Here is a 72,089-nt window from a genome sequence, read left to right as displayed (position 1 = left end):
TTCTTGGATAAAGCATGGACCTGAGAATCAGAAGGACCTCGGTTCTAATCCCAGCAGCATCTGTCACATGCCTGTCATGTGATTTTGGGTAGGTCACAACTTTTCTGGGCTTCAGTTACCTCATCTGTAAAATGGGGATAAGAGAGTGAGTGCCATGTGGGACAGGGACTGTGTCCAACCTGATTAACTTGTATCTACCCCAGTGCTTAGAACAATGCTTGGCACGTAGTAAGCACTTAAGTATAAAAATAATAATAATGATAATAATAATAATTATGAACCAGGAACAACAAAAATGTCAATGTTCAGGGCCTAGTATCTCTGGTGGCAAAGAGGCCCAGTAGAGTTCAAAGGTGCTGCTGCCTGGGACATTCGGAGTCCAGCCAGAATCACAGAGTTATAAGATTTAGAGCAGTGTTTTACTAGAACAGTATAAACTTCTTGGGCTCCATAGACCCAGAGCATGTGGAGAACTAGGACCTTGGGTGTCTCAGTGGAAGTGTGGCAGAGTTGCCCAGTGGGGTTGTGTTTGATCTGGTTATCTTGTATCTACCCCAGTAATTAACTGATAATAAAGGCTTCAACCGTCATAACCTACTTTATTTTTATGGTATTTGTTAAGTGCTTACTATATGCTTATGTAACATTTGCCATAAAAATACAAATTGTCAACTCTGTTTCCAGTGCCAATGTGTGGCTCTGAAAGCTGGACAGTGAAAAAACAGGATAGAAAGAACATCAATTCTTTTGAAATATGGTGTCGGAGAAGACTTTAGCGAATCCCATGGACTGCCCCAAAGACAAACAAATGAATGGATTTTCGAGCAAATGAAACCAAAGTGGTCCTTGGAAGGCCAAAGGACTCGACTTAGATTAGCATATTTTTGACACATAATCAGGAGGCCTAATTCGCTGGAGAAGACACTAATGATAGGAAAAGTCCAGGGAAAATGTGGAAGAGGCAGACAAGCAGCTAGATGGATAGAAACCATAACAACGATAATGGAAGAATTATTAGAAAGGTTGCAGATTATGGCAGAGGACAGGACGTTCTGGAGAAAGTATAACCATGGAGTTGCTAAGAATCATAAACAACGTGACGGCACATAATAATAATATTGTGCCAGGCACTGTACTCAGTGTTGGGGTAGATATAAGCTAATTAGGTTGGACACAGTCTATGTCCTATGTGGGGCTCAAATTCTTAATTCCCATTTTGACAGATGAGGTAACTGAGGCACAGAGAAGTTAAGTGACTTGCCCAAAGGTCACACAAGTGGGGGAGCGGGGTTTAGAACCCAAGTCCTAGTTGTGCCTGCACAATATCTCTTGGATCCACCCCTTCCTCACCAACCAAACTATTACCATCCCTGGACAAACTTTGGTCACTTCTAGGCTAGACAATTGCATCTACCACTTCACTGGTTCTCTCAGACTCCAGTCTTTCCCTGTTCCAATCAATATTCATTGTGGGCAGGGAACAAGCCTACCAACTCTGTAATATTGTATTCTCCAATCTCCTTAGTAGAGTGCTCTGCACACAGTAAGCACTCAATAAATACAATTGATTGATATTACACAAGGTTGCATATAGAGGAAGACTTTTCCTCTATCTTCCTGAAGCGTTGCTCATCTCTTCTCGCATCGAAACTATAATGGCTTCCTGTAGCTCTCCATGTCAAACAAAACCTCCTCACAATCTGTTGCAAGGCTGTCCATCAACCCACACCATCTTATCTATCTACTCTCTTCTCCCACTGTTCCCCTTCTCACACTCTTTGTTCCTTTTTTTCCTTGTTCTCATGTCTCTCTTGCTTTTACCTTCTGGCTCACTATTCTCTCCTGACTTGAAACTCCTTCTCTCCCCAAATCCAATGTACCACAATTCTCTGTATGCTCAAAGCTCTCCAAAGATTCCATCTCCTACCCCAAGTCTCCCCTAATTACTTCCCAGCACTGTACGCCATATAATCCCATCAGCCAACTCTAACCCTTACGAATTCATTCATACCCATTGTCACTATTCATGCATATATAGTACATTCCAAGCACTTAGTACAGTTCCCCGCACATAGTAAGTGCTCAATAAATACTATTCATTGAATGTGTTAGTCTCCCCATTAGAGTGTAAGCTTCTTGTGACAGGGAATGTACTACTTCTATATTCGGAATTTCCCATGTGCCCAGTGCAGAGCTCTAGATTAAGGGAAACTCAATAAATATGAGATATTCAATATTTTATTATCTGGAAATGAAAAGTAGTGTTTAAGGTCCTATATTCATTGTTATACATGGCTAATGAATATTATTCATTAATGATAAAACTACCTTGAGAAAATGCCTATATCAGTTTTATTTGTTTCCTAATACCATCGGCTGCTTTATTCATTTGTATTCCAGGTTTCTGAGCTGTAGCTCACCTCTCTTTCTCTCTCTCTCATTGCACACCAAGAAGCTAGAATTAGAGCATGACTACAAAATGTTTCATCCTTTTATTATTACCTTCAATTTCTCCAAAGTAAAATTTGCCACTTGGATTCATATTTCAAAATGACTCATTTTATAGCCAAACTATAAAATAAGTGGATTCCACCTTCACTAAAACAAATCCAAGGAAACCCAGTTTAGCATCATACAACAGTGAAAAGTTGCTTTGCCGTTGGAGAACATTTACTGCCTTTATTTGTGCTCATTTTTTAGTTTCCAACAACCAGCTCTTACAAATAGAATTACTCCTGCTGAGTAACTTTACAGGAGAAGTTTTATGCTACAAGAGAATAGAGACAAAATATACTTTCAGAAAATGGATTTCATGGTACGTTTCGCTACTTGGACTGCGAGCCCCTTGTGGGCTAGGGACTGTTCCCACTTGAATATCTTGTATCTACCCTAGTGTGTAGTCCAATGCACAGCACATAGTACGTGCTTAACGAGCACCATCATTATTATTATTATGATTTCACCTCAGTGGAAAAAAGGAAGACTTTTCCTCTATTGCTCTTCTTCCTTCTTCAGACAGTCTGTTTTCCTACTCTTCGTCTGCCCCCTAAACCAGTAGCAGGAGGCCAACAAGTGGTTTCTCTAATTATTATTCAGCTGTGTCAAAAGTCCCCACGGGCCAAGAGTCAGTGCAGATCAGACCATAATGAGGCCAGGGGATTGCCTTCCCTCTAATGTAAAAATAAAAGCAGAAAATCACCGAGGCTACAAGCTCTCATAAAAACTCATAAAAAAAAAATCAAGTTTTCCTGGTAGAAGCACTATTTATGCCTGATTAGGTTGGTTTATCACAATTGTGAATTAAAAACCTTTATATTATCATGCAAAATTGAATTGTTATAAAATTGCATAGGCATCTACCTTTCTAAATAGTTATTCCATATATGCAGTTAATCTCAGTGTCTTAAAAATAACGGAAATTGCATTAAAGCCACAATCATGGGCATAGCTTGCAAGAAACCTCATTTCTGTGGCAGCTATCATTAGCCACAGCAGTCGGCAAAAACTTCCTCCTACTGAGTGAGAGGCTGTTGGGGGTCTACTCAAAATGAATGGGGTGTGAGAAAATAAAGAAGATTGAGGCAAAATACTGAAGATGAAGTATTTTCCCCTCACAGTGGTTTTCAGAGAGATTATAAATTGTTTTCAATCACCATATCCAACATTAGAAATTTCATCAGTTTATTTTTAATATGTTTGTATATCCTTGCTCCATCCTAAGAATAAATGAACTGCTTTTACCCAAGTCTTTTCATTTACAAAATTATTATTCCTTTCACATCTCCCTTGTTCCTCCATATCACTGCTGAATATTTGTTAAGTAGGTGAAAATTCATGGTTTTCTTGTTTTGCGTGCCAGTGTGGTATGGAAAGAAGATTAATAAAAATGTTTTTTATTCTTATTTAACAAAAAATAGCTAAGATGAAATGAATGAATTATTTTGGGCTATATTGAAACCATCTGATTATTTCTAGGGAGAGATTTTACCAAGTAGAATACCGTACTGCTTTAAGGAGCAATTATTCAGATTCTTCCTCTTGAAAATTAACACCTGGAATAACTGGGTACATGGTGAGGGAGGAAGGGGACAGTATTTATTTAGGAAAGCTATACTAAATTATACCTCTGTCACTGTTTCTTGCATGCATACTGTAAATGGAGCCATCTTTGGGTTTGAAGATGATGTTACTGACGATGAGATTTTATTTCTCTCTTTGTGTATGTGCACGTGTATGTGTGTGTGTGCATGTGATACAAGACCAATATATGACTTGCAATTCTTTCTGCCTCATGTGCATGGAAAGCCCACAACCTTGGTATCATACTTGACTCCACTCTGTCATTCACCCCACACATCCAATCTGTCACCAAAACCTGCTGGTCTCACCTTCACAACATCGCCAAGATCCACCCTTTCCTCTCCTCCAAACTGCTACCTTGTTGGTACAATCTCTCATCATATCCCGACTGGATTACTGCATCAGGATCCTTTCTGATCTTCCATCCTCCCGACTCTCCCCACTTCAGTCTATACTTCAATCTGCTGTCCAGATTATCTTTCTACAGAACCACTCTGGGGATGTCTCTTCCCTCCTCAAAAATCTCCAGTGGTTTCCTGTCAACCTTTGCCTGAAGGAAAAACTCCTCACTCTTGGGTTCAAAGCTCTCCATATCCTTGTCCCCTCCTACCTCACCTCCTTTCTCTCTTTCTACTGCCCGCCCCCCCCCCCCGCACTCTGCTTCTCTGCCACTAACCTCCTCAGTGGTGACTTGTTCTTCTCTGTCCCGCCATCGACCCCTGGCCCATGTCCTCCCGCCGTCCTGGAATGCCCTCCCTCCTCATCTCCACCAAACTAGCTCTTTTCCCCTCTTTAAACCCCTCCTGAGAGCTCACCTTCTCCAGGAGGCCTTCCCAGACTGAGCTCCCCTTTTCCTCTGCTCCTCCTCCCCTCCCCATCACCTCTATTCCCTCCCTCCGCTCTACCCCATAGCATTTGTAAATATTTGTACATATTTATTGCTCTATTTATTTTATTAATAATGTATATATATCTATAATTCTATTTATCTATTTTGATACTATTGATGACTGTCTACTTGTTTTGTTTTGTTGTCTATTTCCCCCTTCTAGACTGTGAGCCCGTTGTTGGGTAGGGATTGTCTCTATTTGTTGCTGAATTGTGCTTTCCAAGCAATTAGTACAGTACTCTGCACACAGTAAGTGCTCAATAATTACTACGATTGAATGAATGAATGAAGGAAGATCACCTTAACAATCATATCTCTTAGGCACTTCCTAATGAAAGAAGCAGCATGTTCAGAGGATTTGTGTTCTAACCTCTGTGACTCCACTGTCATGACTTAAACTTATCTTGGCTTTGTTTTCCTCATCTGTAAAATGGGGGTTCAATATCTATTCTGTGACTGTCATGACTACTGAACCCTAGAAAGTTCAGTTTAAGCATTAAGGAATCTGTGATCATCTCTTACAACTGCAGTGGTTTGAAGTGTTTCTTGTATGTTTTGGTCTATGTGTTCTTACATTTTTTTTCATCGTTTCTCATGTGCCAACTTTCCAGTCCTCCGCTTTTAGATTGGGAGCACTCTGAAAACCCAGGGACCACAAACTTCTTGAGCGCAGGGATCATGTCTACCCAATCAATTGTACTGTACTCTCCCAAATGCTTAGTATAACACTCTGAGCTCAGAAAATGCTTGACAAATCCCATAGATTGACTTACTCTCTATTGCATTCTTCTCCAATAAATAGCATAATAATAATAATAATAATAATGATAGTGGTATTTGTTAAGCACTTACTATGTGCAGAGCACTGTTCTAAATGCTGGGGGGATGCAAGGTGATCAGATTGTCCCACGTGGGGCTCACAACTTTAACCCTCATTTTACAGATGAGGAAACTGAGGCACAGAGAAGTTAAATGACTTGCCCAAAGTCACATGGCTGGCAAGTGGTGGAGCCAGGATTAGAACCCAAGACCTCTGATTCCCAAGCCCGGGCTCTTTCCACTGAGCCACACTGCTTCTCTTTGCATGCACTAATTTATCATTCAATAAAAAATAATTTACCTACTAATTCCGGGACAAAAAAGCGACTGAATTTGAGAACTGTACTGCTATAAGTCAGTTCATGGATCCTGCGATGGCCCAGTGTATAGCCTGGCTGAAACTGGAGTCCCTTTCCCTGTAAAAAAAAATCCAGTGGGGGGTATATGAAGAACACTATGTGATCTTCTCCCTCAAAACTTCAGAAAAAGGCTAACATTTTTCAATCAATCAGCAACACTGTGGATGACCTCTTTTTCCTGGGAAACATTATTCAACCTTGGGCTGTGGGGCTGGGATAGGGGAAGAACAAAGGGATAAAGTCAGGGCAATGCAGAAGAGAATGGGAGAAGAAGACCGAGGAGGGGTGGCGCTTAGTGTGTGAAGGTCTCTTGGAGGAGATGTGCCATCAGTAGGCTTTGAAGGAGATGAGAGAAATTGTCTGTCCCTCCCTTGGCCCCATGGCTCCCTCTAGTTATCGCCCCATCTCCCTCCTAGAATTCCTCTCCAAATTCCTTGAGCGAGTTGTCTACACCCGCCATCTCAAATTCCTCTCCTCCAATTCTCTCCTTGACCCTCTCCAATCTGGCTTCTGTCATCATCATTCCACAGAAACAGCCCTCTCAAAGGTCACCAGTGATCTCCTTCTTGCCAAATCCAATGGCCTCTACTCCATCTTAATCCTCCTCGACATCTCAGCTACCTTGAGCACTGTGGACCATCCCCTTCTCCTGAAAACATTATCCAACCTTGGCTTCACTGATTCTGTCCTCTCCTGGTTCTCCTTTTATTTCTCTGGCCATTCATTCTCAGTCTCCATCATGGGTTCCTACTTTGCCTCCCGCCCTCTAACTGTGGGTCTCTCCAGGTCCCCTTCTATTCTCCATCTACACTCACTCCCTTGGAGAACTCATTCGCTTCCATGGCTTCAACTAATAATAATAATGTTGGTATTTGTTAAGCGCTTACTATGTGCCGAGCACTGTTCTAAGCGCTGGGGTAGACACAAGGGAATCAGGTTGTCCCACGTGAGGCTCACAGTCTTAATCCCCATTTTACAGATGAGGGAACTGAGGCACAGAGAAGTGAAGTGACTTGCCCAGAGTCACACAGCTGACAAGTGGCTGAGCCAGTATTCGAACCCATGACCTCTGACTCCAAAGACTGTGCTCTTTCCACTGAGCAAACTACCACCTCTATTCAGATGATATCCAAATCTACATCTCCTCCCCTGACCTCTCTCCCTCTCTCCAGTCTTGCATTTCCTTCTGACTTCAAGACATCTCTACTTAGATGACTTCCCATCACAGCAAACTTAACATGTCCAAAACAGAGCTGCTTATCCTCCCACCTAAACCCTGTCCTCCCCGTCTTTCCCAATGCTGCGGTCAGATGACCATCTTCCTGCCTCACAAAACCTCAACCTTGCTGTTATCCTTGACTTCTTTCTCTCATTCAACCCATCACTAAATCCTGTCTGTTGTTCTTCTTCTCCCACTCTCTTCTGCATTGCCCTGACTTGTTCCTTTTTTTCTTCCCCTATCCCAGCCCACAGCTCTTATGTACATATATCGGTAATCTATTTATTTGTACTGATGTCTGTCTTCCCTACTTTAGACTGTTAATTTATTGTGGGCAGGTAGTGTGTCTGTTTATTGTTGGACTGTACTCTCCCAAGCACTTAGTACAGTGTTCTGCACTAATAAATATGATTGAATGAATTGAGTTGAATGAATGAATGATTATTTTATTCACCCCACCCCCAATCCCACAACACTTGTGAACCTTATACTCGTGCCATTTCCCTTAATTGTAATTTATTTTAATATCTGCCTCCCCTCTAGACTGTGAGATCCTTGTGGAGTTAGATCATGCCTACCATATCTATTAGACTATAATAATAATAATAATGTTGGTATTTGTTAAGCGCTTACTATGTGCAGAGCACTGTTCTAAGCGCTGGGGGAGATACAGGGTCATCAGGTTGTCCCACGTGAGGCTCACAGTCTTAATCCCCATTTTACAGATGAGGGAACTGAGGCCCAGAGAAGTGAAGTGACGCCCACAGTCACATATCTGACAAGTGGCAGAGTCGAGATACGAACCCATGACCTCTGACTCAGAAGCCCATGCTCTTTCCACTAAGCCACGCTGCTTCTCTTAGGAAAGTACTTTCCTAAGCACTTAGTATGGTACTCTTTACGCAGTAAGCACTCAATAAATACCATGGGTTGATTGATTATTTGACAATGTGTGCCTCACAAAATATAACCATGATCCCAAGGGCTTTGCACATAACTGGTACATAATTAATGCTATTTATGCTAATGATGATGATGATGGTGATGATGATGATGATAATGACTACCATCTATCAGTGACCAATTTGAAACTCTTCCAAATTCTATAACAGATTTGGAGAAAAAGGAAGCTGGAGAAAATATGTGGAAATAAACCCCTGCTATGTAGCAGATTATCCCTCTGGTGACTCAAGCAATATGATAACTGAGAAAATCAAGATCTCTAAGGAAAAAAGCATGATCAAAGTCAAACAACCCTGCCATAAATAGTTCCTCAGAAGATAAGAGAAGCTTATTAACATGCTGTAAATGTAATGAACAACCTCACCAAAGAAACCCAGATCAGAGCGAATCATGTTAAAGAATCCATAACACAGTTACAAATGAGCAAAATATTTCACCTCCTGCTTGTACCCGACCCAAGGAAGTGCAAAATGCAAATACTAAAGCACTTGCAATTAAAATAAACAGCAGCAGCCAAGATCTTAATTTTTTATAATTGAATCAATTTTTATAAAACTCCTACAATGAAATCCAGAAAACATATTACACAGCCCATTAGTACATAGTCATCAGTGCTTGTAATGTACTGAGCTGTAAATACAGTAAAGTGCATATTCATGTGTGTTTTGGCGGAAGGGAGGGGCAAGGGAATGAAGGTATGTGAAGGAATTTGCCTTTAACCACTTAAACACAGGTTTCCAAAGAGAGTTAAAAAAATGCCCCTGAAAACTAAATCTATGGTATTTAATGAGCACTTACTATGTGAAGAGCACTGTACTAAGCACTTAGGAGAGTACAATCAAATCGAGTTGGTAGAAACAATCCCTGCCATCAGGGAGTTTACAATCTAGTTGGGGAGACAGTTGTTAAACTACAACTTGGGGAAGTAGCAGAGTGTAGCAGAGCATTTATGACACAGTAGGGAGGGTGCATAAGGTGGTGAAATGAAAAGTTAGTCAGAGAAAGGTTCAGGGAGGGCTCTGAAGATGGCGATTGTGGTAATCTAATGAATATAAAGGTAGAGGGAGTTCCAGGCCAGAGGAAAGAAGTTAGCAAGGGGTTTGGCGGTGAGAAAGACGAGATCGAGGATATCCAGATATCAGCCCGACCTAATGATAGTAATAATAATAATGGTATTTGTTAAGTACTTACTATGTGCCAGGCACTCTACTAAGTGCTGGGGTGTATACAAGCAGATCGGGTTGGACCCAGTCCTTGTCCCAGGTGGGGTTCGTACTTTCAATCCCCATTTTACAAATGAGGTATCTGAGAGAAGTTAAGTGACTTAACCAAGTTAACTCAGCAGACAAGTGGCAGAGTTGGGATTAGAACCCATGACCTTCTGACTCCCAGACCCATACTTTATTCACTGGACAATGCTGCCACTTTAAATTCATTTTACAGATGAGGTAACTGAGGCAGAGAAAAGTTAAGTGGTATGTCCAAGGTCCCTCTGGAGACAAGTGGCAGAGTATGGATTAAAGCCCATGACCTTCTGACTCCCAAACCCGTACTTTATCCACTAGACCATGCTGCCACTCTAAGTTCATTTTACAGATGAGGTAACTGAGGCAGAGAAAAGTTAAGTGGTATGTCCAAGGTCCCTCTGGAGACAAGTGGCAGAGTATGGATTAGAACCCTTGACCTTCTGACTCCCAGGCCTGTGCTTTATCTACTAGACCATGCTGCCACTTTAAGCCCATCCTTGACTGCTTTAACTCAGCCCTCTCCTCTACCCAGCAACATGATTTTTCCATTCTTATTGACTCCCAAGTCCATTGCTCTTGACAATTGTATCAGATGTTTAACTCCCTCCATAGCCTCCCTGCTCCCCAACCTCCCCTATTTTTTGCCCCTAGTCAAAATTGAAAATAAAGAAAATTGAAATATCTCCCTAAAATCTCCCCTGCTCCGCTCCAGTCCCTCCTTCTTCCTTCCCCCTTTTCAACTTTCCCTTCTTTCCCAGCAGTAACTCATGAGATTTGCTGCCTTCTCTCTAAATCCACCTTCTTCACCTGTGTCTCTGATCCCATCACTTCTCACCTTATCAAAGCACTTACCCCCTCCCTTCTTCCCTCCCAGATCACTTCAACTGTTCGCTCTGCCGTGGCATTCCCCCTTCTGCTGTCAAACATATTCATGCTTCCCCATCCTAAAAATATGCTCCCTTGACCCCACTGCTCCCTCCAGTTATTGCCCCCATCTTCCTCTTACCATTCCTCTCCAAGCTATGTGAGCAAGTTGTCTACATTTCCTGTTACCAATTCCTCCCCTCCAATTCTCTCCTGACAAACTGGCTTCCACCCTCTTCGCTCCACAGAACTGCTCTCTCAAAGGTCACCAGTGATCTGCTGCCAAATCCAACGGCCTCTACTCCTTCCTAATACTCAACCTCTAAGCTACCTTTGGCAGTGTTGACCACCCCCTTCTCCTGGACACATTATCAATCCTTGGCTTCACTGACACTGCCCTCTCCTGGTTCTTCTCCTAGCTTTTTGGCATGGGCTCCTCCTCTGCCTCCCACCCCTTAGATGTGGGAGTCCCTCAAGCTTCAGTTCAACTACACTCACTCCCTTGGAGAACTCATTCACTCCCATGGCTTCAGCTACCATCTCATTGAGGACGATTTCCAATTCTACATCTCCAGGCCTGATCTCTCTCCTTCTCCTCTGCAATCTCACGTTTCCTCCTAATTTCAGAACATCTCTATTTTACTGTCCCACCGACACCTAAAACGTAACATATCCAAACACTTCGTATCGTCTAACCCAAACCCTGTCTTTCCTCTGACTTTCCCATCACTGTAGACAGAACCACCATCCTCTCTGCTTCACAAGTCTTTAATCTTGACATTAACCTTGACTCACCTCTCTCATCCAACCCTCACATATCACATCATATATATGTATATATATATGATATATGATATATCATATGTCACCAAATCCTGTCGATTCAACCTTCACAACATCACTGAAGTCCTCGCTTTCCTATCCATTCAAACTGCTACCATGTTAATCCAAGCATGTATCCTATCCTGCATGGATTCATTCATGCATTCATTCATTCATTCAGTAGCATTTATTGAGCACTTACTATGTGCAAAGAGCTGTACTAAGCACTTGGAATGTACAATTAGGCAACAGATAGAGACAATCCCTGCCTGTTGACGGGCTTATAGTCTAATCGGGGGAGACGGACACAAACAAGACAACGTAATCACGATAAATAGAATCAAGGGGATGTACACCTCATTAACAAAATAAAAAGGGTAATAATAAAAATATATACAAATGAGTACAGTGCTGAGGGGAGGGAAAGGAGGGGGGAGTAGCAGAGGGAAAGGGGGGAAAGGGAGCTTAGCTGAGGGGAGGTGAAGGAGGAGCAGAGAGGGAGCAGAAGGAGCCAAGGGAAAAGGGGAAGTTCAGTCTGGGAAGGCCTCTTGGAGGAAGTGAGCTCTCAGTAGGGCTTTGAAGAGGGGAAGGGAGTTAGAGTTAGGATTACCCCATCAGCCTCCTTGCTGACCTCCCTGCCTCTTGTTTCTCCCCATTCCAGTCCATACTTCACTCTGCTGCCCAGATCATTTTTCAATAAAGCCATTCATTCCATGTTTTATCACTCATCAAGAACCTTCAGTGGTTGCCCATCCAACTACACATCAAACAGAAACTCCTTTCCATTGACTTTAAAACATTCAATCACCTTTCCTCCTCCTAATTTACCTTCCTAATTTCCTACTACATTCCAGCCCGCACACTTGGCTCCTCTACGTAAACCTACTCACTGTACCTCAATCTTGTCTTTCTCGCCACTGACCTTTTTCCCACATCCTGCCTCTGGACTGGAATGGTCTCTCTCTTCAAATCCAACAGAAAATCATCCTCCTCACCTTCAAAACCTTATTGAAAACACGTCTCCTCTTAATAGGCCTTCCCTGAGGAGACCCTCATCTCATCTCCTCTTCTCTCACCCTTCCTACATCGTTCTTTCACTTTGATTTGCATCCTTTATTCCCCCCTCCCTTGGCCCCATGGTGGCTTAGTGGATAGAGCAGGGGCTTGGGAATCAGAGGGCATGGGTTCCAATGCTGGCTGTGCCGCTTGTCTGCTGTGTGACCTTGGGTAGGCTACTTCACTTTTCTGGGCCTCAGTTCCCTCGTCTGTAAAATGGAGATTAAGACTGTGAGCCCCACATGGGGAAACCTGATTAGCTCGTATCTACCTCAGTGCTTAGAACAGTGCTTGGCACATAGTAAGCGCTTAACAAATACCATGATTATGATATGTCCATATCTGTAATGTACTTATTTATATTAATGTCTGCTTCCCCCTCTAGACTGTAAGCTCTCTAAGGGCAGTGAATGTGTTTATCATATTGTTATACTCTACTTTCCCAAGTGCTTAGTACAGTGCTTTGCATTCAGTAAGCACTCAATAAATATCATTGATCAATTGAGTGAGTGATTGATGGAGGTACAGTGAATAGTTTGGTGTTAGAGGGAAGTGTGGGCATTAGGTTATAGTGGGAGAGGAGTGGTTAGGTAGTCAGGGGAGAGCTGATTGAGTGTTCCTAGATTCTAAGTGATAGAAGGAATAATGTTAGTGAGCATCAATGACTGCTCCACAAAAGAAATGACAGTCATTCCAACAAAAGTTATCCAAAGCACTCTCCCACATCCTAAATAGATGTTCTTGTCCTCGAGCCTCTTTCCAGGTCCATTTCTCACCTCACACCTCATATTTTCTTTTTATACTCACTCCCTTGGGGTTCATGAATTCAACTATCCACTTCTACAGGGATAACTCCCATATCCATCTTGCCAGTTATTACCTTTCTCCAATGGTGTAATTTCATATTTCCTCCTACCTCCAGAACATCTTTATTTGCATGTCTCTTAATACTTCAAGCTCATTATGGCCAAAAGCTAACTCCTCATCAGCCCGCTCAATTCCTCTCCTCCACCTACTTTTCCCACCACAGCTGACCATATCACCATCATCCTCATCTCTGAAACTGGTTCTGCACACAGTGTTCTGTGCATAGTAAGTGTTCAATAAATACCATTGATTGATTGGCAACCTTGGCAGTACCTTTGACTTCGTGGCTCATTGCAAAAAGCCTGGGCTTGGGAGTCAGAGGTCATGGGTTTGAATCCCGGCTCTGCCACTTGTCAGCTGTGTGACTGTGGGCAAGTCACTTAACTTCTCTGTGCCTCAGTTTCCTCATCTGTTAAATGGAGATTAACTATGAGCCTCATGTGGGACAACCTGATTACCCTGTATCTACCCCAGCACTTAGAACAGTGCTCTGCACACAGTAAGTGCTTAACAAATACCAACATTATTATTATTGTTATTTAATCTGCAATTTCAAACTGCCAAATCTGTCAGTTTTTTATCTTTCCATCCCTCTCTTTTTTTTTCTCTCTCCCCCCGACTCTTTCCCTCTCCTTCTTTCTCTCATTGCTTAATGCAATGTACCATACTACAGTACTATGATGACTATTATTTACTTCATTTACTATTTATTATTTACTTCATTAATGCTTATTAATATCCTGGCTTAGGTAGGTGCATACACTCAAAGTCAGAGGCACCATTCCTGTCTCCAAGGGCTTACTATCTATCAGGCTTAGACAGCCACACAAAGTAGGATTTTCCTTCCCTATGGACAAACAAGCACCTGTTTTCCTTATATTGAAACACGCGGTTTCCCTTGGATTTGTTAAAGAGACAAATATGTCCAATCTATAGTAAAGTTCTGAGCAACCTATCTTTTCTGACTTTCTGGACTTAGTGGCAGAAGAGATAAAAATAACAGGGCTTTCAGGTTAAAGCTTTTTCCAAGGTAATTTATGATAATGATGCTGTGCCTTACATTAACTAATCATTAATAAGGCCATCCTGAATGGATCTAGGAATACAAGATAGTAGGGAACTGTGGTACAGTGGGGACAGAAAAAAGATAAAGAGATTTTCTTTGCACCTCCAAATGAATCTGTTCTCTGAGGAATTTCTTAGTCTTATGGCTGGCTGGTCCTCTCATTTCATGTAATCACAGTGAACTTAGAGATAGGATTTATCAGGGCTGCCACAAATCATCACTGGGCTTAATTTATTCTAAATCCAGTTCTCTATTTAAGGACCCAAATGAAAATTACTAAACAGCAATACCAGCAAGCAAAAGAAGAGTCCTGGATATCAAGAAATAAAAATAAGATTTAATCTCTATCTCATGGAGTTTAGTGAGACCTTCAGTTAGAGAGCCTAGTCTTGCTTGAACAGAGACCTTAATTATTAGCGCCATTATCCCTTGAGACATCATTCTTCTTTTGAAACATTGTAGTTCTTATGATGACATATTAAAAATTGGCTACCTTTAAGGCTTGGGTAAATGATTATAAATTAGCAATTTAAAATGATTTCATTTGTTTAAAAAATAAAACAGTGCGATATTTCAGCTCAGAACCTTAGATGATCTTTAAGGGAAATTAATTAGTATAGCTAATAACTGAACCAAATTATAAGGCAGTAGAAAGAGCTATGATGAAACAAGGTAAGGATTCCTTCAAACAGTTCAATTAAATAAACTCAATTATGACACATCAAGGACAAGAAGTCTAGAAGAAGGGCAGTGACTTTCTTTCCATGAACTAGAGATAATTCATACACTGATTTTAAAATAGACTGTTTTCCACATTAGTTGTTCAGATTGTTTCTATTTTGGTGTTACAGGCTATGTACAGAGGTAAAGGTAGAATAGCCCTGCGATGGCCACGTTTTAGGGCTCTAGATTCCCTTTTCACTGATGTAAACACACTTCTCATGATGGTAAAAACAAGAACAAAACAGTTTTTTTTGCCACCCCTTATTCTGGGTGTGATTTTGAACTCCTACCTATCATCAGCACTAAGGATACAATGTGCACTTCTCAGTTGTATATTCAATTCTTTCTTTTGTCTCTCTCATTAGAGTCTAAGCTCCACATGGCCAGGGAATGTGCCCCTTGAATATTATTTCCTTCCTAAACATTTAGTACAATGTACTGCACTAGCAGGCACTCTATAAATGCTGCTGCAATTAATAATAATAGTAATAATAATGTTGGTATTTGTTAAGCGCTTACTATGTGCAGAGCACTGTTCTAAGTGCTGGGGAGGATACAAGATGATCAGGTTATCCCACGTGGGACTCACAGTCTTCATCCATATTTTACAGATGAGGTAACTGAGGCACAGAAAAGTTAAGTGACTTGCCCACAGTCACCCAGCTGACAAGTGGCAGAGCCAGGATTTGAACCCATGACCTCTGACTCCCAAGCCCGTCCTCTTTCCACTGAGCCACGCTGCTTCTCATTACTACTACAGGGACTGAGTCTATGTGTGCTATTTTTTCTCATTTGAGTTTTACACACAGTAGACACTTGACAAGTAGTGCTCTGCAACTTGTCTGCTCTGTGACCTTAGACAAGTCACTTAATTTCTCTTCAGTTACCTCATCTGTAAAATGGGGATTGTGACTGTGAGCCCCATGTTGGGTTTTGGACTGTTTCCAACCTGATTACCTAGTATCTACTCCAGAGCTTAGAACAGTGCTTGGCATATTGTAAGCAATTAACAAATGTGATTAAAAAAAATACTACTGTTACCACTACCAAGAATCCTTCTACTAGTAGTGCCAAATGGAAATGGCCATTGAACCTCTCTAAAACCCACCTTCAGAAATGATATAATACCATAATAATAATAACATAATAAAATAGTAGAATACAATTACTCTCCCTCCTTCAAAGCCTTATTGAAAGCACATCTTCTCCAAGAGGCTTTTCCTGTCTAAGCCATCCTTTCCTCTTCTCCCACTCCCTTTCTGTGTCACCTTGACTTGCTCTCTTCATTTATCCCCTCTTACCAGCCCCACAACACTTATGTACAAATCTGAAATTTATTTATTTATATTAATGTCTGTCTCCCCCTCTACACTGTAAACTCGTGGTGGTCAGGGAATGTGTCCGTTTCTTTGTTATTGTGTACTCTCCCAAGCACTTAGTACAGTGCTTTGCACACAGTAAGTACTCCATAAATAGAATTGAATGAATGAAGGAATGAATGAATACATACCAGCTACTGTGGCTCTTCAGCAAAACAAATAAACTACTTCTTTATAGTTAGAGTATATGTTCCTCCTTTGTATTTGTGTTTTCCCAAATACAGTGAACTTCGAAGCAGGGGTTCTAAGTCTTTATTTCCAGGGGTTGTTAACTCTTTTTATCCTATTTTCAAGATTTTGTTAGCAATTTTATATCCCTAGGGTTGTCAGTACCCCATGACCTAATTGTTTTGGGGAACAATTACAGGACAGCCTCCTTCTCAAGGCTTTGCTTGGAGTTCTGTTGGCCGTTGTCCTCTTGTTTTCCCCACCTTTAGTAGATTGCCTCGACCAACTACCTTTTCCTCACTTCACTTGGCAATTTTGGCCTTGTATTTTCTGAGGTAATAGAGCCTCTTTAGAACTTGAATACCTTTTAGACACTTAGCTGGGACATTAAATATTACTTCTATTATTATCATCACTACTAATAATGGTGTTTGTTAAGCACTTATGTGCCAAACCCTGTACTAAATCCTGGGACGGATACAAGAAAATCAGGTTGGCCAAAGTTCTTGTCCCATATCGGCTTCACTATCTTAGGGGACGGGAAAGAGGTATTTAATGACAGTTCTACAAGTGAGGGACAGGAACACAGGGAAGTTAAGTGATTTGCTCAAGGTCAAACAGCAGGCAAGTGGCAGAATTTTGGCTAATCATTCCCCTCTAGTTTGTGAATTCCTTGACTAGTTGGACCATCTGGTGCAGGGGCTGTGTCCAACCTGATTTTCTTATATCTGCCCTAGCATTCAGTACAGCATATAGTAAGTGCTTAAAAATACCACAGTTATTATTATTATTGGTATTAGTAATGGTAGTATCACTAATAAATATTAAAGAGGTACATGGTACAATTGCTATAGATACGGCTTTGCTGATGTCCTTCCTCTACAATTTTCTTTCACAAACATGGAACCACTAGATTGAACAGGTGCATGTTCTAAAGAGTTCAAGAAGCACATTATCTTTCATTTTTTATACTAATAAAGTTAAATACTATATTCATAGTCAAGATTGAAGATATGAACATAAGTATGAAATTAAATATTACATCCTTTCAGTGCAGGCGTATTTTTCTTAAAATACAAGCACGTATTCTAAAACATGAGAAGTGAAAAATACATTCAGCTGTTTAAACAGATGTCGTATTGGTTGATGGTTCCTCCTTTATATATATAGATTAGGATATTTTACTTTGTTATGACTAAACTAGATGTCTTAATTTGAACATTTTATTTGGAAAAAAAGTCAATCATGTTAAAGAAACCAGAACTCATAAAGAAACCAGAACTCATGCAATACATACATGCATACATACAATGCAATATCCCGGCTAGACTACTGTGTCAGCCTTCTCTCTGACCTCCCTTCCTCCTCTCTCGCCCCGCTCCGGTCTATTCTTCACTCCGCTGCCCGGCTCATCTTCCTGCAGAAACGATCTGGGCATGTCACTCCCCTTCTTAAACAACTCCAGTGGTTGCCTATCGACCTCCGCTCCAAACAAAAACTCCTCACTCTAGGCTTCAAGGCTCTCCATCACCTTGCCCCTTCCTACCTCTCCTCCCTTCTCTCTTTCTACCGCCCACCCCGCACGCTCCGCTCCTCTGCCGCCCACCTCCTCGCCGTCCCTCGGTCTCGCCTATCCCGCCGTCGACCCCTGGGTCACGTCCTCCCGCGGTCCTGGAACGCCCTCCCTCCTCACCTCCGCCAAACTGATTCTCTTTCCCTCTTCAAAACCTTACTTAAAAATCACCTCCTCCAAGAGGCCTTCCCAGACTGAGCTCCTCTTCCCCCTCTACTCCCTCTGCCATCCCCCCTTTACCTCTCCGCAGCTAAAGCCTCATTTTCCCCTTTTCCCTCTGCTCCTCCACCTCTCCCTTCCCATCCCCACAGCACTGTACCCGTCCGCTCAACTGTATATATTTTCGTTACCCTATTTATTTTGTTAATGAATTGTACATCGCCTTGATTCTATTTAGTTGCCATTGTTTTTACGAGATGTTCTTCCCCTTGACGCTGTTTAGTGCCATTGTTCTTGTCTGTCCGTCTCCCCCGATTAGACTGTAAGCCCGTCAAACGGCAGGGACTGTCTCTATCTGTTGCCGACTTGTTCATCCCAAGCGCTTAGTACAGTGCTCTGCACATAGTAAGCGCTCAATAAATACTATTGAATGAATGAATGAATGAACATACCTTCAAACATAGAACTGAATATACACTATTTGTATATATACTATTTGCATTCTCTGTCCCATTAAATAATATTTAAAATACTAGATTTTTTGATTCTTATTACTCTGAAACACATGAAAAGGGGACATAAATATTGGCATTGCCCTGTTGTTTAGCATTTTCATGCACATTTATCATCATCACAAGTAAATATTTCTCACTTTCAAATTTTTTCAAAAAATGATGTAGGGAAAAAAATCTAACTAAACCAAATAAACACACGGTTTAATGAGAAACTTAGATCTGCTTGCTTTGTATGCTCTTCTTTCACACCATCTTTCATTACCATCACCATCTTTAATAATAAAGGGGGGAGAGTTGATGGCAAAGAAATTATCACGGATTATCACCCTCTCCTTTATGGGTTAAGGCTAAGCCAATGTGGCATTCATTCATTCATTCATTCAATAGTATTTATTGAGCGCTTACTATGTGCAGAGCACTGTACTAAGCGCTTGGGATGAACAGGTCGGCAACAGATAGAGACAGTCCCTGCCGTTTGACGGGCTTACAGTCTAATCGGGGGAGACGGACAGACAAGAACAATGGCACTAAACAGCGTCAAGGGGAAGAACATCTCGTAAAAACAATGGCAACTAAATAGAATCAAGGCGATGTACAATTCATTAACAAAATAAATAGGGTAACGAAAATATATACAGTTGAGCGGACAAGTACAGTGCTGTGGGGATGGGAAGGGAGAGGTGGAGGAGCAGAGGGAGAAGGGGAAAATGAGGGTTTAGCTGCGGAGAGGTAAAGGGGGGATGGCAGAGGGAGTAGAGGGGGAAGAGGAGCTCAGTCTGGGAACGCCTCTTGGAGGAGGTGATTTTTAAGTAAGGTTTTGAAGAGGGAAAGAGAATCAGTTTGGCGGAGGTGAGGAGGGAGGGCGTTCCAGGACCGCGGGAGGACGTGACCCAGGGGTCGACGGCAGGATAGGCGAGACCGAGGGACGGTGAGGAGGTGGGCGGCAGAGGAGCGGAGCGTGCGGGGTGGGTAGAAAGAGAGAAGGGAGGAGAGGTAGGAAGGGGCAAGGTGATGGAGAGCCTTGAAGCCTAGAGTGAGGAGTTTTTGTTTGGAGCGGAGGTCGATAGGCAACCACTGGAGTTGTTTAAGAAGGGGAGTGACATGCCCAGATCGTTTCTGCAGGAAGATGAGCCGGGCAGCGGAGTGAAGAATAGACCGGAGCGGGGCGAGAGAGGAGGACGGGAGGTCAGAGAGAAGGCTGACACAGTAGTCTAGCTGGGATATAACGAGAGCCCGTAATAGTAAGGTAGCCGTTTGGGTGGAGAGGAAAGGGCGGATCTTGGCGATATTGTAGAGGTGAAACCGGCAGGTCTTGGTAACAGATAGGATGTGTGGGGTGAACGAGAGGGACGAGTCAAGGATGACACCGAGATTGCGGGCCTGCGGGACGGGAAGGATGGTCGTGCCATCCACGGTGATAGAGAAGTCTGGGAGCGGACCGGGTTTGGGAGGGAAGATGAGGAGCTCAGTCTTGCTCATGTTGAGTTTTAGGCGGCGGGCCGACATCCAGGTGGAGACGTCCCGGAGGCAGGAGGAGATGCGAGCCTGAAGGGAGGGGGAGAGGACAGGGGCGGAGATGTAGATCTGCGTGTCATCTGCGTAGAGATGGTAGTCAAAGCCGTGAGAGCGGATGAGTTCACCGAGGGAGTGAGTGTAAATGGAGAACAGAAGAGGGCCAAGAACTGACCCTTGAGGAACTCCAACAGTTAAAGGATGGGAGGGGGAGGAGGCTCCAGCGTAGGAGACCGAGAACGATCAGCCAGAGAGGTAAGAGGGGAACCAGGAGAGGACAGAGTCCGTGAAGCCAAGGTGAGATAAGGTATGGAGGAGGAGGGGATGGTCGACAGTGTCAAAGGCAGCAGAGAGGTCAAGGAGGATCAGAATGGAGTAGGAGCCATTGGATTTGGCAAGAAGGAGGTCATGGTGGCCTAGTGGATAGAGAGTTGGCCTAGGAGCCAGAAGGACCTGGGTTCCTGTTCCTGCTCCACCATTTGTCTGCTGTGTGATCTTTGGCAGGTCACTTTACTTCTCTGTGTCTTGGTTACCACATCTGTAAAATGTGGATTAAGACTGTGAGCCCCATGTGGGACATGGACTCTCTCCAACCTGATTGCTTTGTATCTCTTCCAGTGCTTTGAAAAGTGTCTGGCATATACTAAGTGCTTAAAAAATACTGTTAAAAAAACCCCAAAACCTCCCTGCACCAGAAGTTCACTATGGTTCCATCTTCGACTCCTCTCTGTTTTTTACCTCCCACATTTTATCTATTACTTACTAAATCCTGCAGATTTTTTCCCAGAATATTTCCCAAATCTAGACTATGAGCTTGTTGTGGGCAAGGACTGTGTCTGTTGTTGTATTGTACTCTTCCAAACACTTAGTACAGTGCTTGGCACACAGTAAACACTCAATAAATATGACTGAACGAATGATGAAAAAATCTTTTCCTTCTTCTCCACCCATACAGCTACTGCCCTGGTTCAAATTCATGCCTTTTCCCATCTGAATTACTGCCTCCAGTTCCTATCCTCTCAGTAAAAATCATCATTATCATCATCATCATTATCACAATAACAATAATGGTATTTATTTAGCACTTACTATATATGCCAAGCACTAGACAAAACATTGGGGCAGATATGGGATAACAAGATTATCATAGTCCCTGTCCTACCTCATGTGTTATGCACGTTTTTTACAGGTATATCCTTTTATTTTACTTTTTCATTTTATTAACATTATTTATGAAATATAAAAAATAAGTTGCATACATTAAATATACAGGCATTAAAATGCATTCAATCTTGTATTTACTATATTTTCTTTTTTCTTTTACTTTTATCTATTTATTTTATTTTATGCCCATTTTTACAGATGAGAATAACGAGGCAAAGAGAGGTCAAATGATAAGGTCAATGATAAGTTTAAATGGTTGAGCCAGGGAATAGAATACAGGACTCCCATCTGTTTCTCATGTGCTTTCCACTAAATCAAGTTCCTCAGCCTATGCTACATTCTTCTGTCTGGGTCATCATCTTAAAAGCCATTCAGAACCCACAAATCCCCTTCCTTGTTAAATCATCCATATCACAGCTGTTCACATCTCGAAAGCCCTTCTAAATTACCATCTCCTCCAGGAGTTTTTCCCTGATTCATTTTTATCTCCAAAAGTCTCCTTCCAAATACTGTACTCACTGGTAGTGTACACATTTTAACAAGCTTTTCAATCATTCATATATGTTAAGCACTTGCTGTATGTAGGGGATCGTACTAAGAGTTTGGTAGTGTACAACACAAAAATATAACCGATATATTCCCTGTCCACAGAGAGCTTAGAGTCTAGAGGGGGAGACAGGCATTAATATAAATGAACTATGGATCTGTACATGGGTGCTGTGGAGCTCGTGGGAGGGAGGTGGTCAATAAAGAGAGGCAAACAGGGAGATGTAGAAAGGAGTGGGAAAAGAGGAAATGAATGCTTCTGGAAAGCCTCTTGAAGGAGACGTACCTTCAATAGGGAGAGAATAATTATTGGCCAAACATGAGGAGGAAGACTGTTCCAGGTTAGACGCAGAACATGGTTGAGCAGTTGGCGGCAGGATAGATGAGATCGAGGTACAGAGAGTAGGTTGGCATTAGAGGAGCAAAGTGGGAGGGCTGGGTTACAATAGGAGAGTAGCAAGGTGAGGTAGGAGGGGGCCAACTGAGATAATTGACAAATACCACAATTATAATAATAATAATAATATTGGTATTTGTTAAGCGCTTACTATGTGCCGAGCACTGTTCTAAGCGCTGGGGTAGACACAGGGGAATCAGGTTGTCCCACGTGGGGCTCACAGTCTTAATCAGAGAAGCGGCGTGGCTCAGTGGAAAGAGCATGGGCTTTGGAGTCAGAGGTCATGAGTTCAAATCCCGGCTCCGCCACTTGTCAGCTGTGTGACTGTGGGCAAGTCACTTAACTTCTCTGTGCCTCAGTTACCTCATCTGTAAAATGGGGATTAAGACTGTGAGCCCCACGTGGGACAACCTGATTCCCTTGTGTCTACCCCAGCGCTTAGAACAGTGCTCAGCACATAGTAAGCGCTTAATAAATGCCAACATTATTATTATTATTAATCCCCATTTTGCAGATGAGGTAACTGAGGCACTGAGAAGTGAAGTGACTTGCCCAAAGTCACACAGCTGACAAGTGGCCTGGCTGGGATTTTGAGTGCTTTATAGTTGACATGAAAGGGCAACCACTAGAGGTTCTTGATGAGTGGGGAAACATGGACTGAACATTTTTGTAAAAAAGTAATCCGGGCATTAGAGTGAAGTACAGACTGGATGAAGAGAGGCAGGAAGCAGGGAGGTCAGCAAGAAGGCCGATACAATAATCAAGGTGGGAGAGGATAAAGGATAGTTGAGAGGAACTCAACTAAGTTCCCTCAATTCCATAGCTGTACTTCCATCCATTCTAATAATAATAATTATGGTTCTTGTTAATCACTTACTAGGTGCCAAGCACTGCTCTAAAAGCTGGGGATGATACAAGTTAGTGAGGTTGGATACAGTCCCTGTCCCACTTGGGGCTCACACTCTTGTTCCCACTTTACAGATGAGGTAATTGAGGCGCAGAGAAGTTAAGTGATTTGCCCCAGATCACACAGTGGACATATGGCGGAGCCGGGATCAGAACCCAGGTCCTTCTGACTCCCAGACCCGTATTCTATCCATTAAGCTGTTTCCTCTAGGCTATGTGACATTAGCATGTAAGCTTCTAGAGGGCAGGAGCCATGCCTTTCCCTGCTAGTAGCTCAACTACTACTTTTTTGCACAGTAGGTGCTCAGTAAATACTATTGTTTTGATTGTTGAATCTTATCCCAAGCCTGGACTCTTTCCACTGAGCCATGCTGCTTCTCTACTCTGTCACCTGGTTCCTTCACAACACTTCCTTCACCCACTACAAATTTTTCTCTTTCCACATTATCCCACTTATCTGGAACCATATATAATTTAGTAATTATGAAATTTTTCAATTGTTTACATGGGCTGAGACTTGGAGTACCTAGATGGTTATCAGATCAGACACATGTCTCACAATCTTCGATTTTTTACAGATGAGGAACTGTGGCCCAGAGAGGGTGAGTGATTTGTACAAGATCACACAGAAAGTCAGTGGTGGAACTGGGAATAGAACCGAGTTCATCAGATTAGACTGTGAGCCCGTCATTGGGCAGGGATTGTCTCTATCTGTTGCCGAATTGTATATTCCAAGCTCTTAGTACAGTGCTCTGCACATATTAAGCGCTCAATAAATACTACTGAATGAATGAATCAGATTCTCAGCCATGTTCTTTTTAGTAGGTCCTTCTTCCTTTAAATTCCTCAGGTCCCATTTCCCATAGGAACCCTACCCAAATAGGAGAGGAAGCATGAGGATACTTTCCTCCTTAGCACAAAGCAATTTCCCTCCCAAAATATATCCTTTAAACAATTTGTTATTTTTTTGAGAGTCTACTTTTTACTTAGCTGCTTGGTAATTTGCATTAAGGGTTCAAAGAATTATCAAGGCCTAAGGAGATCACAAATTAAAAAAGGAGACAAGCTGATGGAAGAAAAATTCCCTATTAAAGTGAGAAATTGAACGATTTACAAGAAGCGCTGCACCTGATTCTCTCAAGGGCCTGTGCTTCTTGGAGAGGTGGAGGGGACACCTCACTTGCTTCCCCTTTTTGCTTTTATTTATTTATTCATTCATTCATTCATTCATTCAATCATATTTATTGAGCACTTTCTGTGTGCAGAGCAGTATACTAAGCACTTGGAATGTATAATTTGGCAACCCATAGAGACAATCCCTGCCCAACGACGGGCTCACAGTCTAAAAGGGGGAGACAGACAACAAAACAAAACAAGTAGTCAGGCATCAATACCATCAAGATAAATAGAATCATAGATATATACACATCATTAATAAAATAAGAGTAATTAATAATATATACAAATATGCACAGGTGCTTTGGGGAGGGGAAGGGGGTAGAGCAGAGGGAAGGAGTAGGGGGAATGGGGAGGGGAGGAGGGGCAGAGGGAAAGGGAATAGGTATGCATCAGGTATGCAGATGGTCACTGGAGTGCTTGAGTGAGCTGTTTCGGCTCAGCTTCCAGCCAGCCACCTCTAGAAGGGGCTAGACTATAAGCTCCTTAATAATAATAATAACAATAATAATTATTGTTATATAATTATGGCATTTTAAAAATGCTTACTATTTGCCAAGCACTGTTCTAAGCACTGGGGTAGGTACAAGGTAATCAGGTTGTCCCACAAGGGGCTCACAGTCTTAATCCCCATTTTACAGATGAGGTAACTGAAGCTCAGAGAAGTTAAGTGACTTGTCCAAGGTCACACAGCAAACTTAGTGGCAGAACGAGATTAGAACCTACGTCCTCTGACTCCCAAACCGATGCTCTTTTCACTAAGCCATGCTGCTTCTAAGCCATGTTGCTCATTATAGGCAAGGAATGTGTCTATCAACTCCACTATATTGTACTCTCCTAAGCACTTAGGACAGTGCTCTGCACCGAGCGAGTTTTCTTAAAATATGACTGATTGATTGATTGGTTGAATGACTGCTGAGTGGCTAAAGAGAGCGGAGGACTTGCTGTTCTAGAGAGCCTGTACTGTTCTGCTTTGTATACCCCTTTGTGCTCTCAGATCCCTGGGGAGTCAGTTCAGTGCTCCTCTGGAGGCCTGGGCCAACTTAGCTTCACTCTCTCCAGGCTGCCTTCTGAAAGATCCATCTCAGACCCTGCAGGCTCCCCAGACTAGGCAACTGTCTAGTGCCAGCCCAGATCCTCTCATCGATCAAATTCAAATGATAGGGATCTAGTCACTGATTCAAACTGCTATTATGTCCTTCCTGGGTTATCTATAAATCAATCTTCCCGCATCCAGCCCTTTCTAAATGCTGCTAATTAAAATAATCTTCAACCACTGTTCTGACACATCATTCTCCTTGATGGATTCTTTGTGCCCTTCATTTCAGCCCTTCCCAATCCAACACCAATCCATCAAGATATGGGGCTTGGGGCATATAGCACTTGGCCAATCAGAGGCTGTAAACACTTTAATCGGTCAATGGTATTTATTGAGCACTTGCTGGGTGCAGAGCACTGTACTAAGCTCTCGGGAAAGTACAAAACAGCAGGATTGATAGACACAACCCCTGCCCTCAAGAAGTTTAGAGAAAGGTAATAGCTCCAATGTAGTTTACAATCACTGGCTTTATTGAGTATTTCTGTGTGCAGAGCACTCTACTAAGCACTTGGGAGAGTGTACTAGAGAAAGTAGACGTGATCCCTGCCTTTAAGAAGCTGCTGTATTGTACTTTCCAAGGGCTTAGTACAGTGTTCTGCACACAGTAAGCGCTCAATAAATATGACTGAATGAATTGACAATAGAATGGGGGACATAGATACTAAAATAAATTACACAAAGGGGAAGGAACCCAATATAAAAAATATTGTATAGGGGCTGTCAGGCTGGGCAGTGGGTGGTGTGATTATTTAAGTGCTTCAAGGGTATGGATTCACGGGCATAGCTGACAGTTATGAAAGATATAGGGTGTGGAGATGAGCGATTAGTCAGGAAGGCTTCCTGGAGGAGGTGTGATTTTAGTAGAGTTGCCTACCCCCCGATTTTTGCCCTACCACACTCTACAGTACAAGTGAAGATGTGGGGTTTTCAGTTTCTGCTTATTATTTGACATGTATCTAGATTGTGAGCTCATTATGGACAGAGAGTGTCTGCTAATTTTCTTGTACTCTCCCAAGAGCTGAGTACAGTGCTCTGCTCATAAGAAGTGCTCAATAAATGCCACTGATTGACTGATTGATTGATTGATTGCCATTGACTACAGTAAGGCATTCCTGTGGATGGGCCACTAAGGAGTTTTTAAAACTCCTTTTAAAACAATAAATTTATGGTTTTTGTTAAGCACTTGCTATGTGCCAGGTACTGTGGTAAATATAAGCTAATTAGGTTGAACACAGTCCATGTCATTCATTCATTCAATAGTATTTATTGAGCACTTACTATGTGCAGAGCACTGTACTAAGCGCTTGGGATGAACAAGTCGGCAACAGATAGAGACAGTCCCTGCCGTTTGACGGGCTTACAGTCTAATCATGGAGCTCACAGTCTTCATCCCCATTTTACAGGTGAGATCCATTAGGTGGTCCTTCTGACTGCCAGGCTCATGCTCTATCCACTAGACCAAGCTGTTTCTCAGTGTTAAATAGAACAAAATGAAAGGAAATTGGTGAGCAAACTATTACTCTCTTTGTCATGCTGACATAGGACCAGTGGATGGGGAGACAGACAAAGACCCTGGGGAGAAAAGGCTGTAGTGGCTCTCTTTGAGAAAGAGACAAAGACCAACGAAAGACAGATGAAATAAGAGAGAAAAACAGAGATAGAAGCAGGTGAGAGAGATAAAACAGAGAGAAAGAGAAAGACAAGAGACAGAAAGGGAGAGATCCAGAAAGAAGCAGATCGGAAGCAGTCACATCCTTTTCCACCACCCCTTCCGCCCTCGACAGACACAGTCACCTCATGATTTTCCCGTCAGAGGGCAGTGACAGAAGCCTCAATGCAGCTATAGGTTCAGGAGTAGACGACAGTTCTGTTTCTCAGTCCCTTGCTAGTGGTTCCAGGGATTGAAGCTGCTGCTGCTGTCATTACTCCTTTCCCAGTTTCAGGCATGCAGACTTTCCCAGAACCCTGAGAAGCCGCATGGCCTAGTGGAAAGAGAACAGACTGGGAGACAGAAGGACCTGGATTCTACTCCTGGCTCTGTGAGTAACAAGAAATTTTTCCAAAGAGGGGAATGGCATATTGATTTGCGTTTAGTGGAAAGAGCATGGGCTGGAAATCAGGGCACCTGGGTTCATTAATTGTATTTCCTGAGTGCTTTCTATGTGCTGAGTCCTGTCTCAAGCACGTGGAAGAGTACAGTATAACAATAAACAGACACATTCCCTGTTCACACAAGCTTAGAGTTTAGAGGATGAGCTTACTTTCTAATGCTAATCCCTACTCTGCCACTTGCCTGCTTTGTGGTCTTGGACAAGAAACTTAACTTCTCAATGGCTGAGTTTTCTCATCTGTAAAGTGGAATTTTAATACCTGTTCTCCCTTTTACTTAGACTTTGTGTCTCATGGGGGCAGGGACTGTGTCTGACCTGATTGTCTTATATCTACCCCAGTGTTTAGTACAGTCCTGGCACATAGTAAGTGCTGAAGAAACACTGCAATTCTGAGTTCCCAACCACTAAAGGGTTGGGGAGTGGCGGGGGTGGTAGCGGAGCAAAAACACATCATCTGTAGAACTGGAAACATAGAATCTGAAGAAAAGACCTAGCCTGAAAGCTAAAAGAAAAAAATTGCAATGACTATTATCACTGGACTTAGAACACCTTTCGATAAGACACCTGAAGTAAAAGTTGGACAGAGAACGAAAAGCCTGGGTATGATTTTTTACACAGAGCAGTCATCTATTTTCTCAGACTGTGATTAGAACAGAAACCATATTTCACACTAATATCACTTAATATGTTATTCGTGGCTCTGGGCTTCTGAAACTAGCAATGAATCAGGACATGTTGAATAAATACTGATCACTGTCCATCAAGTGTCAACTCTCATCTCCTTAGCCCCTTTCTCCTCTGCTTGCAGGGTATCAAAATCTCATTCTATTGTTTATTGGACTGCATATGACAGTAAATCTTGGGGGGAAACCTAAATATAGCTCTTGTTCTAGTTAGAGCCAAACTCAATCTGAGGAAAGACTGATAGAAGCCCCAGGTGCATGATAAAAAATTGTTGGTTCCCTGGCTCAAATATGGGCATTATTTGATCAAATTGTTGTGTTGTGGAGAGTTGCTGCGTGAAAGGTGGCAATCAACAGTGTTAGAATTATACAATAGCAGAGGAGGATTGTTGGTTTCTGCAAAGGTTAAGATAAAGATAATGCGACTTGATGAAGGGAATTCTAGCCAGGACATGGGTCATATCTGTCAGTAGAGTGGTTCATCTCTTCAGATTTCCTGTTGGAAAATAGCTAGGATTTCAGTCTGTTCACTGGCTTGGAGAGAATTGTTCTTCCCAGTCTGCTCGGTAGCTTCACTTTCCAGTCCAGTGGTAAATGTCTCTGGAGATAGAGGTATCAACACTCTCCACAGAAATATTTTCCTCAGGTTAATGGAACCAACAGTCAGGAGTGCTTTCTTGTGAGAAGATGTACATTTCCCTCAATAGGTTTTATTCCCTTGGGACTTCTTTGAATAGATCCTCTCCAATTGAAGTGTTTAGCACCAGAGGAATCATATTGAATTGGAAAAGCAAAAAGTGCAACAGATAGGAAATAAAGAGATACATAGCAGCAAAGTGTAGATTAAAATTTATCTCCTTTCCTACTTCGTCAGTATGTCAAGAGGATAAATGAAAATATCTGGAAATGCTTTGAGTGCATTAGGGTAAGATTAGTATCAATCAGTCAGTGGTGTCTATTAAGTGCTTACTATGTTCAGAGCACTGTACTAAGTACTTGGGAGAGTACTATGTAAGAGTTTTGGTAGACACATTCCCTTCCCTCAAGGAACATATATAGGCTAGAGAGAAAGATAGATATTAAATTAAATTCATACATTACAGATGTATACATAAGTACTGTGTGGCTGGAGGAGGGATGAATATTAAGTGTTTAAAGGGTAGATCTAAATGTATAGGTAATAATAATAATAATAATAATAATGTTGGTATTTGTTATGCTCTTACTATGTGCACTGTTCTAAGCGCTGGGGTAGACACAGGGTAATCAGGTTGTCCCATGTGAAGCTCACAGTCTTAGTCCCCATTTTACAGATGAGGGAACTGGGGCACAGAGAAGTGTAGTGACTTGCCCACAGTCACACAGCTGACAAGTGGCAGAGTCGGAATTCAAACTCATGACCTTTGACTCTGAAGTCCGTGCTCTTTCCACTGAGGCACACTGCTTCTCTAGGTGACATAGAGGGGAGAGGGGGTTGAGGAAAGGAGGGCTTAATCACGGAAGGCTTTTTGGAGGAGATGTGATTTCAGTAAGGCTTTGAAGGTGGGGCAGTGATCATATGAAGGGGAGGGAGTTCCAGGCCAGAGGAAGGACTTAACAATAATAATAATAATAATGTTGGTATTTGTTAAGAGCTTACTGTGTGCCGAGCACTGTTCTAAGCTCTGAGGGAGATATAATATAATCAGGTTGTCCCATGTGAGGCTCACAGTCTTCATCCCGATTTTACAGATAAGGTAACTGAGGCTCAGAGAAGAGAAGTGACTTGCCCACAGTCACACAGCTGACAAGTGGCAGAGCCAGGATTCAAATCCGTGAACTCTGACTCCTAAGCCCAGGCTCTTTCCACTGAGCCACGCTGATGGTATTTGTTGAGAACTTACTATGTGTCAAGCACTGTTCTAAGTGCTGGGGTAGATACAAGGTAATCAGGTTGTCCCACATGGGGCTCACAGTCTTAATCCCCATTTTATAGATGAGGTAACTGAGGCACAGAAAAGTGAAGTGACTTGCCCAAGGTCAAATAGACAAGTGGTGGAGCCGGGATTAAAACCCATGTCCTCTGACTCCCAAGCCCATGCTCTTGCCACTAGGGAACACTGCTTCTCTCTATTTGATCAAGGAGACAGGCGTGAGAAAGATGAAATCAAGGTACAGTGAGTAAGTTGGCATTAATCAATCGGTTAGTTAATCAGTGGCATTTATTGAGTTCTTACTATGTGCAGAGCACTGCTCTAAGTGCTTGGGAGAGTACAAAAAAAGAGAAATTAGCAGAAATGTTTCCTGCCCATAATGAGCTTACAGTTTAGAGGGATGAGTTTACACTCTAGAGAAGTCAAGTGTTTGGTCTGGATTGTAGTAAGAAATCAGCGAGGTAAGGTAGGATGGGGAAAACTGATTGAATCTCTTAAAGCCAATGGTAAGGAGTTTCTATTTGATGTAAAGGCAGATGGGCAACCACCGGAGAATCTGGAGGAGTGAGGACACGTAGGCTGAACTTTTTTTAGGAAAATGATCCAGGCAGCAGAATCAAGTAAGGACTGAAGGGAGAAGAGACAGAAAGTTGGGAGGTCAGTGAGGAGGCTGATTCATTCATTCATTCAATAGTATTTATTGAGCGCTTACTATGTGCAGAGCACTGTACTAAGCGCTTGGAATGAACAAGTCGGCAACAGATAGAGACAGTCCCTGCCGTTTGACGGGCTTACGGTCTAATCGGGGGAGACGGACAGACAAGAACAATGGCAATAAATAGAGTCGAGGGGAAGAACATCTCGTAAAAACAATGGCAACTAAGTAGAATCAAGGCGATGTACATTTCATTAACAAAATAAATAGGGTAATGAAAATATATACAGTTGAGCGGGCAAGTACGGTGCTGAGGGGATGGGAAGGGAGAGGGGGAAGAGCAGAGAGAAATGGGGGGAAAAGAGGATTAAGCTGCGGAGAGGTGAAGGGGGGGGCGGTAGAGGGAGTAGAGGGAGAAGGGGAGCTCAGTCTGGGAAGGCCTCTTGGAGGAGGTGAGTTTTAAGTAGGGTTTTGAAGAGGGGAAGAGAATCAGTTTGGCGGAGGTGAGGAGGGAGGGCGTTCCGGGACCGTGGGAGGAAGTGGCCCAGGGGTCGACAGCGGGATAGGTGAGCCCGAGGGATGGTGAGGAGGTGAGTGGCAGAGGAGCAGAGCATGCGGAGTGGGCAGTAGAAAGAGAGAAGGGAGGAGAGGTAGGAAGGGGCAAGGTGATGTAGAACCTTGAAGCCTAGAGTGAGGAGTTTTTGTTTGGAGTGGAGGTTGATAGGCCACCACTGGAGGTGTTTAAGAAGGGGAGTGACATATCCAGATCATTTCTGCAGGAAGATGAGCTGGGCAGCGGAGTGAAGAATAGACTGGAGCAAGGCGAGAGAGGAGGAAGGGAGATCAGAGAGAAGGCTGACACAGTAGTCTAGCTGGGATATAACAAGAGCCTGTAGCAGTAAGGTAGCCATTTGAGTGGAGAGGAAAGGGCGGATCTTGGCGATATTGTAAAGGTGAGACTGGCAGGTCTCGGAAATGGATAGGATTTGTGGGGTGAACGAGAGAGACGAGTCAAGGATGACACCGAGATTGCGGGCCTGAGAGATGGGAAGGATGGTCGTGCCATCCACGGTGATAGGGAAGTCTGGGAGAGGATTGGGCTTGGGAGGGAAGATGAGGAGCTCAGTCTTGCTCATGTTGAGTTTTAGGTGGCGGGCCGACATCCAGGTGGAGACATCCCGGAGGCAGGAGGAGATGCGAGCCTGAAGGGAGGGGGAGAGGACAGGGGCGGAGATGTAGATCTGCGTGTCATCTGCGTAGAGATGGTAGTCAAAGCCGTGAGAGCGGATGAGTTCACCGAGGGAGTGAGTGTAAATGGAGAACAGAAGAGGGCCAAGAACTGACCCTTGAGGAACTCCAACAGTTAAAGGATGGGAGGGGGAGGAGGCGCCTGCGAAGGAGACCGAGAATGACCGGCCAGAGAGATAAGAGGAGAACCAGGAGAGGACGGAGTTTGTGAAGCCAAGGTGAGATAAGGTATGGAGGAGGAGGGGATGGTCGACAGTGTCAAAGGCAGCAGAGAGGTCAAGGAGGATTAGAATGGAGTAGGAGCCATTGGATTTGGCAAGAAGGAGGTCACGGGTGACCTTAGAGAGAGCAGTCTCGGTAGAGTGGAGGGGATGGAAGCCAGATCGGAGGGAGTCCAGGAGAGAATGGGAGTTAAGGAATTCTAAGCAGTGATTGTAGATGACTTGTTCTAGGATTTTGGAAAGGAAGGGTAGTAGGGAGATAGGGCGATAACTGGAAGGAGGCTGATGCTGTATTCATTCACCCATTCAATCATTCATTAAATCATATTTATTGAGCTCTTACTGTGTGCAGAGCACTGTACTAAGGGCTTGGGAGAGTACAGTGTATCAATAAATAGACACATTCCCTGCCTAGAAAACACTTACAGCCTGGAGAGGGAAATGGGCATTAACATGAATAAATAAATTACAGATATGTACTTAAGTGCTGTGGGGCTAGGAGCGGGGGATGAATAAAGGAAGAAAGTCAGGGTGACGCAGAAGGGAGTGGGAGAAGAGGAATGAAGGGCTTGGTCTGGGAAGGCCTCTTGGAGGAGATGAGTGTTAAATAAGGCTTTGACGGGATAGAGAGTAATTGACTGTCAGAGATGAAGGAGAGCATCCCAGGTCAGAGGCAGAACATGGGTGAGGAGCTGGTGGTGAGATAGATGAGATCGAGATATAGTGAGAAGTTTCACTTTAGAGGAATAAAGTGTGTAGGCTGGGTTGTAGTAGGAGGTCCTGGAACGCCCTCCCTCCTCACCTCCGCCAAACTGATTCTCTTTCCCTCTTCAAAACCCTACTTAAAACTCACCTCCTCCAAGAGACGTTCCCAGACTGAGCTCCTCTTCTCCCTCTACTCCCTCTGCCATCCCCCCTTTACCTCTCCGCAGCTAAACCCTCATTTTCCCCTTTTCCCTCTGCTCCTCCACCTCTCCCTTCCCATCCCCACAGCACTGTACTCTTCCGCTCAACTGTATATATTTTCGTTACCTTATTTATTTTGTTAATGAATTGTGCATCGCCTTGATTCTATTTGGTTGCCATTGTTTTTGCGAGATGTTCTTCCCCTTGACTCTATTTGTTGCCATTGTTCTTGTCTGTCCGTCTCCCCCGATTAGACAGTAAGCCCGTCAAACGGCAGGGACTGTCTCTATCTGTTGCTGACTTGTTCATCCCAAGTGCTTAGTACAGTGCTCCGCACATAGTAAGCGCTCAATAAATACTATTGAATGAATGAATGAATAGGAGAGTTGTGAGGTGAGGTAGGAGGGGGCAAAGTGATTGACTGCTTTGAAGCCAATGGTGAGGACGTTTTGTTTGATGTGGAAATGGATGGGCAACTACTAGAGGTTTTTGAGGAGTGGGGAAACATGTCCTGAATGTTTTTGTAGAAAAATGATCCAGGTAGCGGAGTGAAGTATAGACTGGAGTGGGGGAAGACAGGAGGCTGGGAGGTCAACAAGGAAGTTAATACAGTGATCAAGGTGGGATTCATTCATTCATTCAATAGTATTTATTGAGCGCTTACTATGTGCAAGAGCACTGTACTAAGCACTTGGAATGTACAATTTGGCAACAGATAGAGACAATCCCTGCCCATTGACAGGCTTACAGTCTAATCAGGGGAGACAGACAGACAGACAAAAACAGTAGCAATAAATAGAATCAAGGGGATGTACATCTCATTAACAAAATAAATGGGGTAATAAAAATATATACAAATAAGCGGATGAGCACAGTGCTGAGGAGAGGGGAAGGGAGAGGGGGAAGAGCAGAGGGAAAGGGGGGGAAGGGGGCTTAGCTGAGGGGAGGTGAAGGGGGAGCAGAGAGGCAGCAGAGGGAGCAGAGGGAAAAGGGGAAGCTTAGTCCGGGATAGGATAAGCGATTGGATTAATGAGGTAGCGGTTTGGATGGAGAGGAAAGGGCAGATTTTAGCAATGTTGTGAAGGTGGAATCAACAGGATTTAATGGTGGATTAAATATGTAGGTTGAATGACCGAGAGGAATCAAGGATGACACCACGGTTATGGGCTTGAGAGACTTGAGAGACAGGAAGGTTGGTGGTGCCATCTACAGTGAATGGAAGGTGATGGAGAGGATGCGGTTTGGGTGGGAAGATAAAAAGTTCTCTTTTTGACATGTTAAACTTGAGGTGGCAGGAGGGCAGCTAAGTAGAAATGTCTTAAAGGCAGGAGGAGATACAAAACTGCAGAGAGGGAGAGAGATCAGGGCTGGAGATATATAGTTGGGTGTCCTCTGTATAGCGGTGTTAGTTAAGGTGGGATATGTTAAGTGCTTGGATAAGCTTGGTAGAAGTTTGAATGGAGAGGAAAGAGCAGACTGTAGAGATTGTGTGAAGGTAGAACATACAGGATATGGTGACAAATTTGAGCAGGTGGGTTGAATAAGAGACATGAGTCTAGGATAATCCTAAGATTATGGGCTTGTGAGATAGGGAAGATAGTGGTGTCGTCTACAGTAATGGGGAAGGCAGGGGGAGGACAGAGTTTTGGTGGGAAGATGATGACTTCTAATTTGGACAACAGTCAATCAATCAATATTTAGTGAGGGCTTATGTGCAGAGCACTGTACTAATTATGTGCAGAGGACTGACTAAGTACAATAACATGATGGTATTTGTTAAGCACTTACTATGGGCCAAGTACTATTCTAAGCACTGGGGTAGATACAAGGTTATCAGGTTGTCCCATGTAGGGCTCTCAGTCTTAATCCCCATTTTACAGATAAAGTAACTGAGGCCCAGAGAAATTAAATGACTTGTCCAAAGTCACTCATCTGACAAGGGGTGGATCCGGGATTAGAACCCACCACCTATGACACCAAGTCCGTGCTCTTTCCACTAAGCCATTAATGGATGGGTTCCCTGCCCATAATGAGTTTACAGTCTAGAGATGGAAACAGACATTAAAATGAATGTCAATAAGTCATAATATATAATTTAAAGATGTGTATGTAAGAATAAGAGCTGTGGGGTTGGAGGTGGTGCTAATTTCTAATGTACAAAGGTCACAGATTCACCTGAATAGATGATGTAGAAGGGAAAATGTGCAAGGAAAAAAGACTTAATTGAGGAAGATCTCTTTGGGAAGATGTGACCTTTTTAATGCTTTGAAGGTAGACCTGGTGGTGGCCTGGCATATGTGGAAGGGGGAGAGTCCCAGGATAGGGGGAGGACATGGGAAAAGGTTCAGCAGCAAGATAGATGAGATGGGGACACAGTGAGTAAACTAGCACTAAAGGAGCAGGGTGTACGGGCTGGGCTGGAATAGGAGATTAGTGAGGAGGGAGGAGGAGGGGGTCAAGCTGATTGAGTGCTTTAAAGTCAATGGTAAGAAGGATGGGCAACCACTGGAGATTCTTGAGGAGTGGGGAGACATGGACTGAACATTTTTGTTGACAAATGACCTGGGCAGCAGAGAGAAGAATGGACTGGATTAGGGAGACAAATTAAGCAAGGAGGTCAGTGAGGAGACAGATGGAGTAGTCGAAGTGGGATAAGTACTTGGATCAGCTTGGTAGCTGTAATCTTATATCTACCTCAAGGCTTAGATCAGTACCTGGCACACAGTAAGCACTTAACAAATACAACAGTTATTATTATTATTCTTTGGATGGAGGGAATAGGGCAGATTTTAACTACATTGTGGAGGTTGAACTGACAGGATATGGTGACAGATTGATTATGTAGGTGGAATGAGAGACATGAGTTGAGGACAATGCCAAGTTTATGGGCTTGAGAGATAGATAGTGGTGCTGTCTACAGTGATGGGAAAGACAAGGGGAGGACAGGGTTTGGGTGGGAAGATAATGAGTTCAGCTTTGGACCTGTTTAATTTGAATTCTCGGCAGGACATCCAAATAGATATGTTTAGAACATATGTAGCTTAGTGTAAGCAGGATATCGAGGTAGAGACATCCTGAAGGCAGGTGAAAATTTGAGACTGCAGTGAAGGAAAAAAGTCAGGGTTGGATAATTAGATATGGAATAGAAGAGTATTTGCTAGTATTAATAATGTGGATTACTAGATTTGATTATTCAATCAATCATATTTACTGAGTGCTTACTATGTGGAGGGCACTGTACTAAGTGCTTGGGAGAGCACGACAGAGTTGGTAAACATGTCCCCTGCCTGCACAGACCCCACAAAGACCTTGTTAAAGTCCTCCTAAAACATCATTTCCTCCTATAGGTCTTCTTTGATCAAACCCTTTAGTTCTCCTCTTTGCCTTTCCTGCTGCATTGACTATGAACTATGTACCTTTTAATCACTAAGGCCTGGGGTATTTACAGGATAATCAGGACTCACATGGGGCACTCAGAGTAAGTAGGAAGGAGATCAGGTATTGAATCCCCAATTTGCAGATGAGGGAACTGAGGCACAGAGTAAAGTGACTTACCCAAAGTCATTCAGCAGGTACGTGACAGAGCCAGGATTAGAACCAGCACCTGGCTCTTGCCACTAGGCGTGTTACTCACCCCACCCCCATAATACTTATGGAAATATGCTTATTCTCCCCTTTTCTCCCTATACCTAACCTATTTTAATGTCTCTCTCTCCTATAGACTGTGAGTTCCTTGTGGGCTGGGATCACATCTACTAACCCTGTTGCATTGTACTTTTCCAAGCACTTTGTATGGTCCTCTGCACACAGCCATAGCTCAATAAATACCATTGATTGATTGTTTACTGTTACCTTTAATCCAAAATAAGGGAAGAAATGAGAACTAGAAGCAAGTTAATGCATTAGGCATTAGCATATCCAAGAAATGGACCCTTCCTGGCACTAAAAATGGAGACGTAAACTTCAAGGATCAGAGACAGAGAAAGCCTAGGGCCTCTTAAGGAGATTTTCAAGGACATTCATCCTCTCTGGTTCAGCCTGGCAGCAAGAAAGGTCTCCCATCCACTTGACAAGTTTTCACATGCTTTAATCTTGGAACACTTGTCAATCTAAGAGAGTTTTGACATAAAGCCTAGTGTACTGTACTGCTCACAGTTGGCACTCAATCAGCCTTGTCGGACTGAATTCATTCTCCATATCTCTGTCTTTGCGTTACAGCACCTGGCTTCTGGAGCAGGAGAATGTTTTCACCCTCCCTGTTTGCTGATGAGGTTATGGGTCCCCAGAAAGATTAGATGTCATGTTCAAGGACAGATCCGGGAAATTTATTACAGAGCCAGGATTAGAATGTCTGAGTTTCTGGCCAACTATTACCTAAGAGAAGCAGCATGGCGAAGTGGATAGAGCACAGGCTGTGGCTGTGGGTTCTAATCCTGCTCTGGCACTTCTCTGTTGTGTGGTCTTCAACAAGCCACTTTGCTTCTTTGTGCCTCAGTTATCTCATTGTAAAATGGGGATTGAGACTGTGAGCCCCGTGGGGGACAGGGACTCAATCCAACCCAATTTTCTTGTTTCCAACCCAGAGCTTTAGAACAGTGCCTGGAACATAGTAGGTGCTTAAGAAATACCATAATTATTAGTTATTATTAAATAATATAGGCCTTCATCAATGACTTCCTTATATTTCTTACAGTCTAAGAAGGAGTGGGAACAGGTAGTGAATCTCTATTTTACAGTTGAGGAAACTGAGGCACAGAGAACTTAGGTGACTTTCCCAAGGTCACACAGCAAGTGGCAGAATCAGAATTAGAACCCAGGTCCTCATGACTCCCAGGTCTGTACTCTTTCCAATAGGCCATGCTGCTTCCCGAGTGCTATTAATTCTACTTCTGCTATTAAGCAGGAAATTTTGCAGGGGAGCACGTGGGTTATAATATTAGAATGGGAACAGTCGATTAGACTGTAAGCCTGTCATTGGGCAGGGCTTGTCTCTATCTGTTGCCGAATTGTACATTCCAAGCGCTTAGAATAGTGCTCTGCACATAGTAAGCGCTCAATAAGTGCTATTGAATGAATTGAATGAACAGTCATTGTCCAGAAAGGATCGAATCACTTGTAGCACATGGGCTGGCTGGGTGGGAAGTCTCTATCACAATTCTGGGTGAGGCTGTTGGATCTGAGAAAGGACGACACATAGAGAGGTGAACTGGATTCATTCATTCAATTATCTATATTGGGTGCTTACTGTGTGCAAAGCACTGTACTAAGCACTTGGGAGAGTACAGTATGACAACTGACACATACCCTGGCCATAACGAGCTTACAACTGGATTTCCCTTATTTATCAGATGTCTTTCTGTATACAAATACCATTAAAAAAAAAAGCGATGCCTTTTGGATTCGGGGTCACTGGGGTTAGTCCTTCCAAAATATGCCCAGAGGTAGGAGTGACTTGGAAACAGCATGTTGTGGTGGATAGAGCATGGACCTGGGAGTCAGAAGGTCATGGGTTCTAATCCTGGCTCCGCCACATGTCTGCTGTGTGACCTTGGGCAAGTCACTTCACGGTTCTGGATCTCAGTTACCTCACCTGTAAAATGGGGATTGAGACTGTGAGCCCTGGTGGGACAGGGACTGTGCCCAACCCGATTTACTTGCATCCACCCCAGTGCTTAGTATAGTGCGTGGCACATAATAAATGCTTAACAAATACCACAATTATTACTAGTATTATTATTAAGTGACAGTCTGGACTGGCTGCACTACCTACCTCCTGAAACACAGTGCCTGTGTCTACTCTGCTCTGCCTCTCTCCAGCTCCAGTCTGCCCAGTTTGGAGGGGAAAATGGTATTTTTAGTAGGGTTTTTTTTAAATGATATTTCTTAAGCGTTTACTAGGTGCCAAACACTGTACTAAGCACTGCTGTAGATACAAGATAATTAGGTTGGCTGCAGTCCATGTCCCATATGAGGGTTCATAGTCTTCATCCCCATTTTACAGATGAGGTACTGAGGCACAGAGAAGTTAAGAGATTTACCCAAGGTCACCAAGCATACAAATAGCCGAGCCAGGATTAGAATCCAGGTCCTCTGTTACTAGGTTCATGCTGCTTCCCAGTGTACTACTGCATTTCATGAAGAAAATGGGCAATAGACTGTTGTTCCAGTAACCCTCACATGCATTGGTAACAATAGTAATAATGATGATAATATAAATAATAATAATAATGAAGTATGGTATTTGTTGAGCATTTACTATGTTCCAAGCACCGTTCTAAGCCCTGGAACAAATACAATGTAAACATTTTGGACACAGACTTGTCTTACGTGGGGTTCGCAGTTTCGCAGTTGGGAAAAGAGAACAAGTATTGAATTCCCATTTTTTTCCAGCTAAGGAAAGAAAAGTCATTTGCCCAAGGTCACACAGCAGGCAGGTAGCATGAATACAATGTGTATGGTTAGCTGGCCGACCAGCAGGGTTGCCTTCAAACTGAAACATGACTCTTTGATTTGTAAACTATCAAAATATTCTCAATTCAGCAATGTTTTTCCCTTAGCTATGTTGTGGGTAAATTGAAACAAAATGAAAGGCAGGTGCAAACCAATTTAGGTTGTTTGCTAGAAATCTAATCATGTCTGAAGAGATTAGCCTTGCAATAAGCATTAAGAAGACATTGCTTCCTCTCCTGCCAAGCTAGCATTGCAAAATTTGAAAACAGAACAAAGGTATTCTCTTTGCTCCAGAAAAGTTTTTTGACCCTTCACTGGTGGCTTGAATGCTGCTCTCTCCAGAGTCCTAATACCTAAGGGAGCAGTAAATGACTGTTCAATGATTCAATCGTATGTATTGAGCGCTTACTGTGTGCAGAGCGCTGTACTAAGTGCTCTTTGTCCCTGTTGTCTCTGACATTTCCCCATTTCTTCTGGAAAGAAAATTCACACTAACCCACTACTGTCACAAGGCTCAAAGCTCAATTCCAAGGGGTAAGCCCAGGCTTTCCGTAATGAAGTTTTGTAGTATCGTAACTTGTAACACTGGAACTCTTCCTTTTAGCCCGACAATCAAATGGCAGCCTGAAAGAGCACAAGAATGTTCAAGACAAGAAGTGCTGAAAAAGAATATTGATGTTCATTTAAAAGGAATTGAATCAATAATTCTAACTGTTTTCAGGAGATTTTGGCAGTTGGGTCCTTTCCCCTGAAAAACAGAGGGTAACTATCACAATTCGACCTGGTCGAATTGAACAATACGGCAATGTTTATGTTTTCTTCCCCAAACTCTGCCTCATGGAACTTTTGGGATGAACAGGTCGGCAACAGATAGAGACAGTCCCTGCCGTTTGACGGGCTTACAGTCTAATCGGGGGAGACGGACAGACAAGAACAATGGCACTAAACAGCGTCGAGGGGAAGAACATCTTGTAAAAACAATGGCAACTAAATAGAATCAAGGCGATGTACAATTCATTAACAAAATAAATAGGGTAACGAAAATATATACAGTTGAGCGGACGAGTACAGTGCTGTGGGGATGGGACGGGAGAGGTGGAGGAGCAGAGGGAAAAGGGGAAAATGAGGCTTTAGCTGCGGAGAGGTAAAGGGGGGATGGCAGAGGGAGTAGAGGGGGAAGAGGAGCTCAGTCTGGGAAGGCCTCTTGGAGGAGGTGATTTTTAAGTAAGGTTTTGAAGAGGGAAAGAGAATCAGTTTGGCGGAGGTGAGGAGGGAGGGCGTTCCAGGACCGCGGGAGGATGTGACCCAGGGGTCGACGGCGGGATAGGCGAGACCGAGGGACGGTGAGGAGGTGGGCGGCGGAGGAGCGGAGCGTGTGGGGTGGGCGGTAGAAAGAGAGAAGGGAGGAGAGGTAGGAAGGGGCAAGGTGATGGAGAGCCTTGAAGCCTAGAGTGAGGAGTTTTTGTTTGGAGCGGAGGTCGATAGGCAACCACTGGAGTTGTTTAAGAAGGGGAGTGACATGCCCAGATCGTTTCTGCAGGAAGATGAGCCGGGCAGCGGAGTGAAGAATAGACCGGAGCGGGGCGAGAGAGGAGGAAGGGAGGTCAGAGAGAAGGCTGACACAGTAGTCTAGCCGGGATATAACGAGAGCCCGTAATAGTAAGGTAGCCGTTTGGGTGGAGAGGAAAGGGCGGATCTTGGCGATATTGTAGAGGTGAAACCGGCAGGTCTTGGTAACGGATAGGATGTGTGGGGTGAACGAGAGGGACGAGTCAAGGATGACACCGAGATTGCGGGCCTGCGGGATGGGAAGGATGGTCGTGCCATCCACGGTGACGGAGAAGTCTGGGAGCGGACCGGGCTTGGGAGGGAAGATGAGGAGCTCAGTCTTGCTCATGTTGAGTTTTAGGTGGCGGGCCGACATCCAGGTGGAGATGTCCCGGAGGCAGGAGGAGATGCGAGCCTGAAGGGAGGGGGAGAGGACAGGGGCGGAGATGTAGATCTGCGTGTCATCTGCGTAGAGATGGTAGTCAAAGCCGTGAGAGCGGATGAGTTCACCGAGGGAGTGAGTGTAAATGGAGAACAGAAGAGGGCCAAGAACTGACCCTTGAGGAACTCCAACAGTTCAATAAATACTATTGAATGAATGAATGAATGAAAATAAGGGTATGGTTAGAGCCAGTTAAAACAGTAGCGTGAACAGGGAAAGAGCGGAAAGTGCGGTAATCTGTCAGGTATACCTAACTCTCTCTCAGGCTTTGTGAGTCACCTAATGGTCTGTTAATCAATCAGTGAAACTTATTAAGCACTTAATGTGTGCAGAACACTGTACTAAGCATTTGGAAGGGTACAGTAAAACAAGATTGGCAGAGATGATCCCTGCCCACAAGGATTTTACAGTCTAGAGGGGGAGAAAAACGTTAATATAAATACATACATAAATGAATTTCGGATATTTATGTAAGTGGTGTGGGGCTGAGGGTGGAGTGAATATCACTGCTTAAAGGGCAGCGATGCCCAAGTACAGAGGTGATACAGAAGGGAGGGGAAGTAAGGAAAAAGAGGAGGCCTAGTTGAGAAAGGACTTTGGAGGAGATGGGATTTTAATAAGGCTCTGAAAATGGGGAAAGTGTAAGTCTCCCCTCTATGAAAGGGGAGGAGGTTTCAGTCTAGAGGGAGGATGTGGGCAAGAGGTTGGTGAGAGATAGATGAGATCAGGATACAGTGAGTTAGTTGGCACTGGGGAGCAAAGTGTGTGGACTGGGTTGTAGCAGGAATTCAGCAAAGTAAGGTAGGATGGGGAGAGCTTGGTAAGGAGTTTCTGTTTGCTGCAGAGGTGGTTGAGCAACCACTGCAGTTTCTTGAGGAGACGTGGACTGAATTTTTTTTTAGAAAAATTATCCAGGCAGCAGAGTCAAGTAAGGAAAGTAGTTGAGAGAGGCAGGAAGTGGCGAGTCAGTGGGAAAGCTGATGCAGTATATAAGATGGGGTATGATAAGTATTTGGGTCAGCATTGTAGTAGTTTGGGTTCATTCAATAGTATTCATAGTATTTTTTGAGCACTTACTATGTGCAGAGCACCGTACTAAACACTTGGAATTTACAATAAGGCAACAGATAGAGACAATCCCTGCCCAATGACGGGCTCACAGTCTAATCAAAAAGTTGGTATTTATTATGCACTTACCATGTGCCCAGCACTGTTCTAAGCGCTGGGGTAGATACAAGGTAGTCAGATTGTCCCACATAGGGCTCACAGTCTTCATCCCCATTTTACAGATGAGGGAACTGAGGCACAGAGAAGTTAAGTGACTTGCCCAAGGTCACACAGCTGGAGAGGAAAGGCCAGATTTTAGAGATGTGAAACCTGAACCAACAGGAACTGATGGCAGATTGAATCTGTGGGTTGAATGAGAGAGATGAATGGGGGAAAAATGCCACGGTTACGGGATTGTGAGATATGGACAATGATGTTGTTGTCTACAGTGACGGGAAAGAGAAGTGAAGGACAGAGCTTGGGTGGAAAGGTGAGAAGTTTGGTTTTGGATGTGTCAGCTTTGAGGAGTTGGTGAAACATCCAAATAGAGATATCCTGAAGACAGGAGGAAATATGAGACTGCAGAGAAGGAGAGAGGTCAGGGATGGACAGAAAGGTGTGGGACTCATCTGTGTAGGGATGGTAGTTGAAACCAAGGGAGCAAATGAGTTCTTCAAGGGACTGGGTGTAGATGGAAATAGAAGGGGACTCAGAATTGAGCCTTGAGGGACTCCCCCAGTAAGAAGACAGTAGGTGGGGGAGAGGCCCACCAACACCCCCCGCCCCCCCCCCCCCAAAAAAGAAACAAAAAACAAAAAAAACTGAGAATGAGCAGCCAGAGAGATAGGAAGATAAACAGGAAAGGACAGTGTCAGTAAAGCCAAGATTGAATAGTGTTTCCAGGAAAAATGGGTGATCCTCAATGTCGAAGGCAGCTGAGAGGACAAGGAGGATGAAGTCGAAGCCATTGGATTTGGCAAGAAGAAGTCCACTGGTGACCTCAGAGAGGGCAGTTTCCCTCGTGTGAAGTGGGAAGAAGCCAGATTGGAGAGATTTAAAGAAAAAATTGGAGAAGAGGAAGTGGAGAAAGCACTTACTACAGTGCTCTCCACACAGTAAGTGCTCAATAAATATGATTGCTTGCTTGATTGATCGGAATGATAGGAGGGAGATGGTGCAATAACTGGAGGGATCTGTGAGGTTAAGGAAGGGTTTTTTTCAGGAAAGGGGATGTATGAGCATGTTTAAAAACTCATTTGATCTGTAAGGGCTCTAGTTTCCTCCCTTGTGACTCAGTAATGGCTGACAATTATTTTCTAAGAAATATTCTGGAATCCTCAGAGACAAGGCACACTTTTACCAGACTTTCACAGTAACCAAGAAGGTTTGGCAGAATGAATCAGAACATCTTTAGAATCCCCTCTTTCCCTTCCATCCAGATTGCTACCAAGATGATCCAAGCATTTTTAATATCTGGCATTGATTACTGCATCAGCTTCCTCTCTGACTTTCCTTGCCTCCTACCTCTCCCTACTCCAATCTTTATTGCTGCCTGGAGAAGTTTTCTGAAACTGTTTAATCTTGTTGACGGCCTATCTCCTCCAAGGGACCTTCCCCGACTAAATCCTCTTGTCCTGTTCTTCCATTCCCTTCTGCCTTGCCCAGATTTGCTCATTTTTTCCATCCCCCCTCCCAGCCCACAGCGCTTATTTACATATCCATAATTTATTTATTTATATTAAAGTCTGTCTCCCTCTCTAAACTGTAAGCTCACTGTGGTCAGGGAATGTGTCTGTTATATTGTTATATTGTACTCTCCCAAGTGTTTAGTGCAGTACTCTGCATACAGCAAGCACTCAAATACAATTGGTTGATCGATTGCCCTTGGGCAAGTCATTTAACTTTTCTGTGCCTCAGTTCCCTCACCTGAAAATGGAGATTTAGACAATGACTCCTATGTGAGACAGGGAGTGTGTCCAACCTGATTTTCTTGTACCTACCCAATGCTTATAACAGTGTCTGGCACAACATAAGTGCTTAACAAATGCCATAAAAACCAACAAGCCAAAAAAAGATCACAGTAGTGATCAGTCTTGCTATGTGATTGTCCCAAAAACCTTTGATGATGTTTTTAGCTTGTTGAGCTGGAAGAGTTTCTCAGTATATTGGAAGATAATTCCCGACTCCAACTCCAGATTCCCCATCACATCTTCAATATGGTAGCAAAGATTAGGTTGGATTTCCCAAGCGCTTAGCAAGAGGTCTCCACAAAGTAAACCCTCTATAAGTAGAGAAGCAGCGTGGCTCAGTGGAAAGAGCCCGGGCTTGGGAATCAGAGGTCATGGGTCTGAATCCTGGCTCTGCCACTTGTCAGCTGTGTGACTGTGGGCAAGTCACTTAACTTCTCTGTGCCTCAGTTACCTCATCTGTAAAATGGGGATTAAGACTGTGAGCCTCATGTGACACAACCTGATTGCGCTTAACAAATACTAATGTTAATTAAGTACGATCGATATAGGACAAACTGACAACACAGTTCTGGGTCACTCCACTGGTGAAAAGGAAAGACCACCTTCACCCATAAACAGTTAGCTTCTTGTGGTCAGGGATCACTTCTACCAACTCCATTACACTGTACTTTGCCAAAAGCTTGGAGAAGAAGCATTGCTCAGTGGAAAGAGAACAGGCCTAACAGTCACAAGAACTGGGTTCTAATCTCAACTCTCCCACCTGTCTGCTGCGTGACTTTGAACGTGTCATTTCACTTCTCTGGGTCTCAGTTCCCTCATCTGCAAAATGGGATTCAATACTGTTCTCCCTTCCACTTAAAATGGGAACCCCATGTGGGACCTGATTACCTTGTATCTACCCCAGCGCTTGATACAGTGCCTGGCATATAGTAAGAACTTAATAAATATCTCTATTATTATTATTATAAACTTAGTACATTGCTCTGCATACAGTAGGCTCTCAATAAATAATTATTATACTTAAGTGCTTACTATGTGTCATGTACTGTCCTAAGTGTTGGGGTGGATACAAGTTAATTAGGTCTGACACAATAAGTACCTCTTAGTTGACAATATTAGGGTTACTTTAAGTATTCTGGTGAATTCCCCTAAAGTACAAATTTAGAAAAGTTCTGAAGCTGGACCCTGACAATTTGTTTCTGGAGGAGTTGTTCTTACTCTGTCAGATTTCATATATCTCCAACTTTTATTAACCAGAATCTCAGACTGCTGCCTTTTCTTGGCGAGCACAGTGAGACGAGGTTGGAAAATATATATTTTTAGCTGTCTTTGAAGAAGGACGAAGAGGAAGAGAAGGAACCAGGACCTTTTATTTCTACCATTAAAGCCCGGGAAACCAGGAGCAGGGTCTTTCATCTCTCCGTTTAATCTCAATGCACAATCAATAGTGGTTTCCCTCATTTCTATCCTTTCACAACCTCTTTGAGCACTTAGAAAGTGGGGTGTTAAGTACCATAAACATTTCAGCAACAACCTATATCATTGTTCTGTGCCTCTTATAAGTAATGTCTGATCAACTAAAGGCCTAGCCTCTGAGGGGGCTAAGAAAGGGTTGAGGACTTTTTCAGTTAATTGCCTTCGAGTTGTATTCACTCAGGGATACCAACCAAAAATTCACATTGCACTTCTAAGCACTTAAAGCCAAGGAAATACTACTAATAAATAATGATAAATGTGTGGTGTGCTAAGAAGATACCCTCATTTTCTTGCCACGGATTAGGTTTCAACTACATATCAGTGCCATTTCTATGTCGGAAAGGGAATTCATCACTTCTTTAGCAGCACTTGACAATGAATTCTTTGCTAACTGGCTAATAGAATGCTTTCTGGTTTCAGTGTGTAATCAAAAGAGCCTATATACCTACATTACATTATTGAGTAATTTGATGATTATGTATTCCATTCATTCCATTAAATGTTGCCACTTTGGTAAGTATAAAAAGGATTTAATTCCTAAATGTTGTATTCATTTATATGTTAATCAGTTAAGGAGACTTCTCTACAGATCCATGAATGCATATGACAGTCTGTAGGAAGTGCTTTTTTCCCAGTGATCTAAAAGCATGTTAGAAAGGACAACTGAGTCACTAACATCATTCCTCTGGTGTGCAAATTGAGGGACTGGGGGGTGCTTAAGTGATTTTGGCTAAGGCACTTTGTCTACCAGTTGAAGATCAGGGACAAAATGTTTGCTTATTTTCCCTCTTAAAGCTGTGGATTGAAGTATGTTGTCCATTCAAGGAAGATCCAGGATCAATGATCAGAGAAGCCCTGTGGTCCAGTGGAATAAAGTGTAGGCCTGGGAGTCAGAGGATCTGGATCTAAACCCTGCTCTGCCACCTGTCAGATGAGTAAATTTAGGCACTTAACATCTCTGTGCCTCAGTTACTGCATTTGTAAAATGGGGATTAAGACTGTGAACCCCATGTGGGATATGGATTGTGTCCAACCTGATTATCTTGTATCTATTCCAGCACTTAGAACAGTATCTGGCATATAATAAACACTTAACAAATAACCATTTAAATAAAAGGAGATTAGTCTTCAGTCAACAATGTGATATTAGTTAAATTCTTACTATGTGCTAAGCAAGAAGTAGTAGATACCTGATAATCAGGTAGTACAAAGCCCCTGTAGCACGAGGAACTCACAGTCTAAATAGGAGGTAGTTCATTCATTCATTCATTCAGTGGTATTTATTAAGTGCTTACTGTGTGCAGAGCACTGTACTAAGCGCTTGGGAAAGAACAATGCAACAATAAACAGTGACAATCCCTGCCCACATCGAGCTCAACGTCTGGAGAGGGGAAGGCACATATCAATATAAATAAAGAAAATTACAGACATATACATAAGTGCTGTGGGACTGGGGATGCTGGACAGAGGGGAAGAGCAAAGGGAGCAGGTCAGTGTGATGCAGAAAGGAGTGGGAAATGAGGAAAAATGAGGCTTTCATTCAATAGTATTTATTGAGCGCTTACTATGTGCAGAGCACTGTACTAAGCGCTTGGTCTGGGAAGCCCTCTTGGAGGAGATGGGCCTTCAATAAGGCTTTGAAGCTGGGAAGAGTAATTGTCTGTCAGATTTGAGAAGGAAAGGCAGTCCAAGCCAGAGGAAGGATGTGGGCCAGGGATTGGTGGTGAGACAGGAGAGATCGAGGCACAGTGGGAAGGTTAGCACTAGAGGAGTGAAGTGTGTGGGCTTTTTTTTAGGAGAGAAGCAAGGTGAGGTAGGAAGGGGCAAGGTGATGGAATGTTTAAAGCCAGCAGTGAGGAGTTTTTGTTTGATACCAAGAGGGATAGGCAGCCACTGGAGATTTTTGAGGAGGGGAAGAAACTGAGGCACAGAAAAGTTAAATGACTTGCCCAGGGTTACATAGCAGACAAGTGGAGGAGCTGTGACAAGAACCCAGGTCCTTTGTCTTCTTTCCACTGTGACATTGCTGAAGAGCTATGTTTCTATGAATGTTGAATTTTAGAACAAGTTACTTCATTTCTATAAACTTCTTCTTATAATTAATAAACCTGCTGGAATCACCTTGCCTGTTACAAAGGAAATATCAAGTGATGATTAGAGATATGAGGCAAGAAAAACTTACTAAAGTTTTTATGTTGTCCTCCTGCATGAGTTTTTGCAAGGAAAATGACAGCTGACTTCTTCAACCAAAGATTATTTAGCTCAAATTCTGAATTAAGCTTCTTTGTTTTCAAGTGGTGATGGTTCCCAGCTGGGTGTAGAGTTCTTTTCAGCTCAGTGCCCTTATTTGCACTGTTCTTTTCTTTAATTAGTCTCCCATCTTCTCCTTTCATTCTTGTCATATCAGGCTTCTCTGGGATCTTTTTGTTCCCTTCTTACATTCCCAGTACCCTCCCAGTCATCTTCCTGGACTGTCCTCTCACATTACATGGCCCAGATTTCTCCTTTCCCCTCCCCTCTTTCAGATCTCACCTCTAGACATAGAGGAGTGGAGAAATCCCTCACCCACCTTAGCTCTTAGCTCTCTTTCCAATCCACGATTACAAGCCCTGCAAAGGAATGTTACGCATTGACTATTGTTTTCCCTAGCTTCCACAAATCAAAATATGCATATGAAACTTCTAAGCTAACAGGCTTTAAAGCAACATAATTGTATCAGACAAATCAGGTCATTGTTCATCATCTCTCATGATGGGATCAGTTAATGTAAGCTCACTGTGGGTAGGGAATACACCTCTTATATGTGTGTGTTGGACTCTCCCAAACACACAGTAAGTGCTCAATAAATACGATCGATCGATTGATTGATAATCAGTGGCATTTGTTGATGACTCAGTGTGTGCAGAGGACTGTCCCAAGAACCTGGGAGAATACAATACAACAGAGTTAGTAAACATGTTCCCTGCCCACAGTGAGAAGAGAAGCAGCATGGTGTAGTGGATAGAGTGCAAGCCTGGAAGTCAGAAGGTCATGAGTTCTAATTCCGGCTCCAACACTTGTCTGCTATGTGATCTTGGACAACTCCTCTGTGCCTCAGTTACCTCACCTTTAAAAAAGGGAGTTAAGATGTGACTCCCTTGTGTGGTAAGGGGCTGTGTCTAACCCGATTTGCTTGTCTCCACCCCAGCACTTAGAACAGTGCCTGGCACATAGTAAGTGCTTAATATATAACATTATTATTATTGTTAATGAGCTTACAGTCTAGAGGGATGCACTTGTCTTGGTGCTGGGGTTTGAAAGTTGGCTTTGGCATTTTATTTTCATAAAACAATACAGAGATCTCGTTACACTCTAGTCCCTCTATCTCCCGTTATTTAAGAGCCCTGAAATGCTCCAGTCCTCCCCACTCCTTGCTTATTTGGGCTTTAGAGGCCATAAAAGTTTGCTTTGGGCTGAAAAACTGAATTGGGAATATTAGAAGTAAGGCAGATACCCATGTTATTCAATAAAATATGAAAAAGCTAGCTAGATTCTTGTGATATCAGTGCCGAAGATGAATGGCAGAATTAATGATTTTCTGTATTTTCATGTTCCTTTCAGGTTTCGAGAACATGAAGCATCGCTTATTTGGATTCAGTTACAAAAGGGGAGATTTGCAAATTAAGGCCATTTTATTATAGAGTGTCCAAAGAGAGCCCATTGGGAATGGACATTTTATTTATTTATAAGGCACCTAATATCATGCTGACTCCTTGTAATTCATTGTGAAATAGCCGACTACAAAAACCCCTTTTTCTTATAAATAAGGACGGCTAGTCAATTCACTCAGGAAAAGGTAAGCATTTGGAGAAACAAGTGTGTTCACTTCTTAATCAAAAGAGATTAATGGTTTGACAGCTGCTTGGTGTGACAATTGCTGACCCTAGCCTAGGGTAAAATCTGAATCTCCCTCATCCAATAGTGAAGAGAAATAGGTAGCAGAGTCGTCTACATGATGAAAGCCATTTTCTCATTTTCACAGCCTTTCCTTTCACTCCTGTTTTATTGTGTTTATGATACTGAGGTGACTTTAAATTTGCACTTTGTAAAAAAATAAATTAATTAACCAATAGCATTTTACTAAGCACTGAAAAAAAGTGCAATTTATGATCCAAAGACATTAAAGGATGAATAAATCATGAATCCAGACTCACGATCTGCAGTGGGGGTCATTGGAAGATTGGCAGTGCTGGGTACATAGTAAGCGCTTAACAAATACCATCATCATTATTATTATTGGCATGAGGCACGTGGTGAAAGATAGTTTAAAGATAGAGACGAATGACATGACAACGCAACAGTGTGAAGCAGTGTTGCCTAGTGGCAAGAACACGGGCTTGGGAGTCAGAGGATGTGGGTTCTAATCCCCGCTCCACCACTCATCTGCTCTGTGACCTTGGGCAGGTCACGTAACTTCTCTGTGCTTCGTTTGCTTCATCTGTAAAGTGGGGATTAAGACTATGAGGCCCATATGGGACAGGGACTGTGTCCAACCTGATTACCTTGTATCTACCCCAGAGCTTAGAGGAGTGCTTGGCACAAAGTAAGTGCTAAACAAATACTGAAATTATTCATTATTCATTAATTCATTCAATCATATTTATTGAGCGCTTACTGTGTGCAGAGCACTTTACTAAGTGCTTGGAAAGTACAATTCAGCAATAAAGAGAGACCATCCTTGCCCACACCAGGCTTACAGTCTAGAAGGGGGGAACAGGCATCAAAATAAGTAAACAGGCATCAATATAAATAAATAGAATTCTAGATCTATACATATATACATAAATGCTGTGGGACGCGGAGGAGTGGAAGAGCGAAGAGAGAGAGTCGAGGTGATGCGGAAGGGAGGGGGAGCTGAGGAAAAGGGGTGGTTAGTCTGGGGAGGCCTCATGGAGGAGGTGAGCCCTCAGTAGGGCTTTGAAGAGGGGAAGAGCGTTATTATTCTTATTACCAGCCATCTCTGGAACTGAATTTACATCACCAGCCTTTTTTAATCTACTTGATGTACTTATTTATTTCCACCACTCCAGTTCTAAATATTTTTATGCCTGCCTTTGATGTACAAGCTCCTTGTGAGCAAGGAATGAGTCCCGTCTTTGTTCTGTATTTCCCAAGTGCCTAGACAACGCACAGCACCCAGTGGCTGCTCAATAAATGCTATTACTACAACTGCTGTTACTGCTATTGCTATTATTACTATTACTATGCTATTACTATTTTTCAATGATTTATCTTGACGACTCCACTGATAAATATTCTTATATTGGTCTTTCTTATTCGATTTTCCTTCAGAAAGATTCAGATCCTGTTTCCCCACTGAAGAAACTCCAGTGGTTGCCCATCCACCTCCGCATCAGGTAAACACTTCTCACCAATGGCTTCAAAGCACTCAATCACCTTGACCCCTCCTACCTCACCTTGCTCTCTCAGAAGCAGCGGGGCTCAGTGGAAAGAGCCCAGGCTCAGGAGTCAGAGGTCGTGGGTTCTAATCCTCGCTCCGCCCAGCTGTGTGACTTTAGGTAAGTCATTTCACTTCTCTGGGCCTGTTACCTCATCTGAAATTGGGGATTAAAACTGTGAACCCTACGTGGGACAACCTGATCACCTTGTATCCCCCCAGCGCTTAGAACAATATTTTGCACCTAGTAAGCATATAACAAATACCACCATTATTACTCTCCTACTACAACCCAGCCCACACACTATGTTCCTCCAACACTAACCTTCTCACTATACCTCACTCTCATTTATCTCACCGCTGACCTCTCACTCATTCATTCAATCGTATTTATTGAGCACTTACTGTGTGCAGAGCACTGTAGTAAGCACTTGGAAAGTACATTTCAGCAACAGAGACGATCCCTACCCAACAATGGGCTCACAGTCTAGAAGGGAGGAGACAGACAACAAAACAAAACAAATAACAGGCATCAATAGCATTACTATAAATAAATAGAATTATAGCTATATAAACATCATTAATAAAATAGAGTAATAAATAATATATAAAAATATGCACAAGTGCGATGGGGAGGGGAGGTGGGAAGAGCAGAGGGAGGGAGGAGGGGCAATGGGGAGGGGAGGAGGAGCAGAGGGAAAGGGAGGGCTCAGTTTGGGAAGGCCTCCTGGAGGAGGTGAGCTCTCAGTAGGGCTTTGAAGAGGGGAAGAGGGTTAGTTTGGCAGATGTGAGGAGGGAGGGCATTCCAGGTCAGCGGTAGGATGTGGGCCAGGGGTTGACGGTGGTTCAGGCGAAAATGAGGGACCGTGAGGAGGTTAGTGGTAGAGGAGCGGAGGGTACGGGGTGGGCTGTAGAAGGAGAGAAAGGAGGTGAGGTAGGAGGGGTCCAGGTGATGGAGAGCTTTGAAGCCAAGAGTGAGGAGTTTTTGTTTCATTAGAAGGTAGATAGGCAACCAGTGGAGGTTTTTGAGGAGGGGAGTGACATGACCGGAGCGTTTCTGTAGAAAGATAATCCGGGCAGCAGAATGAAAAATAGACTGGAACAGGGAGAGACAGGAGATTGGAAGATCAGAAAGGATGCTGCTGCAGTAATCCAGTCAGGATACAGTGAGTGATTGTACTACAAGGTAGCGGTTTGGATAGAGAGGAAAGGGAGGATCTTGGCAGTGTTGTGAAGGTGAAAATGGCAGGTTTTGGTAATGGATTGGATGTGTGGGGTGAATCAGAGAGCAGAGTGAAGGATGACACCAAGGTTGCGGGCTTTTGAGGCGGGAAGGATGGTAGTGTCACCCACAGTGACGGGAAAGTCAGGGAGAGGGCAGGGTTTGGGAGAGAAGATAAGGAGCTCAGTCTTGGACATGTTGAGTTTTAGGTGGCAGGCAGACATCCAGGTGGAAATGTCCTGGAGGCAGGAGGAGATACGAGCCTAGAGAGAGGGAGGGATAACAGGGTAGGAGATGTAGATTTGGGTGTCATCTGTAGAGATGAAAGTTGAAGCCGCGGGAGAGAATGAGTTCACCAAGGGAGTGAGTATCCTACCTCTGGCCTGGAGAGCCCTCCCTCCTCATATCAGACAAATAATTTATCTCCCCCACTTCAAAACCTTATTGAAGACACATTTCCTCCAAGAAGCCTTCCCTGATTTTGCCCTCCTCCCCCTCCCCCACTCCCTTCTGCATTGCCCTGACTTACTCCCTTCATCCATTCTCCTCCCATCCCCACAGCACATACATATATATCTTTACATAGCTTTAATTAATTAATTTTTATAAATGTCTACCTCCCAGTCTAGACCGTGAGCTTGTTGTGGACAGGGAATGTGTCTGTTTGTTGTAATATGGTACTTTCCGAAGGATTTAGTAGAGTGCTTTGCACACAGTAAGCAATCAATAAATATGATTGAATGAATGAATGAATGAATGAATGAATGAGATTTCAAGTTCCTTGGGGGCAGGGAATGCTTAGTGTATGGCATCAAGTGAGCACTCAATAAATACTGAAACCACTACTTGTCATCTTAGGCCTTCGAGTCGCCTCTGACCCATAGTGAAGCCATTGACAGATCTCTCCCAGAACTCCCCACCTCCATCTACAATGGTTCTGGTAGTGTATCCATAGAGTTTTCTTGGTAAAAATACGGAATTGGTTTATCATTGCCTCCTTCCATGCAGTAAATTCGAGTCTTGGCTCTCAAACCTCTCCCATGCCGCTGCTGCCCAGCACGGGTGAGTTTTGACTTGTAGCAGATTGCCTTCCACTCGTTAGCCACTGGCCAAACTAGGAATGGAATGGATATGCTTCTACTTGACTCTCCCTCCCATAGTTAAGACTGGTAAAGTCCTGGAAACTCTCCACGTGTGACCTTGAGAGGGGAAACCCATTACTACTAGAAGGTGAATACAGTGCTGGGTTGGTGTTACTCCAGGGAAGTTTACCCTACTCTAGCCTTATGTCCAGGTCCACATAGTATTCATTCATTCACTCATTCATTCATTCATTCATTCATTCAATCAATCGTATTAACTGAGCACTTACTGTGTGCAGAACACTGTACTAAGTACTTATAGTAAAGGTTCTAGCCCCGTGAACTGTGCTGATCATGTTACACTGAGCTTTGGGCATATTGGATTTTTCACATCCTGTCAATGTCAGGCAAGATGTCATGAGATGGATTCAGCTGGACCCTGAAAATCCATTTTGTACTAAGCTCCTCTTACTGGTCGAGAAAAATAAGACATTTTTGAAAGATATGAGTTCTATCAAGGGTTAAGTAGTACCATATAATTGCACCACAAATAAAAGAGTGATAAATATTTGATCCCCTCTTTCTTTTCTGCATGGATTTCATGGATAGGTTTGTCACTAACAGGTGCATAGTTTGACAGAAAGCCCCATACCTGGAAAACATTACCAACCAGAAATAAAACCTCGAGCATGCGCCAGAGTTCAAATATGCTTAGGAAGATGCTTGAAAATGGTAATACTGAATAAAAGTGATGAAAGAGCCAATTTTCATATTGCAACTATTCAAATAAAGGCATGACAGAGACTCTGAGAGATGGAAAAATAATCTAGGTATCAGTGGATTGCTGAATGGATTGTTTAGGGAAAATAAGTAATGAAAAATTCCAGTAAAAAGGTTTCAGGTGAAGAAATTTTGGTAAGATGTATTTTTAAAACTGGTGATGCAGCTTGGCTGAGTGGAAAGGGCATGAGCCTGGGAGTCAGAGAATATGGGTTCTAATCCCAGCTTCTCCACTTTTGTACTGTATGATCTTGGGCAAGTCACTTACCATCTATGTGTTTTAGTTCCCTCTTCTGTAGAAGAGTGATTCAATGCCTGTGCCTTCTCCTACTTAGACTGTGAGCCTCATGTGGAACCTAATTCTCTTCTGTCTACCCCAATGCTTAGTACAGTGCTTAAATCATAGTAAATGCTTAACAAATACTTTTATTATCATTTTATGGTAGCCTATTTTTTTCACATAATTATCCTTAAAATTCAAAGATAGTTAATCACTGAGATCCCTAGATTGTAAGCTCTTCAAAAGGCAGGGATGATATCATGTCTTCCTATTCTACTGTACTCTCCCAAGTGCTTAATTCATTCAATAGTATTTATTGAGCGCTTACTATGTGCAGAGCACTGTACTAAGCGCTTGGAATGTACAAATCGGCAACAGATACAGTCCCTGCCCTTTGATGGGCTTACAGTCTAATCGGGGGAGACAGGCAGACAAGAACAATGGCAATTAATAGAGTCAAGGGGAAGAACATCTCATAAAAACAATGGCAAATAAATAGAATCAGGGTGATGTACATCTCATTAAACAAAATAAATAGGGTGATGAAGATATATACAGTTGAGCAGATGAGTACAGTGCTGAGGGGGTGGGACGGGAGAGGGGGAGGAGGAGAGGGAAGGGGGGAGAAGAGGGTTTAGCTGCGGAGAGGTGAAGGGGGAGGGTAGAGGGAGCAGAGGGAAAAAGGGGGGAGCTCAGTCTGGGAAGGCCTCTTGGAGGAGGTGAGCTTTAAGTAGGGATTTGAAGAGATAAGTAGAGGGGAAGAGAATTAGATTGTCTGAGGTGAGGAGGGAGGGCATTCCAGGACCGCGGGAGGACGTGGCCCAGGGGTCGACGGCAGGATGGGCGAGACCGAGGGACAGTGAGGAGGTGGGCGGGGGAGGAGCGGAGCGTGCGGGGTGGGCAGTAGAAAGAGAGAGGAAGGAGAGGTAGGAAGGGGCAAGGTGATGGAGAGCCTTGAAGCCTAGAATGAGGAGTTTTTGTTTTGAGCGGAGGTTGATAGGCAACCATTGGAGGTGTTTAAGAAGGGGAGTGACATGCCCAGAACGTTTCTGCAGGAAGATGAGCCGGGCAGCGGAGTGAAGAATAGACTGGAGCGGGGCAAGAGAGGAGGAAGAGAGATCAGAGAGAAGGCTGACACAGTAGTCTAGCCGGGATATAACAAGAGCCCATAGCAGTAAGGTAGCCGTTTGGGAGGAGAGGAAAGGGCGGATCTTGGCGATATTGTAAAGGTGAGACTGGCAGGTCTTGGTAATGGAATGTAGTCCTCTTAATGTAGTCCTTAATGTAATGCTTAATGTAGTCCTCTGCACATAGTAAGAATTCGCTAAATAATACTGGCTCTGCTGTTTGCCTGCTGTGTGATCTTGGGCAAGTCACTTCACTTCTCTGTGCCTCAGTTAATATCATCTATAAAATGGGGATTGAGACTGTGAGTCCCATGTGGGACAAGGACTATGTCCAACTCGATTTGCTTGTACCCACTCGAGTGCTTAGTACTGCACCTGGAAAATAGTAAGGGCTTAACAAATGCCATCGTTATAATTATTATTATTGATTAGTTGATTACTAATAGGGAAATTCACCCACCAGTGTGAGCACGACCAAAAGGGACAAATGAATTTTCCAGTGCAATGCAAGGCCAAATGCAATCCCAGACTACAAATCTGCCCCTTGTTAGGTTGTTTTCTGTAATGTTTGTAACACCTGATAGTTTTCCCTTTCATCTCCTAGTCTCGCCTTCCTTATAAAGTTGTTGTGCAAAAAGAACCACTCCTTTCTAAATTCCCTCAGCTGCCTACAGCTGCCTAGTTGTGTGTATCTTCTTTCATTGTGCACCAGTTTCGATTCCGCAAAACAAGAGCCACGAATGTCCAAGCACCCTCACTTTAATCAGATCTCAAGTAAGATGAGGCTGTAGGGATAGTGCTGCTTGGATGAAGAGGGGTGAGCCGCACAACAAAGGTGTGCAGCAGAAATACTAGAAGAGATGGGGAAAATCTGGCCACTTTCAAAACGGTTTCCCTTCCTCTTTGTTTCAGGTTAACTGCTAGAGAGAGCCTTACAGAGGGATTTGATCATGAGAAAGAGTGCCCCATTATATAGAACAGTGGAGGAAAAAGTCCTTGGGTTAAACTTTGTTGGAGTATGGCTATCTCCATTTGCCACTCATGCCAAAGAAAAACCTGTTTTGTGCTGCCTGTCATCTGGTTAAATCGAAATTTAACACCATAATGCCTGTTATATGGCTTAAAATGTGTGTGTGTGGGAGAGAGAGAGGGAGGGAGAAGGAGTGCTTCTTGTCTTATCTTATGTTGTCTAGTCATTTTTGATCCATAGCAACTCCATGGACACGTCTCCCAGAATGCACCACCTCCATCGGCAATCATTCTGGTAGTGTATCCACAGAGTTTTCTTGGCAAATATAAGGAAATGGTTTACTATTGCCTCCTTCCGTGCAGTAAACTTGAAACTCCACCCTCGACTCTCTCCCATGCCGCCGCTGCCCAACAGAGGTGAGTTTTGACTTGTAGCAAATTGTCCTCCACTCGCTAGCCACTGGCCAAGCTAGGAATGGAATGGACAGGCCTCGGCTTGACTCTCCCTCCCATAGTCGAGACTGGTAGAGTCCTGGAAACTCTCCAGGTGCCATCCTGAAAGGGGAAGAGTGCATCAGGCTACACTATATTCTGTATTCACTCAGAAACAACTGATAGTTTCACTTCAAGGATTTAGACATTCTCCGCTTGGGTGCAGGGGTTTGGAGAGGATTTTTTTTGAAGCTGCTTCCAGTTCTTTGATTTCCTGATGAGGTGATTTACATTTTAATAAGTAAATCCACACTACAGTTAAGCATATTTCTCATACTGTTCTCATCCTCCCTTCACTTCTTTTTATTGTTTTTCTTTTTTTTCATGTGTCGGCAATGGTGTTGCATACTAACGAGACAATTCTTAGCCCATCCCCATCCATTTATTTTCAGGTAATTAATTCAAATTTCTAGCATCTAACCAGAATGTTATGCAGGTAATTTGTGGTTCTGGTTAATTTTTCAGAACCCTGTGGTTATCAGCCAGCGAAAACTCATTGTGATGATGAGATGTCTCCAGCTGGCAGACAAGTTTTATTTCCAATGGAAATACCATCCCTTCATTAGAACCATTAAGTCCTTAGAGTTGCCAAGCTTCTTGTTATATCCTTCACTTTCCAATTGCAAATGGTTTGCAGCTCCTCAATTTTTGCCCCAGGAGTTCATTTCCTTCCCCTGAACGACTGTGAAACTGACAGGATTGGGAGTAATTTCTAGAATTCATATTGAGAGTGGCTCCACAGCTTCTTATTGACTCATTTGTATTTGGTCCAAAATCTCTTGCTTCCCTGTCTGTCTTCTCATTCTCTCCCTCCTCTTTCCTTTCTTTGTCCCACTTTCTTTCTGTCCTCCCTCCCATGCTTTTTCTTCCCCCTTCTTCTCCTGTTTCACCTTCTTTATTTCTCCTCCTCTCCAATGTCTCTGCCCATCCAAGCCTCTCCTCTCTCATTCTCTTCTCTCTCACCTCTCTTTCACATCTCTTTCCTCCTTTTGTCCCTTCTCTTCTCTCCTCTCCTCTCCCCCTTTCCCTCTGCCCCCTCTTTTCTTTCCTCTCACCATCTTGCTCTTCTCCTTCTCCTACCTTTAAACATAGTTTCAGTTGCACAGAATGGCAGCGGAGTACCCTGTGAAAACTAGAGCTAAATCTAATCAGATGATTCTTCAAGGTGGAAAAGAGCATATCTTTGGAATTAATGGGAAGAGACAAAGGTAATCAATCCACGGATTCTTTGTTCTGTCCACTTTGTACCAAAGGACACCCTGGAGAAAGACCTTCAGAGCAATTGAAGCCTGAAGCCTACTCATATAAAACTTAAAACTGCAACGTATGAAACTTATGAAAAATGGGACACTTCATGACCCGTAGAATCAACAAGAATTTAATAAAGTTAATCAGATCATCACCATTCAAGTACACATAAATTTGAATTGTTTTCTCATTACCAAGTGCTTGTCTCAATTATTGCAGGGAGAGCAATTTTCAAGTTAATGTTTGAGTCATTAGAAAATACAAAAGGCATTTCCATTAATTAGATGCAGCTCTGCTGCCTACTACTTTAGTGTTACCTTTTTTATGCAGAATTGGTTCAACACTCAAATTTATTGACGTGTGATTCTGTGGCATTATTTGTTTAGGGTTCACCCCATACCTGGTGGAATAAACTCATTAAGTGTAAATGAATAGTTATGGAGTCATCATCCAAAATGAGCCAGGGCCATTCTCTGGAGTGATTATAATGAATAGGAACTCAGCTGAAATAAAAGTCCCCATGAAGCTTACAGGTATTAGCTGGCAAGGTGTGCTAGCATTTATCGCATCAGGCAGAAAGGAGTTTTTTGTAAGAAGGAGTTTTGCTTATTTCCTTTGAAGAATTCCTTTGAAGAATTAGTGGATAGAATTCAGGCCTTGGGAGTCAGAAGGACCTGGGTTTTAATCCCAGATGCACCACTTCTCTGCTGTGTAACCTTGGGCAAGTCACTTCACTTCTCTGGCCTCAGTTCCCTCATCGGTAAAATGGGGATTAAGATTGCGAGCCCCATGCAGGACAGGGACAGATACAGACAACCTGTTTCCACCCCAGTGCCTAATACAGTATCTGGCACATAGTAAGCGCTTAACAACTACTGTAAAAAGAAAGGAAAAAAAAAAGAAAAAAATTGCAGTCAACTGTGTCCAGCTACTCAGTTAATTTCAGATTAATTTCCCAGTATTCTGGGCCATCTAATCATTTGGTATTTGCTAAATTCTCTGTGTCTAGGAGTGTACTAAGCTGGGATAGATATAGATAATCAGGTCCCATGTGGGGCTCACAGTCTAAGTAGGAGGGAGAGCAGGTATTGAATCCCATTTTACAGATGAGGTAATGGAGGCTCAGAGAAGTGGAAGTGACTTTTCCAAGGTCACACACAGTAGACAAGTGGTGGAGCCAAGAACAGAACCCAGGTCCTCTGACTCCCAGGCCCACGATCTTTCCACTAGACCATGCTACTTCTCTATATATCATTCCCTCAGCCAACTATAGCTCTGATAGTCTTACATACAACCTCCTCAGCACTCAATAATAATAATGCCATTTTTTAAACACTGTTCTAAGATCTGGGGGGATACAAGGAGATCAGGTTGTCCCACATGGGGCTCACAGTCTTAATCCCCATTTTACAGATGAAGTAACTGAGGCACAGAGAAGTTAAGTGACTTGCCCAAAATCACACAGCAGACAAGCGACGGAGCCAGGATTAGAACCCATGACCTCTGACTCCCAAGCTCGTGCTCTTTCCACTGAGCCATGCTGCTTCTCTAAGTATATATGTGTACTAAATTATTTACTTTGACCACTCCTGTAAATATTTTTTATGTGTGTTTTTCTCATTTGAGTGTAAGTTCCTTGTAGTCAGGAAACAGGTCACTTCTTTATTCTGTATTTCCAAAGAGTCTATTACAATGCACTGCACCAAATGGGTATTTAATTATGACTACTTTTTCTTCTGAACTCCTGGGAAGCCAAGAAGAAAGATGATGTAGAATCATGACATCCCATTGTTGAAACTCACACTGGCGAGGCTTGTCAGATCTCCGGATTTGTTATCGCATGCAGGAAAAGACGTTCTGCAAAGGTCATGATGACTGTCAAATTTCCACCCTGAAAATTAATGAGAAATGAATACTGAAACATTGGAGACAACTGGAAAAATCTGAACCTCTCCTTTAACCATAATGAACAAATGGTACTAGATAGACCTGCATTCTCCTTCTTAAAAGAAAATGCCAACACTAGAGCAAAATCATTTAAAACTATATCACGCACATGGTTGAAGGGGCAAGTAAAAAAATATAGAGAAAAGGTCTGTCAGAAATATGTAATGGAAAATACCTGTGAGTGATAGGAAATAATACCACTTCTTTAATCCCTCCCTCTCCTCCAATTCTCTCCTTGACCCTCTCCAACCTGGCCTACATTCCCTTCACTCCACTGAAACCGCATTTTCAAAGGTCACCAATGATTTCCTTTTTGCCAAATCCAATGGCCTCTTCTCCATCCTAATGCCCCTTTGACCTCTCAGCTGCCTTCGACCGTAGACCACCCCCTTCCCCTGGAAACGTTATCCAATCTTGGCTTCACTAAACACTGTCCTCTCCTGGTTATCTGGTGACTTAATAATACTAACAATAATAATGATAGTATTTGTTAAGCACTTACTGTGTGCCAGGCACTGTATTAAGCATGGAGGTAGATACCAGAAAATTGAATTGGACACAATCCCTGTCCCATGTAAATCCTAAATCCCCATTTTACATGACCTTCTGACTCCCAGGTCCGTGCTATACCCACTGCACCATGCAGCTGAGTCTCTTCTGTGAGCTCCTACTCTGCTTCCTAACCCCTAAATGTGGGAGTCCCTCAAAGCTCAGTTCTGGGTGTCCTTTTATCCTCCATCTACACTGACTCCCTCGGAGAACTCATTCACTCCCCTGACTTCAACTACCACCTCTATGCAGATGCTTCCCCAGTTCCCCATCCATCTCCTTTTCTGCAGCCTCACATTTCCTCCTTCCTTCAGGACATCTTTACTTGGATGTCCTGCCTACACCTCAACCTCGACATGTCCAAAGCAGAACTACCAATCTTCCTATCCAAACCTCCCCTTGATCTTCCCTTCACTGTAAACAGCACCACCATCCTTCCTGTCTCCCAAGCCCATAACCTTGGCCTTAACCTTGACTCATCTCTCTCATTCAACCCAAATATTCATTGTGTCCCTGAATCCTGTCAGTTCAACCTTCACAGCATTGCCAAAATCTGCCTTTTCTTCTCTACCCAAACTGGGGTTCTTTAACTTCATTCAGGGAAGGGCCCGCCCGCCTCCCGGCCCTCTGCGTTTGCTTGCCCGGGGAGGATTAGATGGCGTGGGGCCCTTCGGGGACGTCCTCTTCCTCACTGAGAACGAGACCGGCACTGGATCATTTACGTGCTTAACGATCTCCTTGGATTTCATCGTAGATTTCCTCCTGCCGGGGAGGGGACCCCTAAAGCCCCCCGTGGCGACTCCTCTCGGCCCCGCCGGAAAGAGCACGGGCTTTGGAGTCAGGGCTCATGAGTTCGAATCCCAGCTCTGCCACTTGTCGGCTGTGTGACTGTGGGCAAGTCACTTCACTTCTCTGTGCCTCAGTTCCCTCATCTGTAAAATGGGGATTAAGACTGTGAGCCCCACGTGGGACGACCTGATTCCCCTATGTCTACCCCAGCGCTTAGAACAGTGCTCGGCACATAGTAAGCGCTTAACAAATACCAACATTATTATTCAATCCATGGTCTTGATTACTGCATCAACCTCCTTCGCTCTTCTAATGTCAACCTACTCTCTCTATCTCCATCTTGTCTGTCTCGCTGGCAACCTCTCACCCACTTCCTGTATCTGACCTGGAACATTCTCCCTCTTCATGTCCAACAGACGATCACTCTTCCCATCTTCAAAACCCTATTAAAAGCACTTCTCCTCCAAGAGGACTTCCTTGATTTACCCCTCATTTTCTCTTCTTCCACTGACTTCTCCATCATCCTTGAACCTGGATTGCATCTTTTATTCACTCCCCCCTCAGCCCCACAGGACATATGTACAAATCTGTAATTCCTATATTTATATTAATGTCTATCTCCCCGTCTGGACTGTAAGCACAATGTGGGCAGGGAACGTGTCCATCATCTCTGTTATATTGTACTCTCCAAAGTGATTAGGGCAGTGTTTTACACACAGTTAGTGCTCAAAAATACGATTGATTGACATAGGTTGATTCTCTGGAGATTATATCATTAGCTTTAGTTTAACTAGGCTTAATTCACTTAAAACCATGTGCTATTTCTGATTTAAACCTAGGTGTCTTAAAGAATATCTAATATCTTAATCTGTAGACTATTTTTCTACTCTTAAAAATTCTTATAGATGAGGATGTTTTCTGAAATTCATCAGTCTGGGAGTTCAAAAATATGATAATGTTTATATATCATATGCCTATGTCTCTACAGGTTGGCCTGACTGGGGTGATTAGTCCTAGGAGTTTACTACTATGGCACATTTTTGGAGATTATGATTCGCAATATTGAACAATAAAGAATAGTTTATTCTTCCCCTCCAGTTTCCATGTGCCCCTTTTCAGTTTATCACAGAGCAGTTTTATGGGTAATCCTATTGTCATCCATTCTTTGCCTGGGTTCCCTTCAACCAAGCTATGGGGCTGTGAGCCCTCTTTCCAAATTGATGAGTTGGCCATATTCTAGACATTGTTATGGATAATTTGTCCCACCTTGTGATGTTGAGTAGATTCGTAAGGGACACAAGGGAAAACAGGTCAAGAAGTGGACATGTTTTCTATCATAGAGGTAGTCTCACAGCTACATAGAGCCAAGAAGCGTTGTGGTCTAGTGGAAAAGGATGGGCATGGGGCAGAGGACTTAGTTTCTATGCCTGGCTCAGTCACTTGCCTGCTCTGTGACTTTGGGCATGTCACTTAACATTTTTTAAACTGTGAACCCCTCATGAGAGAAGGACTGTATCCAACCTGATAATCTTGTTTCTACCCCAGTGCTTAATACAGTGCTTGGTACATACCAATCCGTGGTATTTATTTAGCACTTACTGTGTACAAAGTGCTGTACTAAATACTTGGGAGAAAGTACTGTATGACAGGATTGGTAAACACGTTCCCTGCCCACAATGACCTCGCAATCTAGAGGGGATGCTTAGTAAACACTAAACTAATACCACAATATTGATAATGATGATAATGATAATAATTATAGTAATAATAATAACACCTCTCAGAATCTTACCTGGAGAGTTTCCAGTACTGTACCAGGCTCGACTATGAGAGGGAGAGTCAAGCAGAGACATATCCATTTCATTCCTAGGTTGGGCAGTGGCTAGCGCGTGGAAGGCAATCTGCTACAAATCAAAACTCACCTGTGCTGGGCAGCAGCGGCATGGGAGAGAGTTGAGGGCAGAGACTCAGGTTCACTATGTGGAAGGAGCCCGTGGTAAACGGCTTCTGTGTTTTTACAAAGAAAACTTTATGGATACACTACCAGAATGATTGCAGATTAGAGGTGGGGCTTTCTGGGAGAGAATGTGTCCATGGTGCCGCTATGGGTTGGACATGATTTGACAGCATAATAATAATGTTGGTATTTGTTAAGCGCTTACTATGTTCAGAGCACTGTTCTAAGTGCAGAGGTAGATGCAGGGTAATCAGGTTTTCCCACGTGAGGGTCACAGTCTTAATCCCCATTTTAAAGATGAGGTAATTGAGCCACAGGGAAGTTAAGTGACTTGCCCACAGTCACACAGCTGCCAAGTGTCAGAGCTGGGATTCAAACCCACATCCTCTGACTCCCAAGCCCGGGCTCTTTCCACTGAGCTACGCTGCTTCTGGGCTCATATTGAGCTTAATTCACCACTGGTTTTTTTATGGTGTTTTTGAGCACTTACTATGTGCCAGGCACTGTACTAAGAGCTGGTGTAGATATCCTGACTCTGCCCCTTGTCAGCTGTGTGACTGTGGGCAAGTCACTTCACTTCTCTGTGCCTCAGTTCCCTGATCTGTAAAATGGGGATGAAGCCTGTGAGCCTCACGTGGGACAACCTCATTCCCCTGTATCTACCCCAGCGCCTAGAACAGTGCTCTGCACGTAGTAAGCACTTAACAAATACCAACATTATTATTAGTACAGTGCTCTGCACATAGTAAGCACTCAATAAATACGATTGAATGAATACAGTGTAATCAGATTGGTACAGTCACTGTTGATGTGCTCAGCTTGTCAACTGGCCAAAACCCATGCTGGTCCTTTTTTTCTTATTTCTCTTTGTTTAGCCATGAATCACAGTGGTAGTGACTTGGCTTGGTAACAGAATTGGGTAACAACGTTAAATTTGGTGCTGCCAGCAAAAATGTATGGTTACGTGCAGTCAATCATATTTATTGAACACTTACTTGTGCAGAGCATTGTACTAAGCACTTGGCTTATTAAACAAACCCATTTCCTGACCATAAAGAGCTTATAGTATAGAGGGGGACACAGAGAGTAATATGCATAAATAAATTACAGATATGTACATAAATGCTCTGGGGCTGGAAGGGGGGGATGAATAAGGGAGTAAGAAAGGGCAAGGCAGAAGGGAGTGGGAGAAGAGGAAAGGAGGGCTTAGTCAGGGACGGCCTACTAGAGGAGATGTGCCTTCAATAAGGTTTTGAACGGGTAGGGGGAGAGCTCACCTCCTCCAGGAGGCCTTCCCAGCTTGAGCTTCCCCTTTCTCTCTGCTCCCCCGCCCCTACCCCCCACCCTCTGCTCTTCCCCTCCCCTCAGCACAGTGCTCTTTTGTATATATTATTTACTTTACTATTTATTTTGTTAATGAGGTGTACATCTCCTTGATTCTATTTATTTTGATGATGTTGTCTTGTTTTTGTTTTGTTCTGTTTTGCTTTCCTGTCTCCCCCCTTTAGACTGTGAGCCCGCCACTGGGCAGGGATAGTTTCTATCTGTTGCCGAATTAAACATTCCGAGCGCTTAGTACAGTGCTCTGCACATAGTAAGCGCTCAATAAATACTATTGAATGAATGAATAATAATATTCATATTTGTTAAGCGCTTACTATGTGCAGAGCACTGTTCTAAGTGCTGGGAGAGATACAGGGTAATCAGGTCATCCCACGTGAGGCTCACAGTTAATCCCCATTTTACAGATGAGGTAACTGAGGCACAGAGAAATTAAGTGATGAATAATGTCTGTCAGATTTAAGGAGGGAAGGTGTTCCAGGCCAGAGGCAGGAGGTGGGCAAGAGGTTGGTGGCGAGTTAGACAAGATAGAGGTATAGTGAGAAGATTGGCCTTAGAGGAGCAAAGTGAGCAGGCTGGGTTGTAGTAGGAAGTAGTAAAGCCAATGGTAAGAAGTTTCTGTCTGATGCAGAGGTGGATGGGCAACCACTGGAGTTTTTTGAAGAGTAGGGTAGCATGTCCTGAATGTTTTTGTAGAAAAATGTTCCAGGCAGCAGAGCAAAGTATGTACTGGAATGAGGAGAAACAGGAGACAGGGAGGTCAGCAAGGAGATTGATAAAGTAATCAAGGTGGGATACGTGCATAGTTTCCTAGTGTAAACTATACCTAACTTCTGTCTTCAGACTTTTTGCCAATCCAAGATGTTGTCCTGAATCTGGGATTTGTATGTGAGCCTCAAGAACAGTCATCCACAATTAGCAATACCTGAAGGACTGTGCCAAGGACTTTTGATGAGGATTGCAGCCTGTTGAGTTGGATGAGACTCTCAGTTTATCACAAGCATAATCGATTCCAGCTTCTAGAGCCCTTGTTCCCTCCTCAAGCTGGTCGGATGGAACCAGATTAATAATAATAATAATGTTGGTATTTGTTAAGTGCTTACTATGTGCCAAGCATTGTTCTAAGCACTGGGGTAGATACAGGGTAATCAGGTTGTCCCACATGAGGCTCACAGTCTTAATCCCCATTTTACAGATGAGGTAACTGAGGCACCGAGAAGTTAAGTGACTTGCCCAAAGTCACACAGCTGACAGGTGACAGAGGCGGGATTAGAACCATGACCCCTGACTCCTAAGCCTGTGCTCTTTCCACTGAGCCACGCTGGATTCATCAAACTGCACCGATCACACACATTGCCTTTACTCCACTGTTGTCAGGGAGAGAGTCAGAGAGAATGCCTTTAACTTGGACTTGACTGGATTCTGGAAATGCTAGGATCTGAATTTCTTAGGCTGGTCTAATGTGCTTAGCAATTGCCAGAACCCTAGAGTACTGATGGTGTCAATTGCTTTTATAAGTTTTCGAAAGTAGTATCGGGGTTTTTGTGTCACTCTCTGCACTTTCCCTTGAGAACTTTGTACATTCCAAGTGCTTAGTACAGTGCTCTGCACATAGAAAGCACTCAATAAATACTATTGAATGAATGAATGAATGAAAGGTTCTCTTCTTATCCCCACCCCCCAGCACAGTGTGGCCCAGGGGATAGAGCACAGGTGTGAGTCGCAAGGACCTGTCCCAAGGTGACCCCGGGGTAGCCACCATTTCAAGGTTAAATGTTATCTTGTGACCCCCCGAGCCAATAGGCGGAACTCGGGATACCACCCCCACAACCAAAACTGCTAGCTTGACAGCCCAAGCCAGGGAATACTGAAGGTGTCCCTCACCCCGTGCCAATCAAATTAGGTATGGAAGAAGGGGGAGGACAGAGATTGGATAAACTGAGGCTGGAAAGTGGAATGGCCTAAGAGCACAGGTGATAAATACCTGCGGCCTCTGACCTTTTCTGCAGTGGATTGAGATTTGTAGCAGCTGGCTGAGGGGCACTTCTGCCCAGACCATGAGAAGCCTGCTCTCCCTGCACCAAGTGAGGAGGCGTGAGATGGGTGAGTGTCCTGTTCTGCTGAATTCTTATGGGGCTGGAAGCCAGGTGCTTTGGCGTAAGTGGATTCCTCCCAAGTGGGAAGTGTTGGTGGATGGGAACTAGCAGCCTCAACACGTGCAAACAAACCATAAGTGAATTCCTTCTGGGTGAGACCTGGGTGTTCTGCCATGCGTGAGTAATATGCAAGTATATTCCTCCTGTTAGGGAAGCTCTAATATCACTAAATATTCATATTCTTTCTGATAGGGACATTTGATTTGCTGCTTTTAAAATAATCAAATAATTCAATTTGCCTCACAGAACAAATTTTGCATAAAACTCAGGCTTTCTGTCCCCAGTCTCTCTCTCTCTCTCTCTCTCTCTCTCTCTCTTTCTTTCTCTCTGCGCTGATTCCCGAACGAACCCATCCCCTGGCGACGGGTGACAGGACCTGGGTTCTAATTCCAGCTCCGTGACTTGTCTGCTGTGTGACCTTGGGCAAATCACTTAGCTTCTGTACCTCATTTACCTCATCGGTAAAAAGAGGATTAAGACCTGAGCCCCCTTTGGCACACAGACTGGGTCCAACCTCATTAGCGCTGTATTTATCTCAATGCTTAGAAGAGTCTCTGGCACATAGTAAGTGCTTAACAAATACCATGAAAAAAAATCCTTTACTCAGTTGCTTCCCTTACTTGTATTTAATTTTAATATCCATCTCCCCCATTAGACTCTAAACTCTTTAAAGTAAGGGATCATGCCTACCAACTGATTCTAATCCTGGCCTGCCACTTGTCTGCTATGTGACCCTGGGCAAGCCACTTAACTTCTCTGTGCCTCAGTTACCTTATCTGCAGAATGGGGATTAAGATTGGGACCCCCCCACTTGGGACAAGGTGATTATCTTGTATCTATCTCAGCGCTTAGAACAGTGTTTGGCACATAGTAAGTGGTTTTGGAGTCTTTTGCTATTTACTGTGTTTGGTATGTGAGCTTACTTAAACACACTGTTTAAATGTTTCCTGCTCCTTCTCTTTTCCACATCCTTTGAGGAGTCTTAATCCTGTCCTATAGCGATCACCATGGTTATAGGTTTGCCTTACATGCTGAGCCCCATGGAACATGAAGTTCTCCTCCTCTAGCCACAGCATCGTATTGATTTTTGTTTTAATTATGTGTATCTGTCCTGGAATTTTCTATACAGTTCGATCACTACTACAACTATTTCAATTTCTGTAGATCAAGCACTGTGCTAAACATTGCAGTGGATACAAGATAACAGACCAGATTATCTGAGAAAGTTCCTGCCCCTCATAGGATTTACTCAATTCTAATCTAGGCTCTGCCACTTGATTGATGGGTGGGCGAGTGTGCCTGATTGAGCTGATAGTTTATCATCTCCTCCATTAATCAATCAATCAATGGCATTTATATCCACTCAATATTTAGTGAGTGCTTACCATGTGCAAAGCAGTATATCAAGTGCTTGGTAGAGTACAATATAATATTAAACAGACACAGTTGCTGCCCACAATGAGTTTACAAGTCTTGAGCAGGAGATAGACATTAATATAAATAAATTACATGCGTGTACCTAAGTGTTGTGTACAGAGTACTGTACTAAGTACTTGGGAGAGTACTATACGGCAGAGTTGGTAGACACAATGCCTTCCTTCAATGAGCTTATAATCTAGTTGGGGAAACATTTTAAAATAAATTATAGAAATTATGCCAATTATAGAAATTGGCACAGTATAAGGAAAAGCACATAAGTGCTGTGGGGGTGGTATGAGTATCAAATTGCTTAAGGAGTTCAGACAGAGCACATAGACAATTTAGAGGGGCAGGTGGGGAAATGAGGGGTTAGTCAGGGAAGGCTTCTCGGAGGAGACATGATTTTAGCAGGGCTTTGAAAATGGGGAGACTGCTCCCTCTTTAATTGTCCCATCTTTCCCAGCAGATTCTCAAGAGGAGAACTCCCACCTCCTTTCAAAATCTCTCCACCTGTGTCTCTGGTGCCATCCTTTCATATTTTATCAAAACATTTACTGGCTCCCTTCTTCCCTCTCTGACCACCATCTTCAACTGTTCAGTCTCCAAACTGCTTTCAAACATGCTCATGTCTCCCCTCTCCTAAAAATAAAACCCTTCCTGGAATCCACAGCTCACTCCTAACATTCCTCTCAAAACTTCTTGAGTTAGATGTCTACACCCTCGGCCAGCACTTCCTCTCCTCGAGCCCCTCCAATCTGACTTCTGGCCGCTCCACTCCATAGAAACTGCTCACTCAAGTGTTCACCAGTGATCTTCTTCTTGCTAAATCCAGTGACCTCTATTCCATCCTCCTCAACCTCTCAGCTGTTTCTCCTGCTAATATCTGTCCTGCTAGATTTTATAAAGTCCTCGAGGGCAGGGATCATGACTGTTAACTCTATTAAACTATTTCAAGCAGTGGTTCAGTGGTGTGCACACAACAGGCATTCAATAAATATGAATTAATTGATTCATCTTCCCCTCCATTCAGCATGACAGCAAGTTGCCAGTCCATGACAGAAATTGAGAATAAACGTTGCCCTCTACTCTGGCAACCACTTAGAAAATAAGGATACAGTAAAACAAAGCTTCGGACAAAGGTGCATCTCCACTGAAAGCTGGGAGTCAATAGCTACAGAGAGACCAACCTGGTGCCCTGCAATCAGGAAAGAGGTTGAAGCATCACAGTGATAACAGGAGGGAAAAGTGATAAAAGGGCCAAACATTGGAAACAACAACTGTGACAGCACAATAAGACTCAGCCCCTTTCTTCAACGAATGATTTTTTTCTAACTTACAAAGATGTGAGCCACCATTCATTTCAAATTTCCAGCTGTCTTTCAAGTTCATGATAATTTAAAAGATATCTTCCTTAAATTAAATGTGGTCAAAATGAATCTGGAATTGTAGCAAGTTTTGATTTTGCCATATTTTCATTTATCTTCAACTTCTCCTGGTACCGTATTGAAAAATCAGCAGGGGGGAGTTTACCAGTCTTAGCAGGTTGGTACATAGCCATTTGTGCATCCTTAGTGAAAGAATTTAGCTGGAATGAAAGGAAAAAAAAAAGAAGATGGCAATTTCCCTCCCCACCCCAGTGAACACAAAAATTAATAATCGCAGAGAACTCTGTACTAAACCTGGCACGGTGAGCAGCAGTGCGAATATGGTACGGCGTCTATCTGAACATTTATTTGCGAATGTGTACAGCTATGCTTCATATAAATTCATCCTCCATTTCATTATAAGGGAGGAATTACGTCTGTGGTCAAAAGGGTGGGGTGTAGTTAATCTGATTTAGCTCAGCATGTGAAAAATTAATTGAAAGTCAGAACTCCATAGTGTTTATTATAAAGTAATTTCACACCAGCTCAGGATTAGTATGGTAACAGGTGACAATAGGTCATTACTATGTTAATTGAAAGACAGCATGCTTTTGTGGGGAAAAAAAGAAAGAGAGAATTATTAAAATGCGGTATTTAATCTATGACTTGGTGATTCTGGAGGGGTGTAGGGAGAGGTGGAAAGAAAAGGAAAAACATAATGTAGAAGGATATCCATCTTCTAAAATGAATTTTATAGTTTTGCAGAGATAACACATAGACTGGGACCCCTGTAAAGAACAGAGTCTGTTTCTATTTTTTTTTAATGGTATTTGTTACTTACTATGTTTCAGGCACTGATCTAAGAGCTGGGGTAGATTCAAAGCAACAGATTGGTGACAGTCCATGTCGTGGCTTAATGGAAAGAGCCGGGCTTGAGAGGCAGGGGTTGTGGGTTCTAATCCTGTCTCCACCAATTGTCAGCTGTGTGACTTTGGGCAAGTCACTGAACTTCTTTGTGCCTCCCTTGCCTCATCTGTAAAAATGGGGATTAAGACTGAGCCCCATGTGGCACAATCCGATTAGCTTGCATCTTCCCCAGCGCTTAGAACAGTGCTTGGCACATAGTAAGTGCTTAACAATATCATCATCATTATTATTATTATTATTATTATAGGGGGCTCAGAGTCTTAATCCCCATTTTACAGATGAGTTACCTGAGCCACAGAGAAATTAAGTGACTTTCCCAAAGTCACACAGCAGACAAGTGGCAGAGGCAGGATTAGAATCCAGGTCCTCTGACTTCCAGGTCTGTATTCTTTCCACAAGGCCACATTGTTTCTTAATTTTCAACTTTGTTCTTTTTCCCAGGGCTTAGTACAGTGCTCTGCAGCCATTAGGAGCTCAAAGAATTCTACTATTGCTACTAACTGACAGTTGGGTTTAGTGGCAGGAAAAATGATATCAGATAAACTTGTTTCTTACAGGTTTCTCTTCTGTGGATATGAGGTTCCATGAAAAGAATGTCTGTTTCTAAATCTATGACATGTTATGGGAACACCAGGCTGGGTTAGGAAGAAACAAGGCCAGATCCTAGGGAGAGTGATTCAGGCTTTTCTCATACTGTGCATTTTTTTGACACTGTTTGCTCTAGCAATGCCATCCCATTAAATGGGAATACACTTAGCCCTGACA

General features: G+C 43.2%; 2 non-coding genes across 2 annotated transcripts; one reads left to right on the top strand and one right to left on the bottom strand.

Annotated features, from left to right (window-relative positions):
• Positions 1-57,562: 57,562 nt before the first annotated feature.
• LOC114809734 lies at positions 57,563-57,700 on the bottom strand. The gene has a single exon (XR_003757511.1). It is a non-coding gene; the product is annotated as a small nucleolar RNA SNORA7 (small nucleolar RNA).
• Positions 57,701-63,934: 6,234 nt separating this feature from the next.
• LOC114809464 lies at positions 63,935-64,072 on the top strand. The gene has a single exon (XR_003757248.1). It is a non-coding gene; the product is annotated as a small nucleolar RNA SNORA7 (small nucleolar RNA).
• The last annotated feature ends 8,017 nt before the right edge of the window (positions 64,073-72,089 follow it).

The sequence above is a fragment of the Ornithorhynchus anatinus genome, chromosome 2, assembly GCF_004115215.2.
Source record: "Ornithorhynchus anatinus isolate Pmale09 chromosome 2, mOrnAna1.pri.v4, whole genome shotgun sequence".
Taxonomy (NCBI): Eukaryota; Metazoa; Chordata; class Mammalia; order Monotremata; family Ornithorhynchidae; genus Ornithorhynchus; species Ornithorhynchus anatinus.
This window is presented reverse-complemented; position numbering and strand designations above follow the sequence as displayed.